A 71,019-nucleotide genomic window follows, 5' to 3' on the forward strand; every position below is an offset into this window, starting at 1 on the left:
AGGTGATGGCGTGGGCCACTCCGGCCGAGAGGAGCGCGTACCTGAACGCAGACTCTCTACTGCCTGCACACCACAGACACTGCATTAACTGCACATCACAACACTCACAGTTCTTTATAGATCATCGTTGAACAGTGTGATACTGTGGCTGGCCAAATACTTCAGATTAACCATCAAATGATGTCTAATGTGACTAGAAGCGCAAAAACAAATGACTTCGAATAAGTTCTGACGTGTAGATTTGTCAAATCCATGTCCAAATGTCTTAGACCACTAGTGTATATGTGTTTGTAAAAACGTTTGGTTATGTGCAGACAATTAAGTAGTGTGTAATGTGCCTTTTTAGGCTTTGGCTTTTGTCTTGCTTAGTTGGGGACACTTAATATTCAACAATAATATTGATCTGCCTGCTTTGAGATTATCATATGAGAACTGAACTGAGCTGGACGATGACATCATCCAGAGCGTCTATATATATATATAAATAATAATTTTTTTCAATAAAAATAAAACCATCACCGAACTTAAGCTGGACTATGACACTATTTTCTTCTGGAAACAAACTTTGTTGCATTATTTTCCTGTTATCTCTGTAAAGCTGCTTTGAAACAATCTGTATTGTAAAAAGCGCTATATAAATAAAGTGTGTAGTTTTTGTTTAATATTTCACAGACAGAGAACATTTATTACATTGAATTAGACAAAATATGAATGAGCTCAAAAGTAAAACAAATAACGAATGATCTTGAAGAATGAACTTCCGAACATCTACTTCCTGAGGTTATCACTCATCGCTTCTCATAAATCATTGACAAACACGGCAGTATTTGCATAATCGGCAGATGTATAACCATTAACTCGAATTGTAAATTAGAGCTGTCATCCAAGATAATGTGATAAATCAATGAATGTATAGTCAAAAATCTAAAAATTCATTGTTTTTATTCATGTTTTATATCTGAGCACTTGCAGACCCCTTACAGAAATAATGTAACATTTTTATCTGCGACTTTTGAAGCTACTTAAGTTGGAAAGAACTTTACTTTTGTCCATGTCATTACATACACTTAATATTCAACAATATTATTGATCTGTCTGCACTGACACTATTGGATGAGAGCTGTTACTGTCATCACTGTAAAGGTGCTTTAAAACATAAATAAAGGTGATTTAACTTGATTGTGCTCACAAGGTCTTTAACTTTTCTCCTCTGGAAGACCTCATGAATTGTTATAAACTGATACAGTAGTTGTGTCATATTTTAAGCAGGTTGGTTTGGCAAAGTAAAAGTCCATTTGTCTCAGGTGACATCTTTTCATGCTCTGTAATTTACATCTGTGGAAAAAGTCTTCAGGCTGCAAATACTAACCCAAACACTGATACATGCATGAAAAATGTCAGTACAAAACTCACAAGACAGTTTTCAGTTTGGATAGGGGGCTGTATTTAAAAATAAAAGTTGTAGAACCACTTCTAGTTCTTTACAAAACCATCGGTGCTGGTGCTTTAAGAGCCCAAGACACTGAAATGCTGATCTCAAAGCTATTAAACTTCAAGGATTTTTTTAATCTAAAAAAAGTACAATAAATAAATAAAGCAGTTCAAGTTGTCCCCCCCCCAAGAAGAGCCAAAATGTGCTTCTATCTTTCCTGAGGACATTTATAAACATATGTTTTATATTATTATTATATTCCCATCTTTAATGATTGGTTTCTGCGATTGTAATGAGATTTTTTGTAGCGCATCATGAATACATATGACCGCAGGTGAGAAACATGCGCGCGCATATAGGCTTTATATCTCATCTACCAGACATTTCAGGCATGTGGCGCGGAAATCTTAACTTCAACCGGTCGATTTTTTATATCGAAGCCAATTAACTGTGACTAGTAAAGGAGGTAACTGTTTTACCCAAATTAAACAAACTGCATAATCCGTAACCACATTGGTAAACACTTCCCTCCTATCTTTAGTGACAAATTTCCCCCAAACACTGTTTTCGACTGACATACATGAGAAGATGTCCAACATACCCACTTTCAACTCTCTTCCGAAGACGGTCCTCTCGCCGAGCGCGGAGCAGTTCCAGCGGCCGTGTCTGAACTGGAACTGGCACTCGCTGATGCCCATCTGTGCGCCCTGGCCGATCACGATCAGCGCGTCCGGGCGGCTCTGGCAGATGAGCCGCTGACGGGGAGCCAGGCCCGGGATCTTGTTGCATATGATGCTCGCTCCCAGCGCCAGTACGGTGGAGAACCCCCTAGAAGTGATCAGAGAAGAGCGCGAATCAAACTCATCTTTGAATGCATGGCCAATTATGTGATTAAAAACTGGACGACCTGTAGGACACACACACACACACACAGACACACACACACACACACACATATATATATATATATATATATATATATATATATAGCCTACAGCCTAGTGCTGTAGGATAGGATACTGCGCGTGGACGAGCACTGGACAGCTCACGCGCGCACTGAAGGCGTCCACATTTTTCTGAAGAGCCCTGCGAAGTGCGCAGCGGATCCTAATGTCTCTGGAAAGCATCATTATTTAAATGGCTTGTATTCCCTCCAAAAAGTGCATTTCCCACTGAATAAAAACAATTTGCTTTGTTCTATCTCACTATCGTTGTTATAAAATAACCTGATAATACATCACGCCAGCTGGAACTAGAAAAGTAGGCTAGCACTTATAGACACCAAACAGCAAGACTTATACCTACAGTAAAGTTTTTATCAGCTCACCCCATTTTCAAGTAGATTATTCCAAGACAAAGGAAAATGTGAAATATCCAGCGTCGTGTTTTTCTGCTCATGATGGTCCTTTCTCGTTTTCGCTCAAAAGGAACGAGAAACTTGAAAAGCCAGTATATTACTAAATAAAGTCAGTTTGCACTAAAGTTCCAGCAAGGATAGTTTCCCCGCACGTGTGTGAGCACCTTCACGGTGTCTCCAGGTCGTGTGTGTGGTGTCTCCAGGTCGTGTGTGTCCACCTTCACGGTGTCCCCAGGTCGTGTGTGGTGTCTCCAGGTCGTGTGTGTCCAGCTTCACGGTGTCTCCAGGTCGTGTGTGTCCACCTTCACGGTGTCCCCAGGTCGTGTGTGTGGTGTCTCCAGGTCGTGTGTGTCCAGCTTCACGGTGTCTCCAGGTCGTGTGTGTGGTGTCTCCAGGTCGTGTGTGTGCACCTTCACCGTGTCTCCAGGTCGTGTGTGTGCACCTTCACCGTGTCACCAAGTCGTGTACGTGTGTACACCTTCACCGTGTCTCCAGGTCGTGTGTGTGCACCTTCGCGTGTTGAGAGCGCATATCGGCACAGGTCGAGCAGAAGTGTCTGATCTGAGCCCTTCATCCTCACAATGAAGACGGCTTTATACCTCTGGGCGTGTTCTCGCGGGCTCTAGAGACACCCATGCTGTCTCATATGCATTACAGTAGCCCTATGCTATGCTTTATTCACTTCCATAAATCATCCTGTTAATGAAACAAAAGCGTTTGACACAGGCTGGCAAATAATCAATGAACACTAAGCACATAATACGTTGTTAGCAAGACTCAATATAACACCTGTATAAGTCTTCTAAACTTTATGTATATTACCTTTTTTTTTATTAGTTTATTTTTCTTAATCTTACTTATTTAAATAATCTTACTTATTTAAATATTATTTTTATTCTCTTGTGTTCTATGTGTGTATGAATGAATGTTCCCAGAGCTCCTGGAAACCACAACAAAACGCGTGTGTGTTTTGCGCGCGCTTGGCGAATAAAGCTCATTCTGATAACAGGTAATTTTGCGCATTTGAATCATTGCTGTTGTGGATCAGTGTATATTGCCAAAGACAATGCAGAAGTGATTGAGCTCTAAAAACGCTTACTTAGATGTAATATAGATATTAGCAAACAGGACTCAAAACTGGAGAAATAAATAAATAAATGTAGCTAAAGTTAAACCTGTGCTACATCTTCTTTAGAGAACAGAATACTGCGCGTGTGTGTGTCCAATTTGACTTCTTTCTTGACGCTCTTTCTCTCTCTTGTTGATGATGAACTCGCGGTTGTGTTTGCAGTGGTTCATGAGTGATGACGTCAGATGGACTGCAGGTGCTTCAGGAATAACTGCAGATTTGAGGAAGACATTATAGCGTCAGATGTCTGTCCGTCCATTCTCTATACACTCGAGCAAGGCACATAATCCCAATTTTAATAATTCGCAGCTTTTTACTTAGCAGAAGTGTTTATCAATTAACATATTTTGCAATCACTCCCCCTACAGGCGTGATCAGTTAAATGACTCAATGAAGGCAACATAGGCCTATACTGTATATACAAACAGTGCTTGTATTTGTGAAAACACAACTTATCTATGGTTCAAGACGGTTTATTTTCTTAAATATGGTTAATTCATTTATGAAATTAACTTTGCACTTTCATGTTTAAATATCAGATTAAAGTTCGGTGCCCTATTTATATGAGCTTTTAAACTTTACGATGACCTACCTAATATTTTATAGTTTTTTCAAACATCTTATCAACATTTACAAAAAGATAAACAAGACTATTATAAGGTAAAACGTATATGTGATAAATGTTTGTCAAATGAAAACTGTGATTGTAAAGTTTGTTCCTATTGAGTCTCCGGCTGGTTCCTCGCCTCAGATTCAGAGAGTTTCTGTCCCGTTGGGCAGCATGTCAAGATGAGATGCCTTTTCATTACTGGACTCTGTTCAAGCGCATGGCTGACTTAAAGGTCACAAAGTAATGGTGTGCTGATGCCTGAAGACTGCAAATCAAACATTTCTCTGAGTGAAATGTTAAGTATTATTAATGTATGAAGTATTAATTAAGTATTGATGTAAAGTATTATAGTTTATATGTGCATTCAGAAAGCACTCAGACGCCTTCATTCAGTTTTTCTTTAAATACATACATTGGCAAAGTAATGGCAAATCTGGCTTTATCATTGTGAGGTAAAGAGTGTTGAATGATGTGAACATTTTAAAAAGCATTTTTTATCATAGCAATATGTAAATCAAGGTTAGCATATTGTTAACTAGAACTAAAACCAAGACCATGAAAAAAAGGTAATCACTTGGGAAAAAAACATTGACTGATATTCAAAACATTTCTTCTCATTGCCAAGGCACAATTTCTCATTTCCATTTAGTTTAAGTTCAAGTACTAAAAGAACTAAACTAAAAATATATAAATAAATAAATACTATATAGACATTGAAAAATCTGGTAACACTTTACAATAAGGTTCATTAGTTTACATTATTATGGGCCAGCATATATTCCCGGACCCATCGAGCTCTGGGTTATTTTGGGGCAGCACACACTCCCGGACCCATCGAGCTCTGGATGATTATGGCCCAGCACACACTCCCGAACCCACCGAGCTCTGGGTTATTATAGGCCAGCACACACTCCCGGACCCATCGAGCTCTGGATTATTATAGGCCAGCACACACTCATGGACCCATTGAGCTCTGGGTTATTATGGCCCAGCACACACTCCCGGACCCACCGAGCTCTGGGTTAAGCACGCGGAGATGAGGAATCACTAGAAACAGGATATTTAATAAGCCAACTCAGGGACCACATCACACATAGTACAACTGACGAGAACGGACAAGGAATAGAGGGCTAAACAGAGGGCTTAAATGCTTGGGATAACAAAGGAACATAATCAGGAGACACAGGTCCAGGACATGATCACAATGAGACACAGGTGTTTTAACTGAGGGATGACGAGGAGCGGGAAAACTGAGAAACAGGACTACACCAAAAACACAATGAAGGGGAAACACAGGACCTAACTATGACAGTACACCCCCTCCCAAAAAGGCACGTCCTCACGCCGTATAACACCAATGAGTGGGCGCCCTGGAGGCTGAGGAGGGCGTGGCCTACCCGGAGCAGGAAGCCTCCAGGGCAGAGCAGACTGTGCAGGCGGCCAGGATGGAGAGGACCCTTCGGTCGGCCATGGTGGAGGGAACTTTTCAGGTGGCCATGGCTGGGACAGGTAGCCCCCCCCCCCCAAATTTTCTTGGGGGAATGACCGGGTCTAGGACAGGATTTGGGACACAAGGCTCTGGGACACAGGGCTCTGACTGGGCAGACGTGACGTGAAGCTGTGAACTCTGGGCTGGACGGAACCAGCGGTGAGGGCTCTGGGCTGGATGGGACCAGCAGTAAGGGCTTTAGGCTGGACGGGACCAGCGGTGAGAGTTCTGGGCTTTACGGGACCAGCGGTGAGGGCTCTGGGCTGGACGGGACCAGCGGTGAGGGCTCTGGGCTGGATGGGACCAGCGGTGAGGGCTCTGGGCTGGACGGGACCAGCGGTGAGGGTTCTGGGCTGGACGGGACCAGCGGTGAGGGCTCTGGGCTGGACGGGACCAGCGGTGAGGGCTCTGGGCTGGACGGGACCAGCGGTGAGGGTTCTGGGCTGGACGGGACCAGCGGTGAGGGCTCTGGGCTGGACGGGACCAGCGGTGAGGGCTCTGGGCTGGACGGGACCAGCGGTGAGGGTTCTGGGCTGGACGGGACCAGCGGTGAGGGTTCTGGGCTGGACGGGACCAGCGGTGAGGGCTCTGGGCTGGACGGGACCAGCGGTGAGGGCTCTGGGCTGGACGGGACCAGCGGTGAGGGTTCTGGGCTGGACGGGACCAGCGGTGAGGGCTCTGGGCTGGACGGGACCAGCGGTGAGGGCTCTGGGCTGGACGGGACCAGCGGTGAGGGTTCTGGGCTGGACGGGACCAGCGGTGAGGGTTCTGGGCTGGACGGGACCAGCGGTGAGGGCTCTGGCTGGACGGGACCAGCGGTGAGGGCTCTGGGCTGGACGGAACAAGCGGTGAGGGCTCTGGGCTGGACGGGACCAGCGGTGAGGGCTCTGGGCTGGACGGGACCAGCGGTGAGGGCTCTGGGCTGGACGGGACCAGCGGGGAGGGCTCTGGGCTGGACGGAACAAGCGGTGAGGGCTCTGGGCTGGACAGAACAAGCGGTGAGGGCTCTGGGCTGGACGGGACCAGCGGCTCCCCGACCCATCGAGCTCTGGGTTATTATGTGCCAGCACACACTCCCAGACCCACCGAGCTCTGGGTTACTATGGGCCCAGCACACACTCCCGGACCCATCGAGCTCTGGGTTATTATGTGCCAGCACACACTCCCAGACCCACCGAGCTCTGGGTTATTATGTGCAAGCACACACTCCCGGATACACCGAGCTCTGGGTTACTATGGGCCCAGCACACACTCCCAGACCCACCGAGCTCTGGGTTATTATGTGCAAGCACACACTCCCGGACCCATCGAGCTCTGGGTTATTATGTGCCAGCACACACTCCCAGATACACCGAGCTCTGGGTTACTATGGGCCCAGCACACACTCCCGGACCCATCGAGCTCTGGGTTATTATGTGCCAGCACACACTCCCAGACCCACCAAGCTCTGGGTTACTATGGGCCCAACACACACTCCCGGACCCATCGAGCTCTGGGTTATTATGGGCCAGCCCACACTCGGGGAATCTAAAAAACAGATTAATGCCTCGAGCACAGCGCATATTAGTGTAGTTTCAGCTCACAGATAAAACAGGCTTTCTGACTGTAACCTATGAAGAGCAGTGAGGGGATCAGCGCTTGTGCACGTTTATTAAACTCATTAATCATTTGACTCATGGAGCAACACCTGCTTGAGCCAGCAGGAGGAACTGTTGACACTCAATTCAGTTTTCAATTTCGATTCACTTTAGAGCAGCCTCTACTTCCTTGGCATGATTGTGTTTACATTCAATATTGCCAAAGCATACACAGGCAAGAAAAAGACAAGACAAGAAAATTAACTATACAATATTGCAATAACAACAACTAAATAGTATTAAAATAAGGTGATAGGTAGGCTAATGAATAAAAATAAAATAAATAAGGTAAAATATAAATTGTAAAAAAAGACATACAGAAATTATGAACAATAACAAAACAATGCTGTAATGTATATGTACGTGGATAGGATAGGATCTGTCAGTGTCTGTCAGTGTCTGTCTGTATCTATCTATCTATCTATCTTTCTATCTATCTATCTATCTATCTATCTATCTATCTATCTATCTATCTATCTATCTATCTATCTATCTATCTATCTATCTATCTTTGTCTATCAGTCTGTGTAACTGTGTTTGCTCAGCATCTCTCTATGCGTTGTTTCTCCAATGGTGTACAGATATCCTGCCAGACTCTATTTTTTTCCAATGCTCGATAACATTCCAATTTAATTTGTACTATTCAAATAGAAATTTTATAAAATTTATTTGAGTGATTCTGAGAATTCAAAGTTGAGTTACTGAGTTCAAAATTGAATTAGCTCCGAACATTCTTATACAAATGTATTACTGTAATTATTGTAGCCATGGCCTTGTAATAAAACTCTTGTGAGGGCTCTCTTGTCTTGGCTATATTTTCTGTAACTTCAGCAAATGCATGGGTTAAAACTGCATGTGTCACAACTACAGATAATTAAGTGTCGATATAGAGTTCCCTAATGCTTAATTTTTTTTAACACAGTTTTGTACCCTATCCACCTTATTTCGCTCTAAACAATGGGCGCCGCCATGACGACGACTCCGGTTGCCTACTTCCGGTTCGTACTGTATTAGCAGTGAGAGAATGAGTTTAGGCTCTACATGTGCTGTTGTTGGTTGTTTTAACAATTCAAAGAAGATAAAAAAAAACTTTTTAGAAAATGGGTGCTTTGAGTATAAGATAAAAAGAAGAGAATGTCTATGTCCGGTTCGAATCAGCTACATTCAAGAGTAGACGGTTTTTTTTTATCTGCGCTAAAACTGAAGCATCCAACGAAAAAGGTGTAATACGTTACCACTAGGGATGGGCATTTCAAGCAAAAATAATATTCGAAGATTGCCGGGTATTATGCAACATTCGAGAATCGCACCCCTCTATCACATCACGCACACATGCATGTAAAGGCTATAGGCTACACACCAGAGCACATGAGCAAAGCGGAGCAGTGTGACACTTAAATATTAGTTAAACAAAAAAAAAAAAAACTAAACATACGTTTTATATTTAAGTTTCACAATATAATGTTTTTTTTTAAATTTATTTAATCTATTTTGTTTATATGAAAAGGGAACCGCATGAGATGAGTCAGATATGATCATAAGATGCCCAAAATATCGGAAAACATTTGGAATGGCTCGATCAGACATGATTTTGACCACTTATCAAGTTTTGTTTTGTAGGAAGCCTTTCTTTAAAGTGAATTTCGTTTAGTATAAATTGTATCTTCATTTTTATGAATGTTTTATCAACAAATTGCCTGGAATAATAAATAAGAAGCACAAACAGTAGATATACAGGACACGGAGGCGCGTGCGCGTGAACTGGCGCGTCTTATTAATCAACGAAACTCAGTGTATGTACTTGCCTCACATACATGATAAGTATATCTATAGAAAGCTTGAAATGTGTACTTTTAAACAAAATAATTAAAAACGAGCAGAAATGGGCTGCTCTCTGCTTATGTATAGGTTAATTCGTATGAAGTGTGCATTTCTCTCTATAGGCGCGTTCACTACTGCGAAGATGGCGAGTCAGCATCATCAAATTTATCTTTGCAGTCGACACTTACAGAAAACACTAGTTATTAATAAACAATTCAAATATTTAATGCATAATCATTACTTTTGCCGTTTTTTTGTGGCAAGCTTATGGGTGCGTTCAGATGCAGAACAGGCAATATATTATATTACGAAAACGCTCATTATGCTTTAGCATTCTCCCCCATATAGTATACATAACTTCCAACCCAACTTCAGGCGTGCACGGGCAGGGGCAGCCCTACTTATTTCACATATTTTCTAACCAGCACATCACTGCGGGCGTTCTGAGCAAGCGGCGCTTAATCTTCATAAAGCTTCGAACCGGAAAAGGACAACCGGCTTCCGGTTCAAACCCGCTATGAATCATGGGTAAATTCGCTAAGCAGGAAAAAGGTGGATACCATAAGTGATTTGAAAACAGCAATGCTGAATAGGGGTTGAATAATTATAAATAGCTGTATTAGACCTATAAAAAATATTTACATTATTGACATTATCACTTTTAATATGCCTCTAAGTACTTACATTTGTAAATTATTCCAGTCTCCGTGGGGTTGAATATTTTTGATTGCAAGTGTATGTTTACAGGCAACGTAATGTATGTCCCTGAGGTTATTCCGTAGAGAACATCATCATGACGTCATCATCCTGAAACTGAAAGTTACAGGCAGCTGCAGTTCTGCTGTGAGAAATGGAGATCTGGCAAAGTTTACCTCTGGACTGTCTGGTCAGTATCTTCTCTCTTCTTCAAGATGAAGATTTAATCAGAGCATCCACAGTTTGTAAGGTAAGCGACACAGATAATGATGACGTGTAAATCGACGTCAGTCGCGTAGGTTCTAGAAAGACTGAGAGTCAGGCTGATGAAAGGCTTTATTATTCTGGACACTGTCTCCTTTTGTTTCCATTAGAAAGAGATGTTATTATTCCTAAAGCCTAATTTACAGTTGAAATAACCTGAGTTGATTGCTTGCGACACGAACTACAAGCTATTTTTTTATTTTCATAAATATATTTGAAACACATAGCCTACATTAATTTTTGCTTGAATATTGACACTGACAAACTTTAGTGGACAACTAGACATTGAATTGAAATATTACAATCATTATCATTATTTAGAAGTAAAAAAAGAAAGCCAGGACATGTTAATATTGCTTCAATGTCTCCTAAGTGAAGAGAATAGGATTAGAAATCTTGCACAATTTATATTTACTGTACTGACACTACAGTTCTACGTGTCTACATATATCACACTGAAAACCTGGGATTCAAAATCCAAGTTAAACCTGGAAAAACAAGTTTTTAAAACATAGAAATATATACGATTTTCTAGGTAACTAATCATATAATCAAATGTGTGAGATTGAGCTTGTGATCTCATTTAAACACAAAAGATGCTATTTGAAAAAAATCAAAATTCCTAACATGGATGATCAGTTATTTTCAATGCCAGCTCGCTGTTATCATGAAGTAATACTAAAGGGACACATACTAAATACTGCTATTTTCGAATTCATGTAAAATGTTCAACTTTGCACTGTAATTGTGATGCTGATATAAATTGTAAAGCAGAAAAAAAGAGCAAAATATAAGCATTTTCACTAGTGGCCAGACTTGTGGACCTCACTGTACTGTATGTCATCTTCTGCACATTTAAACTGTGTAGGACTGGTGCTATGCTGCGGAGACACCATGGTTGTGGAGGTAAGTCAATAACGCTTATATGTCGTTAAACTTCGCTTAAACTGTGAAATTACAAAAATTATCTGTACTGTTTGCAGGAAGGGTCATTCCTGGGATTCAGTGCCTTTTGTGTCATAAATAAAACCATTTAAACTATAAGCATATTGAAGATGATTTAAAAATGTATATATTTTACAGCATTTTGACCATATATTATGGAAGTTTTTTCCTAACATAATTAAAATTAAAATTAAAATGCTTAAAATATCAAATAATAAATCAAAGTCTCAAAACAACTGCTCAAATGATGAATCAAATTGTCAAATTATTAAAAAATAAATCAAAGTCTCAAAATGGCTGCACAAATGATAAATCAAATGCTCAAATGCAATTTCTATCACCATTTTTCCTACAGGCTTGTGTATCCCATTTTCATGATAAATACAACACGTAGCCTACTATTTGTGAATTTTTTCCAATGTACATTGTTGGGTAATGCATCGTTGCAGTTTCTTCAATTACCGATATACATTTTTTTAGCACGTTTTTTTTAATCTCTCAAGTTATTGTCCACACTGTTTTTTTGACTACTTTCCGTTCTAATGAAAGTTGGAAAAGTTAAATGATATCATAGCATAAATCAGTCATCACTTCTTTTGAGGGACAACAACTTGGGCAAGTTTATGAGAACTATTATTTTAACTATTTATTCTATTTGACAAATTTTATCTTTCAAATTGTATGTGGTCAACACGTCCACTCTGTTAAGGGAGTAGAAAACTTATTTTTAAAATCACAGTTTGAAAACCATGCCGTTGTTTATATGATAAAGCGTCTCAGTGAGCTTCTTGTTGCTCAGACGTGTTGCACCCTGTTAAATCAGTAACACTGAGAGTAAACATAGTGATTATGAAAGTAAGTTATATTTTAAGTTGAAGAAGTAGTGTATTTAAAGTTTTTTAGTAATGTTTTACTGTTTCTTATAAAAATTCAGTTCAAACTAAATTAATATTGTAACTGCTTGTAGGTGAGAGATCCATCCGTCCATTTTTTCTACCACTTGTGCACCCTGTTATTACTTAGCCCACCCTATTAAGCAGTTTTTGTTTACTATAATTTCATAAAAATAACACGAAAAAACCCTAATAGTTCAGTGACAATGAAAAGTTTTTGGAGTATCAATGATATACTTTAAACCGTATGTAAACAAAACAAAAAAATTTAAAATTATACGTTTGTAAAAAAAAAAAGTAAGTACAATTCATATAAATATATATTCTTTTAAAAGGACAAAGGCACATGAGTTGTCTAAGAAAATGTACAAAATGTCCATAAATTATAATCTAAATTAGAAGTATTTTAACCTGTTGTTTTTGTCCCTGTGGACATTTTTGATCTTCCATTTCATTGATTTTGTTTAATAAATGATTACATTTAGTTACCTGCGTTGGCCAAAATCTTTTTTCAAATGTTTTACATCACTGTATCATGATTATTGAGTTTTCTTTATTTGATGATGTCCAGATGGCCCTGAATGGCAGGGATGACCCGTGAATAGCACGTTCTTCTGTTGAGACGCTTACGAACGAATGCTTGTGTAGGAGAATGTGTCTGCAGAGATGGAGCTTCTGCAATGTTTCCCAGCATCTCTCAGACACCGGGACACACTCATGGAAAGCTTATTACCTGCGTCGCTCTCACCTGGAGATGAAAATGAAGACCGGCAGGTCGTGTGCAGACTACACGTGCAAAACCCTACGAGGACATGAAGGCGAGTGATCTCATACAAACATATGCTATAATGCCAATGCAAATCACATCAAGGGCTATTTCAGTTCTCTTCAGTTGATTTTATGACACACTGGCCACATTTACTTGCAACCAAATAATCTGTTAGTGAAGTGAATCAGATTGGAAAGGGTGGTGTAGAACTGAAATAATAATGAAGCTTGAAACTAATTGACCCTTCGCTAAGCCACGCCCGAAAACCGCCACTGGCTAATCGTGTCTTAGCAACCGTAACTAGGCGCGGAGGTCTGGCAAGCTTTCGAGCGAGGGACACATGCCGAAGCGTTGTGCGTATGGATTGTGCAAATCTGATACCCAGTATCCTAAAAGTTTGGAATTTTTTTCCTTCCCGAAAATCTAAAAGCCAAGGGAAGAAATGCTGTGCGTGGATCAGCAGTGTGGGAGACCACATTCACAACTACATGTCCACAGGATTAACAAAAACACCTATTTCTTGGAAATAATGATGGTTCTTTGTTCATAATGCATATGTTTTAATGTAAAATAAGACGTTTAAAGACAAGACGGAGGCTCACTGACATACTTTAAAATATATTTCAGCATTTTGTTAATCGACGGCCTACTAACGTTACCCCTGACTGAGTAACTTTAACCCGATCCGATCACGGCTCTCCCGGTGTTAGTGTTATTCCACAAGATTTATGGATAAACTGTTTGATTTATAATTTTTAGATTATTTTCACATTTCACTTACCCTCCTGTGCATGAACATAGCTGTTCCTCAATTTTTGTGTTTCCCATGTGAATGGTCAGCGTATGAGGCACTGCTGCTGCGACTATAGGCTTTAGCTTCAATTTTTATGGAATTTTTCTCTAATCGGTTGCATATTATGTCTGATAAATCCCTCGAATGCACACTGCAGTCACTTTTGTCTTGCTCTCTCAGATATTTCACATGTTCGCCAAAAATTACTAATTATCTCATTGGGAATGTCTGACACCAGTGCATACACACTGTAATAGACGTGCCAGGCGCGAAAGCTTGACAGGCGTAGCAACAGTAACTAGGGAGGGCGGGGCTTAGCGAAGGGTCAATTGATTTCTCAATTGGATTCAAAATACATTGTGCACATGACAGTGCAGTGATGTGTACGTTTACATACGCTTTACATCTCACAAACATTAATATTTGCTAACAATGTGATGTTTATGCTCTCTCTGGCTCTAGAAAATAGGTACTGCCCATGTAAATGAATATGTGAATATGTAAATTAATCAGATTGGGTTCATTCGGATAGATGAAAATCTGAGTTTTTGAGTCACTCTGTTCACCCATAGGCAGGGTTGTTGGTGTTGCGTACCTGTCTGGGAACGATGGCCACTCAGATGTGTGGAAAAGCTCTCCTGTTGTCTGCAGTGCATCGACAGATGGGACAGTCAAAGCGTGGGACATTCACAAGGTATTACAGGCTTTCTCGTTCATGTGGCAGAGACCTAATGAAAGTGTGTAGGCATGAAGCTGGATCTCAAGAAACACCTGCAACATATTTCAAAATCTAAAGAGAGAAAGCATAGCTTTACGCAAACAAAGTTTAATTCTACTGGAAAGCAGCTCTAAAAAGACAATAGTATCCTTGTTCAGTTGAAATCAGTTCAGGTTTGATTCACTTAAATAACTGTGTAAAATTATTCAATTATGGAACGAGTTCAATTCAGCTATAAAGCAGCTCAGTTCAGTTCTCATAATAATGTCAGAGTCAAGTCAATAATATTGCTGAATATTAAAGGGATAGTTCACAAAAATGAAATTTAGCCTACGATTAAAAGTTATATTAAAAAATATCCTGGCTCTTCCAAGCTTTATAATGGCAGTGAATGGAGGATGAGATTTTGAAGCTCCGGGGCAAAGCCATGCATTTGTGTAAGAAACACATCCATATTTATCCACTTTTATCATTGACAGATGCACTTTTATTGTGGATAGATGCACTTTTATCATTGATAGATACACTTTTATCATTGATAGATACACTTTTATCATTGATAGATACACTTTTATCATTGATAGAGACACTTTTATCATGGATAGATGCACTTTTATCATGGATAGATGCACTTTTATCATTGATACAATTTTATCATTGATTGATAGATGCACTTTTATCATTGATACACTTTTATCATGGATGGATGCACTTTTATCATTGATACACTTTTATCATGGATGGATGCACTTTTATCATTGATAGATGCAATTTTATTTTTATCATTGATAGATGCACTTTTCTGGACTTCAAAATCTCATCCTCCATTCACTGCCATTATAAAGAGCCAGGACATTTTTTTTTTATATAACTCCGATTGTGTTTGTCTGAAAGTAAATCATGAGGTAATCTTCATATTTGGATGAACTGTCTCTTTAAGCAGGCCCAACTAAGCAAGACAGAAGCAACAGTTACAAGGGAACCAAGCAGAAATGGAGAAAAAACGTTTGGAGAAACCCTAAATCTGATTGGAATATTATATGAAATATATTTTTTTTTATTATAAAAAAATATATTATTTTTAACAAATTAAAATTAGTTTTGATTGATTCACTTCGTCGCAACGATCATTAGTTATTAACTTAGGGGTCGCTAACACGACACCGTTCTAACAGAAAATCTTCAGAGGATTAGTTCACCTCAAAATTAACATTTCCTGATAATTTACTCACCCAATGCCATCCAAGATGTTCATGTCTTTCTGTCCTCAGTGGAAAAGGAATAAAGTTTTTTGAGGTAAACATTTCAGGATTTTTCTCCACACAATGGACTTTAACGTTAATGGGGCGGTACTTCCGCCTATGTCCAGCGTGACCTTTCCAACGTGATTACGTAATGCCTGACCAGCACAAGACGAACAATTGTGATTAAAAAGTATATACATTTTTGTTTGTTTTAGAAAATGACTGATGGTTTCGCTAGTGAAAAAAGATTTCACTATTCCTCAGATGGGATCGTGCTGAGCCTTTGAAATTGCATTGATTTGGACTTACTGTTACAGTAAGTAACTGTATTTACTGTTGTATAACAGCAATTACTGTTAAAGTCCATTGTGTGGAGAAAAATCCTGAAATGTTTTCCTCAAAAAACGTAATTTCTTTTCCACTGAAGAAAGAAACACATGAACATCTTGGATGGCATTGGGTTGAGTAAATTATCAGGAAATTTTCATTTTGAGGTGAACTAATCCTCTAATGAAAGCCCTAACCCTAACCCTTACACGACAACGCTCTGCAACCGTGTCTGGCGGCTATATATATATATATGCGGAAACCTCAGACGGCGTGCACATGCGCATCACGTGTTCAGTCTATAGGTATGCGTGTTTGAATATATATGTGCGCAGGCGTGTAGTCCTTCTTTACAAACCAACCCTCAACAAACTACTTGTCTGGCCTTAAAAATGTATAATACAGAATTTTTATCGCTTCCGCATTCCCATGTGATCCGTAATTATCCTGACAATGTTTTATCTGTACATAGACACCATTCTTCTTATGATGTAACGAGTACATCAGGATTTATGGGAAGTGTTCCCGGTTCCAGCTGACCTAATCTATGCAACTTAAAGGTTCTTGCACACTGAGTCCGAAATTTTCGTATGCTTTTTTTCGTATTCGTGATTCGGTAGGTCTGAATTGTCAAAACCCCATTCAAACTGCTTGCTACGGATGCGAAAAACGCAGAAAATCGAACCCGATCCCAATTTTTTTATGACGAACGAAAGTTTCGGATGCAGTGTGCAAGTGTGATTGACATAAGCTGAGGTCGTATTTATTTTTTAACGTGCGAAAAATTAGGATGCGACTTTCGGACTCAGTTTGCAAGGGCCTTAACATTGAATTACAGATTTCTATAATGTGTTATGTGTATGCTAGTCCAAAGAGATGTGTTTTTAGTCTAGATTTGAACTGACAGACTGTGTCTGCTTCCCGTACAATGTTAGGAAGATTGTTCCAAAGTTTTGGTGCTAAATAGGAAAAGGATCTACCGCCAGCAGTCGATTTAGATATTCTAAACCCTATACCTAGAATACACCAGGGTGACTGAACATTATCTCATATTTATCATGCATAAAGAAACTGAAGCCTATTGTAAGAACTATTTTGTGCTATGACATTATTTTTTATGACAGTTAAGCGCAACCAAATTGAAGTGTGTCTGTTTTTGACCCAGCTGTACAGTAACTGTGGTTTGCTGCAGGGTGTGTGTGTGTGGTCGAGTCCTGCCCAGAGCCCCCTGCAGGACATCACGGTGGACCCGGTGCGGTCTGTGGTCGCCACGTCCGACAGCACGGGAAACATCAACACCTGGAAGGGCTCCAGCGGAGAGGAGATGGCCTGCTTTAGGTCTGGGTTCTCCAGGACCACACTACTGTCATTCAGCTACAAAGACAGCTCTTTTCTCATGGTAGGCTATAGTTTACAAACGTGGAGCTGCACAATCAATATGTAGTATGTACTGTAGACCTAAGTGAAAATTGATTGAATACAACTGTTTTCTCAATTGGATTTTAAAAATACAGTGCCGTGATGTGTACGTTTACGTACATTTTACACCATACAAACGTTTCTTTTCACCTTCCGTCTTAGGAACTTTTCAGTGAAGGAGACTAAATATTGGCTAAAAAAGCTTTTGACATATGTGTTACATGTTTAGTCTGTCTGCTGTGTTTCATCGTGTTCTTGGTTCAGTCCCTAAGATCTAGTTTCCCCAATTCTGTTTAATTAGTGATGTCATTCACCTGTGCCCTGTTCATTTACTAATCATGCTCCTTTGTTATCTCCATGTATTTAGTCCCTGTGTTATCCCTCAGGGCACGTTTACACGACAACGATGTGCTTAAAATGGAGTTTTTTTTTCTGTGTACTGTTTCCGTGTACAGACGACATCATTGTCAACACAATCCCCATTCACACGGACCCAAAGAACGACTAGAAACGCTGTATTCTGCTGCCAGGCCAGTAGATGGCAATGAAACACTAGACTGAACATGTACTACACATGTGCATGACGACATCATCTAGATTCATGTTTTTGTTGTTTACACTGAGACCGTTTTCAGAAACATGCACTTTGAAACCTGTTTTCAAGTTTGTGTTTTCAGACACCCAAAACACTGTTGTGTAAATGAACGGCCAAAAAACGCATACAAATTTTACTTTTTTTTGTTGAAAAAGGTGTTGTCCGTTCACATTAATGACATATTTTTTTTGTGACAATAATGTTTGTGTGTATTTCTCCTGAGTTTATCCTGTTTCCCAAGTATTTGCTATTAAAGCCCATCTCTTAGTATTCTTCCTTGTTGTGCGATTTACTATTAAGTAACAATATGTCCTCTTTATTTATTAATATATTTATTTATGAATACATTAGGTGGGAACTGTTGTAGGCTCTCTGCTCGCCCTGACTTGCCCTGCGCTGTGTGAAGTCTCGAGACACGTGGTGTGCGACTCCTTCAGGCTAAACCTCCTCCTCTCATCGCCAGATAAAAAATGGATATTCACAGCCTCCAAAGAAAACTTTAACTCGAGCCCAAAGGTAAGCCAAGCACTCAGAATTAGCTTCAGTCCATTTCATCGTTGGAATAGATCAGAAAGCGAGCACAGCATTTGGGTACCCAAAAAAAAAAAAAAAAAAAATACTTTTTTTTATTTTTATTAACAGTTTTGAAGTTATATGAACCAACACAAAAAACATAAAACAGTCAGGACAACAAAGACAAAGAAAAAAAAAAAACGTGATCGCCTCAGTCCACAAATATATAGAAAATAATTATTGAAAAGAAAAAGAAATAAATAGATACACATAAATTACAATATTCGCAATTGTTTTATAATACAGCAAATTCACCACAGGAGAGGAAAATAGATGTTAAACTACCAAAAGTCCCAAGAGAGGTCGCCATGTGGCTTCAAATCTTTTTTGTGAGCAGAACTCCCCAAAATGTAACTGTTCCAGTTGTATATTTAAAAGCATCTCACTTAACCATCTTCGGAAACAAGGCGCTTGTGAACTTTTCTAATTGAGGAGTATTCTTTTTTTGGCCGCAATCAAGCCTACTGTTAGAGCATGCTGAAAAGTATGAGGAATAGTATCCATTACATCAGAATAGCCAAAAATAGCCAGATTGTGGTCAGGTTGAATGTTAATTCTGTATATGCTTGAAAACAATTAAAAAATCTTAGACCAGAAATCATATAAATTAGGGCAAAACCAAAATAAATGTGCCAATGTCCCCTCCGCCATCCCGCACCTATCACATTGAGGAGATATGGAGGGAAATATAAACACAGGGGTGTGTTTTGTCACCTCTTTTATATTCGTTGTATACAGATGAGTGTACATCACACACTGATTCTGTTAAATTGTATAATTTTGCAGATGATACAACAGTAGTGGGGCTCATTTCTGGGGCTGATGATGTTGCCTATAGAAAGGAGGTCCTCTCACTGACTGAATGGTGTTCCAAACACAATTTAGAGTTAAATGTCTCCAAAACTAAGGAGCTAGTGGTTGACTTCCGTAGAAGGGGGAAGTTGTCCCAGCCCCTGTACATTAATGGGGAGGTGGTGGAGAGGGTGGACAGTTTTAGGTTTTTAGGCACTACGATATCATCATCTTTAAAATGGGATGATAACATACTCAATATTACGAAAAAAGCCCATCAGCGGCTTTTTTTCCTTCGCCAGTTGAGGAAATTTGGGGTGGCCTGTAAGTGTATGCTGCAGTTCTACCAAGCTGCCATCGAGAGTATCCTCTTTTTTTCTATTACTGTCTGGTATTGCAACTGTACTGTCCAGCAGAGGTTGCAGCTAGACAGGATAGTCCACACAGCCTCAAAAATCATTGGCTTTAAACTCAACTCCATCTGTGAGATTTACGAGGCCCGTATTCGTAAAAAAAAAGGGCTAAAGATCTTACAAGATGATACTCACCCGGCCAACTCTCTTTTCTCTATACTCCCATCAAGAAGAAGGTTGAGAGCTATTAAGACAAAAACCTCCCGCTTCCTTAACAGCACATACTGCAGAGCCATTAAATCTTTAAACAGCTCGCAGCTTCTGAACCAGTACCTTATGAAAAAAAGGTTCTCTTAATAAGTCTGCATAATTTGAACTTTTTTAGAAGTGTTTTATTATTATATCATTTTATTATTATATATATGTTTTTTTTTATGCCAATCATATTAGTGTTATAGATTTATTCATTGTAAAGTTGAGTAGCTGTGCTCTGTATCTTCATGCAAATTTTTACTTCTACCTGACATCAGCCACTATAGTCTCCTGGACTGTCATCCAGGTACATGATGAGTGGCGTGTTCTCTTTATCTTTATCTTTTCTCAAGTGTCGTCCCATGTGGGATATTGTTTGTGTACAGTTGATTTATGTTTTTTGTTGAACGCGCACACTGAAGCAAATCCCTAAAAACTTGCACCGAGTTGTATGGCAATAAAGTATTGAATTGAATTGAATTGAATTTCGCTTAATCTAGTTTTGGAGTAGTGAATTCGGTGTACAACTTTAAACTGGATTAATTTGTATCTCAAATTTACAGAACAGCTCTTTATTCTCGATAGGCCTTCTTCCCATATCTCATCAGACACTTCATCGTTCAGTTCAGTAGACCAGACGGCTTTAAGGTGGTTGGTGCAAATAGATGTTGCAAAAGCCCAAACAAAACAAGATACTAATTGTCTGGTTTCAGGATTAGAAGATAAAAGATTGTGAATAATATGTTTTTCAGGATTATCTATAAACTGTGGAATATTTTCCTTTATATATATTTTAATATAACATGTAAACCTTTCAAGATAGAGCTACCATGTAATGTATACTTCTGCAGAAACGCAAGTGTAATTTCAGCTTCTTTTGTTAAAAATAATGTTTAATAGTCAAATTCTCAGTGGAAAAACAATAGCAATAGCAAACACACAGTCCCGTAATGCACGTTAACTGAGATAGTTACACAGATGAATATGTGTATGGAATGCTTTGTGATAATCATCTGGTATTTAATGTGTATATTACTTTAAGTCAATAGTTTGTACATTTTTGTTTGATTAGTTCTAAGTATGCAATTGTGTACCTTTTGGTCTTTTTTCAAAGATATTTTTTCTTCAAATCAAATGTTCGATTTTGGATTACTGTTTAAAATAATCTCTGTGTGAACAGCAAAAGTTCATGATTCTTACACGTTTTGTTCATCATGATAATCTTCACCAAGGAACATGAATTTTGAGGCCAGAAGTACAAAGGTTGGCTATAAACAAAACTACGGTCATCATCACTAAGCTTCTGACAACTCTTTCACTTTATTGCTTTCAGTCCGTGTGTAAAAAACATTTTCCCTTAAAGTTTGAGTTATAGTTTTCAAGAGCGTGATTACAAGCACAGCCATCCTGAAAGCGACTAGTGATCAGATGAGTTTACCTGTTCGATGTGATGTTTAATGTCCCTGACAACATCTGTAGTTATATTACTCTGATGTATTTTTGGTCACAGAATAAAATGTGAAAATATCTTGAGCTTGTGTTCACCACAGACCTTATTTCAGGTATTTAACCAAAAAAAAACCATTGACTGAGACAATGGAACCAGAATTGCTAAAATGCAACTCGTTTCCAAGTTTTGGCCTACAAAAATACATCATCCCTTCAGCATAACAACATTACAGATTTCCCACTTGAAATGCATGTTTAAGTTAGTTTGGAAAGACTGGTGTGTGTTTGCGCAGGTTTTCTACAGTGAGAGTGTGTGTTGTCCTGCCGATGACGGGGACAGTGTGTGTGGTAGTCTGCCCGTCTCTGGCTGTTGTGCCGCTGTCTTCCTCCCGTCTCAACCGGCACGACTCGCAGTGATCCAGTCTGACGGCCACTTCACCAACACAACACTCGCAGTCTTCGACCTGGCCTTAAAGGAGTCCAAATACAAAAAGGAACTGCAAGGTTAGCCTTAGAAATCCATTGCTTTTCTAACCTTAGGTTTAATTAAAGGTGACATATTATACCACTTTTCACAAGATGTAATACAAATCTATGGTTTCCCCAGAATGTTTCTGTGAAATTTAAGCTCAAAATACCCCCCATCCCCCCCATCAAAGTTGCCCCTTTTTGGATGAGAGCACAAACGTGCTGTTTTTGTGCGTGTCCCTTTAAATGCAAATTAGCTTTTGCTCCGCCTCCATTCAGAAGAGGACGGAGCCTTTACACTTGCTTCAGATACTCCAGCAATAACAAAACACGCGAATCTCACTCAGAATCTCAGAAATAACCTGTTCGGAGTTCAGCCTTACGGAGAGATTCAACTTCTAGACGCACCTGGACGTTTCTGAATGGTTAGAGGAGACATTTGTGTAGTTGTTGTGGAGTTACATTGATTCATCTCATTGACTTGCAGACTTGCATGTACCATCATGTTTAACTTTTACACAAGTTGACAGTTCCCTGAGGTCTTTATATACAGCTGTGACATGTTTTGGTCAATAGTGTTCAATGCACGTCTGTGCTCAACGACAGAACAGTTTCAGGCTTTCCTCAAACTTTTGCCATTGCACAGAACTGGTCACTGTTGTCGCTTGCGAAACCATAATGGGTCTGTGTGAGTAAACGTGCAGGATAAGGGGCGGTAATTTTATAATAAGAACCCCTTCCTACGTCAGAAGGGGAGTGAAATCTGATCAGCTTATTTTTTGACATGCTTGCACATTTTCTGGGTTGGTAGAAGCACTGGGGACCCGATTATAGCACTTAAACACGGAAAAAGTCAGATGTTCATGATATGTCCCCTTTAATGCTATATTTGTTGTTTACAATCTTCACGGACCTACAAAGTACAATTAAAGGTATTATGATGCAGTGTTTACTGAATGTCACCAGCTCAGCAAGTGTCGTGTTTTGCGGTGAAACTGAGCCATCGTTCAGTCGTGGTTCTCGAGGCGAGAGGGAACGGCACTCTTCTGCTTGCAGACGGGAACCATCTGAAGGTCTACACGTTTAAAGGAGAACTTGTCGCTAGTTTTCAAGACCATTTACAGCCAATCACTGCTCTTTGTGTGGTAAGCTTTTTGAACACTCGCATCAACACTTTCCCTGAGAAGTATCCCTTATAAAGCAATGGCTGTGCTGCCCCTGCAGGGCAGTTTTCGGGTGGTGACCGCATCTCGAGACCTGTCTCTCAGAGTCCTGACCTGGAGAAATGACCCAGCACATGGGCTGGCCCTCGAGAGCCAGTATCACCTGCTGGGAGGATCCTTAACAAGATCCAGGTACAGCGTTATCACCTGTACTGACACGTGATGTTCACATGTACTGTATTTTGTAAATTGACTTTTTTTCTTCTTCTTTTTTCTCTGCCCAGAGGATTCACCAACGTTGCCTGTGATTATTCCAGTATTGTGGCCTCTGTGGAGTCATTGGATGGGAAGGATGTTTTGAAAGCTTATACCTTTGATTTCTGAAACCACCAAATGTATTCAGATCTTTTGCACTCACTGACCAGATCCATGTTTAGCCAAAGATGATCTTCCATTGATACAATAAAAAAAGTGTTTTCAAACAATTCAAAACTGTTAAAAGGCTGTAATTGTTTGCATAAAACAACTTTTCTTCTTTGTAATATGCTAATCTCTAGTTAGCGTACACACCTTTGCCTTTGCATTACAGTTTTTTACAATCACTTTGCTACTATTTTCAGAACCTTGATGTCATTTTTCAAAACTCTAGACACAAAACTCAAAACGGTTATCACTTGTAACACAGGCTGTCTAATCATTGGTTCAGAAAACAAATTTACTGTGAAATACCATTGAAACATATAACTATAGATCACCCACACACAAGCAACCAATAGTTTCACTGTCATTGTTCATACAATCATTAAATATTGTAGAACAAAATAGGTGATACAGGTTTCATTATGGTACTAGATGTACAGTAAATACATCTCTATAAAAGTACTGCAGTAGTAGAGAGAATACTACAGACAGTGGAATCATTGAACAAAGTTTGTACTGTAGTGTTTTGCATCAATATATTACAATCACAATATAGGTTTTACAGTGTGGTGTGAAATTTGACTCCCTATGATTCGTAGCAAAAACCTCCCCTCATGAATCCTTTTTATTGGGAAATAACATGATGCCACTTAAAATGGCTTTGATAAAGGCCAGATCTGTTACAAACAAAACTTTTCTTTTGAATGACTTTTTCTCATCAAATAACTTGGATTTTCTTTTCATCACTGAAACATGGCTCACTCCAGACGATCGAACTTCTTTATCTGAACTCTGTCCTACGAACTGTAAATATCTCAGTTGCCCCAGAACTTTTAGTCGTGGTGGGGGGGTCGCTGTGATTTTCAAGAACTGGTTTCCATGTAAGCCTCTTTTTATAGACTCTTATTCTAGTTTTGAGGCTTTAGTTTGTAAGGTTGATTTACCTAAACCTGATTGGTAGGTTCCTCTAAAAATACATTTTGGAAAGAGATTTAGAGATTACTGTACAATGTAGAATTTTTGGGAATGTTTTTACAACAGCCGTCTTGAAACTGAACTTACCTGAACATATTCAGTCCTCGTTTACTTCACTTTGTCTGCATTTCTTTTGAAAGGCACACGGTATAGTTGTTTTATAGATACCTGGTGCCTTTTCAGTATGCGTGCAATAGTTGACAAACTTATGGATCCCACATTGTTGAACAGGTCTTCATTGTCCAAGATATGCTGGCGAATTTCTGTAAGGCGAATATCATTTCTGGCCCAAACCAAATCGAACACAGCCTGCTCTTGTTGGTCAGTCAGAGTTTTGCCTGGTCACACTTCTACAGGGAACATTAGAGTAAGAAGACACTTGGTCACATCACCTATTCTGTGATACACAATGGGTTTAGTCATTTGACAATTGAGAGTTGCATAATATTTAGTGCATGCTGATAACTTACCGGTTCTGATTATTAAGACCACGGTTGACCTTATGAGGTTTGGTTGTATCATTGTAGCCGACTCAGTCATTGTCATGCAATGATTTATGACATGGTCTACAACTATTGCCAGAATTTAATTGGACACTCTATGCTGTTGCTGCCGCTGTCTTGGTCCATGGCCTTGTCCTCTACCACGTCCCCCCACACCTCTCAAACTAGGCCCACGACCACTTATCAGAAGGGGTGCCTGTCCTCTACCACGTTCCCCCACACCTCTCAAACGAGGCCCACGACCACCTCTCAGAAGGGGTGCCTGTCCCCTGTCATTCCTTTGACCAACACATCTTCCTCGTCTTGCTCCCACCACTGCTTGATCTCCATTGTGACCTGGATCACCTGCTGGCTCCATGTTACGTATCACTATGCTCTTGCAATGGATCCCAGTCAACTCTTTATATACTCATTCCACAATGTGCTCTCAATCACCAGTAACGATTTGGCAGAATTGGACAAGCAATTACTAGGGCCTGCATCTATACAGTGCAATAATGTCAATACTGTAAATAGTCTGAAAAGGTGGTACAGTATTTGGGAGCATAGACACAGTGCCCACATTACAGAGCATTACAGTATGATAAAATATTAGGCTACATCCATGGATATTGTAGTCTAATTGGTTCATGCTCCACGCTAATTGGTGACAATGAATCTCGTTATCTTGAAACTTTCATGATTTACTGTAAACATGGAAGATTGTTTGTCTGTTTCCATACAACTATGCATTAAGAGTAATGCAACAGTTACTTATCATTTTAAGCAGTTGTATCTATTGATAGTTAGATAATTGAAAGGAAATGTATAGACACTCATTTGAAATGTAATGTGTGAATTGCCTTTTGAAATAGTAGTACTTTAATGTTAAGTTGTGTCATATTGAACAGGAGATTTTTGTTGAATGAACAAATGATCTAAGTTTTATGTGTATTGTATCCAAGCAATTGAGAAAAGGGATAGAGTTTTGAAAATTTTGCATTTTGATCATTGGTTGTGAGTTTTGTGTATAGATTTGTGAAAAATGACATCAAGGTTCTGAAAATAGTAACAAAGTGATTGTCTTCATTTTACATTACAGTTTTTTTACAGTTTTCATTTTTTCGTTTGCATACAATCTACTTATTTTATTACAAATAACTGTACAAACATGGTACAAAAATGAGAGGTTTCAGTTGCAGTGCTTTTCAAGTATTAACACCATGGCACATAATATACAGTATGTGATTCTTCTACATCAAAACAATTAACAATAACACTTTACAATAAGGTTCATTAGTTAACATTAGGTAATGAACTAATCATGAGCAATACATTTGTTACTGTATTTGTTAATGTTAGTTAATAAATGTTAGTTCATAAAAAATAAAGCTGTTCATTGTTAGTTCACAGTGCATTAACTAATGTTAACAATATTTTAAATATTAGTAAATACTTAAGTATTAGTAAATGTTGAAATTAACTAACAAATAATACAAAATTCTCTGTAAGTGCAGTTAATTATTAGTTCATGCTAACAAATGTAGTTAACCAATGTTAACTAATGATCCTTATTGTAAAGCGTTACCCAATTAACCATATAAGATGCATTTTCAGCGCTTACAAATGGGAACCATGGATCATGTATTGTCCATCTGAACTAAGAGCCGAGGAACAAAGACTTTAATAGCGATCCTCCCATGACCCTGTTCTTCAGTCCTGTGCCTCGCATCACCAGTCACTGAGAAACGGATGTGTGGAGCTTTACTTTGATGATGGATAGAGATGATGGACAACTCTCTTTGCAGTGAAGGTGTTCATTTAGGTATTGTTACCTGTGTTACACCTCAAACTCGTCCATGGCGGCCGACCTCAAATCATGCAGAACAAGCTTCAAGACGCTCTTCCCACAATCTGTGCTTTTCATCTGAAGAAAGCAAAAAGTGAATTAAAGTGTGCATGTAAGCATTTAGACACATCTCTAGAGTGAGACACAGTACCTGTGTGAAGGCTTTTGCTGCGCGATCCAGAAAAGCGCTCTCGACTTCCTCAGGTATTGTAAATAAATGAGCGAAACAGTCAAGAATACACCTCACTGTTTCTCTGGAAGCCTGAAGTTGGTAATAAGAATAGATTCAGATTAGTTCCATTAGTTCCATAAAATGAGTTCCATTTAGAATCATGAAAGGATGTGACCTCACCCTATCGAGGCTGTCGAGGGCAGTCGTGGGGTCCTGGCTGGTCTCTTGTAGCGCATGAACATCGTGAGCGGAGATGATCGGCTCTTTGAGCTGCTCCAACCAGGACCACAAGATTCCAGACAGAACAAACGGGTCTTTTTCTAAACACAGTCGCTCCCACGCTCCCTGCCGATTGAGGTCGGTCTGCAGAAAAGAACAAACACATGTACTAACCTTGCATTCAGAAAACCAAGGTCATATTTTCTATATTGTTGATTAGCTAGATAAGACAATAACTAGGTCCTGGATGCAGAGCTGCCTTTCTTCAGAAGGACAGTGAGGATGGCTGGCGAACTAAGGGTGTATTCACACCGGTCTTGTTTAGTTCGACAGAATCAAACTAAAGTTCTTTTCCCCCTCGATGCGGATCTTTTGGGCAGGTGTGAATGGATGACTTTAGCACACGTGTGGTTTTGTTTACAGATTTTGGTACACTTGCAAAAAGGGCCGTGTGAAAGCGAACCAAACAAAACAAAAAAATCAACATTATATTTGGTCTGGACCAAAGCAAATGAAGTAGTGGATTTTACTGGTGTGAATACACCCTAAGCATTGACATGCTGAAGCAGCTGAAAGGACTGTCTACGCCAGGCCACATTAACCCCTGACCTGTTGGTTCAACAACTAGGCTAGACTAGGCATTTAAATGAACTGAAACAGAGAAGAAGCTGAATTTTCACAGCATTCATTTCACTAGTCCACATGTTCATGTAATCTTTAATGAAGAGGAGGTATACATATTTGGCTTGCATCAACCTGAGCCTGAAGTTCCCCCTTGGACTTACTTTTCTGGTTTTAGCGGTGACCAACAAAGAAGGTGCAGTTTTGTTGGCGAAGTGAGCCCGGAAGAACTGTAGTAGGACTGATATACGCCTGCTCAGGCGCTGATCAGTCAAGTCACCATTATTTATTTAGTGCTTTTACAATACAGAGTGTTTCAAAGCAGCTTTACAGAGATAACAGGAAAATAATTCTACAAAGTTTGTTTCCAGAAGAAAATAGTGTCATAGTCCAGCTTAAGTAAGTACAGTGATGGTTCATTTTTGTTGTAGAAAAAGTTATTAATTTAGTTAATTTAAATATAAATATATATATAGCCGCTCTGGAGAAAACAGTGATGTCATCGTCCAGTTCAGTTCTCATAATGTCAATGCGGACAGATCAATATTATTGTTGAATATTAAGAGTCCCCAACTAATCAAGACCAAAGCCAAAGGTCACCATTGAAGACTCCACCAAGACCATCAAAGACCACTATTGGTCAGATTAAATGAACATGTTTCTTATTAACTTTAGTCAGAAACTCTTTAAAAATGAACTAAGAAAAACTAAGTAATTTAGCCATGCAACCTCTAAAATGGTGAAGACACTGGAAACCTGTGGTTAAGATAATTATTGCCTTTAGTACAAGAGACCATGAGCCAAAACCTAGATTCAGATCAAGACCTAGCCTAGACCACAAGAGCATCATCTTCCCGAAGTCATGTCTGGAGGTATGTTTGTTCTGAAGTTATAACCCACACCCTAGACTTTTAATCTTCTTAGTTCAACAGCACATGTACCCATACCTGCCAAGTGGCCACTTTCTGGATGTGTTTCTTCCCTCCGTCCCTCTCGAGGTCCACGGCGAGGGACTGAGCCACCAGGAGGCGGCGCGACTCCAGAGACAGCTCGGACTGGACCTTGATCACAGGCACCTCCGAATGCTCTCTCTCATGGACATTTCCAGTGTCATCGGGGCCAGAACTTTTCTTGCAGTCTTTCTTCCAGAAGGACAACATTCTGGAGATGCTTGTGTTCTTCTCGTCTGAAACGCCCACAGATTGGCTTCGCTGCAGGAAGGACTGCCTCCTGCTTCTCAGCAGCTGGGATCCTTCGGTCTGGTCCATGAGTGTCTTAAGCTCCCAGATATTGCTGGTTGAGCTGTAGGTGGGATTGTCCTTACAAGCGCCCAGTGAAGGAGGGATATAGCTCTGGGAAAGCCCCATCTGATTGCCGAAGGTCGATGAGTGTATGCTGGCTAAAACACCCAGAGGGTTATCCGAGAGGTTGAGAGACGCCGCTAGCCTCTGCAGGTCCGACTCGCTGTAGCTGAGGCTCTTACGCACGTAGTAAAGAGGTTGTGGGTTGTCTCCGTTGGCTCGAGGAAGACCTGGAAGACGTGGGTGGATCATCGTCGTCCCGTTTCCCGGTATCTCTCTGTTTAACTGATAGATCGAGTTCTCATTTATCGGTTTCTCTACGACAGATGTGATGTCGGGGACTTCGACGATGTCCTCCTCGATGACCTGCCGGTTCTCTGCGATGTCCAGGAGGAGTCTGCAGACGAGGGGGACGAGCTTGGGCATGAATCTCAGCTGACGAGCCTCGTATCCGTGCAGGACGTGGTTCTGCCGGATCAGGTACTGTGTAAGAGTGACGGCCGGCGCTCCAGGATCGGCGCTAGCAAACAGGTTCCTCAGGGGAACGAGGAACTGAGCAAACTGCCGCACGCACTGGAGCTGTCCTCTGGTCTGGATCGAGTTCGGTCGCTTGCCTCGGACTAACAGAATAGCTTGATCTGCTGTCATCTGTGTGGTGAACACCAAGAAACAGGCCAGCAACACACCTATGACAAAATATGTAAAAAGAGTTAGTATACATTGCAGTTTGTTTTCGTTTTTTTTTTACTTTCTAGGAACCACACCTAAATTAAACTTTCCCGTGGGAGAGAACACACTCCCTCAGCCGGACTGAGTGGCAAAAAAGCTGCTGAGGGACTGAATTCAATAGGGGAAACCTTATTATGGTGACCAGACGTCCCAAAATCTAAGCTGTTGTCCCGAATCCCAAATCCGGCTCTAATTGTCCCTAAAATTATACTAAAGCAAAATCTTGAGTAGTTATTGTCTGATAAAACATTAAAAACTGTCTGTGGAGGTTGAGTCGTCCTGTAGCCTCGCCGACTGCTCATTGGCTGCAGTTTGTCTCTTTTTTGAAGTTCTACAAAGATACCGTAGGCGTGAATTTAGAAATGCATTGATAAGCACATTCTCATTCATTCTTTTCGTTGACATGGCTGGTGTACCAGAACTTCAGCACGCCGCTTTTTAGTGGCAGACTAAAGACTAATGACAGACTGTTGATCTTTGAATAAAAATATGTTTGGTTCAGGTTTGAAATTCATTATCATTTATTACAGGCTATGTAGTGTAATATCATAGTAGGCCTACCCATAAACACCCCCATCCCCCCATATATTGTATTGTTATATATTGTATTGACATCTCATCAATTAAATATTTACCATCATATATTCTGCATAATTGGATGCTTTTAAATAAACACTGACAAAAACTATACAAGTTTTAGGCCTGGACGATATGACGATATATTTAACGATGAGTGATCACCTGGATTTAGACCTATTTACATAAAGCATTCACAGGCAAATTTTCTTTATGTATTTCCCCGGCTTCGAAATCAGGCTTATATAAATGTCAGGAAACACGATTCCTGCTGCATGTCAATATCCATTATCACTGGATCTTTGGTAAGTTGTAAGGAACACTATATTGAGTCCAACCTTTAGTTTAAACTGATAATCGTTCGTTTTACTTGTGTTTTCGAAGTTTGCCCTATTAAATCCAGTCATGTCTTTTGCCACTCGGTCTGGCTGAGGGAGTGTGTTCCCGCGGGACAGTGACGTTAATGCATTCCCTCTATTGTAATTAAAACACGACATGCAGTTCAAGTATTTTTATTACCAAAAAATATCAGTATTGGGAAACGACTACAAGTCAGGTTGCCTAAAATGCTGTTGCGCTATTTGTTGGAGTGCTATCCACAAGCCATTTAAAAACATTTGGTTAGTCTTTATTTAAGTTGTTCTTGTTACAGTGTAATCTTACATTTAAGTACCAAGTAATATTTATTAACTAATAAATAACTAATAGCTGGTAATAACTAATAGCTGGTAATAACTATAAATTATGCATAATTACATGCACATTTAAGTAAGTAAGTACTTACTATATAAATGTGCATGTAATTATGCATAATTTATAGTTATTACAATAGGAATTACATGTTCGATGGGTAGTGCTTGACTGACACTAGCATTATTTCTGAGACTGGAGTAACCTGAGGTTAAGTGTCTTTCTAGAGGACACAATAATGATAGCTTATGGCTGCCAGCAACCGTTCAGCGCTTAAGCCTATAAGCCACATCACCCTAAAAAAGATATCACCACTGCTCCACTTTCATCTAAATATACCGTAAACATACACAACAGAGCTATACCTGTTCTGCCCAGCCCCGCGTGACAGTGAACAGCGATTTTGCCTTCTTGAATGGCGAAAGACATGACTTTCACCATATCCAGGACTGATGTGAGAGACGCTACTCCATAGTCATTCCATCTAAAGTTGTAGAAATATACTAAAATAGAGCAACAAGAGCACCTTTATAACCTGAAGACAAAAGAACAACCACAGCTACTATGGTATTACTTAATTACGTTAAGAAGATTCTTGATATCTTTATGTGACATCACACAGAACTGTTACTCACTGCCAGCCTCCATGAAGGTCTCGGGTCGGTAAGTAAAGCCACTCTCGGGATCGAGCTGGTTTCCACAGCTGGCATGTTCACCAGGGCATTGGAGGTTAATGACGGTCTTCAAACCACAGCTTAACACGACGAAACGTTGAATTATAAGTGTGTACCAAGTTTTCTGAAGGCACTTTGTTAAGTTAAGATTAAGTCAGTTTTACCTCAAAAACTGGTCTATTATGTTGAATCTTTCAATAATTTCAGTGGAAGGGCGGGCCATGGCCAGCAGATTATCAGTAATCCTAGAAAAAGAGACAAAGAGGAACCATAAATTCACAACTACTCTATTAAAACAGGTTATTATCGCATCAAAAAAGTTAAACGTTTTGGGACATCTGCCTTTACATGCACATTAACTTTAATGAAATCCCATTCCTAATCCGTAGGGTTTAATATGGAGTTGGCCCAGCTATAACAGCTTGAACTCTTCTGGGAAGTCTTTCCACAAGGTTTAGAAGTGTGTTTATGGGAATTTTTGACCATTCTTCTAGAAGTGCATTTGTGAGGTCAGGCACTGATGTTGGACGAGACGGCCTGGCTCCAAGTCTTCACTCTAATTTATCCCAAAGGTGTTCTACTGGGTTGAGGTCTGGACTCTGTGCAGGCCAGTCAAGTTCCTCCACACCAAACTCGATCATCAATGTCTTTATGGACCTGCTTTGTGCACTGGTGCACAGTCATGTTGGAACAGGAACATCCCCAACTGTTCCCACAAAATTGGGAGCATGAATTTGTCCAAAATGTCTTGGTATACTGAAGGATTATTCCCTTAACTGGAACTAAGGGGCCAAGCCCAACCCCTGAAAAACAACCCCACACCATAATCCCGGCTCCACCAAACTTTACACTTGGCACAATGCAGTCAGGCAAGTATCGTTCTCCTGGCAAACGCCAAACCAAGACTCGTCCATCGATTTGCCAGACAGAAAAGCATGATTCATCAAGGCTTGGATGCAGCTCTACGCACTGTCCTTGAGTTAATCTGAAGGCCACACGAAGTTTAGAGGTCTGTAGCTATTGACTCTGCAGAAAGTTGGCGACTTCTACGCACTGTGAGTCTCAGCATGCGCTGCTCTGGGATTTTACGTGGCCTACCACTTCGTGGCTGAGTTGTTGTTGCTCCCAAATGCTTCCACTGTTATAATACCAAGAACAGTTGACTGTGTAATATTTATTAGTGAGGAAATTTCACGAATGGACTTATTGCAAAGATTGCAAATACGCTACAATACACTGAGCTCATGTGACCCATTCTTTCACAAATGTTTGTAGAAGCGTCTGGATGCCTAGTGCTTGATTTTAGTGTAAAATCAAATATGAGCAAGCCTTTAATTACAGGTTCACTTTTCTGAAACAAATAATCTTAAAATTATTTTTGCAATTCTGCTTGACATATAATAAGGAAGAATGAACATGATACTTTGACAGAGATCTCAGCACAACATATAGAGAAGGTAAATTGTCAGACTTTTATATTTGAAGAGGTGTAAGTAAGCGTACCAGGACGAGTAGACTCCTCGTATGGCCTGCCGGTCCTCGCTCCAGTGGGACGGGTCCTCGTACTTGCAGGCCTGTCCTCCGCAGCCCATGGAGCACTGCATGTGGCAGGGGATCACGTACCGCAGCGCCTCTCCAACCATTGTGTATCTGGCTCTAGGAACCCTGGAACCCGTCACTTTAAAAACACAATCATAATTTAGTCGCTTTCAGTCTGGGGCCGGTTTCACAAAGCTATTTTAGACCGGTCTATAGTGTTAGACAAGCCTAAAATTTGCTGATAGACTAGTCTAATGCAAGTAAGACTGTTTCACAAAAATAAAGACTGACTTAATTTAGACCAAAGAAATTAGACACCTTAACCCAGGCTAACTCAGGTCTAAGACTCTGTTACCGTGGCAACCAGCAGTAACAATCAGTTACATTACAAACAGCCAAAGAAAAGGGAAAAGGGCTCACAATTTGTGGTTTGCGTTGATGTTATGGAGAGAGCTATGAGAAGGGAAAGGGTTTTTAGGGACCACAGTATCCTACTGGAAATATATAATAATGAGGACTTCTCTGTACGTCTTTAATGCTCCGCTCAACGGTGGGATTAACGCTGTTAACTGTCATAGCAATCTTTTTCCAAATTAAACATTTCTTCTTGTTACTAGATTCTCCGCTAAATTTCCCAAGTAAAATGTCCTTGTAACTGTTATACTTTTCCAACAAACACATGTTTTCCACTGGGGTAAACTGCGGTTGAATGCGCTTACTCGATTCGCCATATTTTTTGTTTTGAAAAGTGTCTTATTTTACCCAGAATGCATTGCAGTGTAGTCCTACTTAAGATAGGCAGAGTCTTAAGTGCTTGTGCAATGGTCTGATTTAGATGTCTATCTGAAGTCTGACTATTTACTATATCTCAGCCATAGTCAAAGTCTATCTTTGTGAAACCAGCCCCTGGTCTTAGGGAAAGACTGTGAAATAAATTTCTACTCAGGTGAGCAAAACAAATTGGCCAACTGATGAGATTGGCTCAGTTCTGCCATTTAGATGCAGATCATGCCGCTTTACTGATTACAGCAAGAAATCAAAATGCCTTTAAAAAGGTCAGATGGTGGTTCTTGTAAAGTCAGACTCTAGAGGAATACAGGGTTCTGTGTGGTTCTGATGGTTATTATTTGACTATTAATACAATATATGTACACATGTGGCTGTAACTCTTTGCCATCGCTTACCAAAGTCCATGATACTCCCTCCTCCATGTCAATCTCTGTTCGTCACAGGGAAAACGCGTTAGCACTTCAGTAAAGAGGTCATTTGCTCTGTTACAGCTAGGCTGTATTTATCAGATCGAAAATACAATCATTTTGAGAGATGTTTTTACCATTTAAAATCACTGTTTTCTATTTGAAAAATGCTATTTATTCCTGTGATGGAAATTATTACTCTTCAATATCCTTCGGAAATCAGTCTAATATGATGATTTTCTGCTCACGAAACATTTCTGATTATTAACAATGTTGAAAACAGTTTATTTATTAGGTTAAGTCTATTTTTACGATCTTTTGCATTATGACAATCAGGACAATTAAGCAGTTTCCCCCCATTTTCTCCCATGTAATGGGAAGAAAATGATATATATTTTGTTCTACATGGTATTTTTTAATATAGCGTTATATTTTTGTTAAATTTAAATAAAAAATAGCTATTACAATACTTTTTACAACAAAAAAAAAACACTCAGAAGTTAAATATCTGGATGCAATACAATTTGGAATGGAAGTGAGCCATGGAGATAGTCAATACACAAAATCAGGTTTCATTCTTTATGCAAAATAGGAAGTTTGGTTTTGATTTTGGGATGAAATGTGAAATACAAGGCTAAAATCCAAGAAACTATATCCTTTGTGAGCATCATGTGAATTTCTCCTAAAGGAGTTGTGTGAATTACTCACCCAGACACAGCTAGAGAAAATGAACTGTCCTTTCTCTTCGATCTGTTGAGTGCACCGCTGATTTGATAACTTGATATTAGAGTAAAAAGCAATTGTCACTTTATCATTTGTTTTGCCGTCCTTTAAGATGCACAATCTTCACTGTGCAAAACTCATGGATCCATCCAGATACACTGAACATCCTGGTCTTTTTCAAGAGGCAAGTGTTGAGTGAAGGTGAAGTTAATACTGCGGTCACATCAAGCCAAAGAGTGAATAGAGCAGCTATTTCAGTCTCACACAAGATTTAACAACTAATCCACTTACTCCTGAAGAAGCCCATCTCTCCGACCTCACAGACACACACCGGCTCGGTCTCCAGCATAGCGGCCTCAACTCTTATTTTACGGTTTTATTAGAAAGAAAATGAGGGGGAAACAATTTCCTTATATGATTGTCCAGAATTTCAAAAATTAGTAAACAAATTTCTCCTTATTTAAAATATGAGTACATAAACACTGCATTCATCAAGCCCCACATACTCAGTTTCTTTTTGTTTACGACTATAACAAAACTATTCAACTATTAAAAAGGTCAATGCAGCTCGTTCTGCACCCAGTAACTGAAGATGAGGTGACTTTGCAAACTGATGGACTTACAGTAAATCTGATTAAAGGAGAGTCTCTTAAGTAGGAAGTTAACTAACAGCTGACGCACTGATGAACTGATACTGGGAGACAAGCTTATTTAAAGGCAGAAGACACCAAGACACTTTAACTGGATAACAGTAAAGCTCTGATTTATTATTGTTTATTAATAAAGGACACAGATGACATGAATAATCATAGATCGTGTACACCAGTAACTGTCCCTCTCAGAGTCAGTGCATCATCACACATTTAACACGAGTGCCATAACCATATCAACACAGGACTCATGTTCTTACAGGGACCTTGTAAACATCCGAAAACTGATCCATCAACTCTGTTCACATAAACGGGTGTTTCTACAACATTTGTTTTTGATTAATGCAAACTAGTTAAGATAACAGGCATTTAAAAAACAAAAAAAAAACAGGGTAATACACCGTAATGACAATGACACACTATTCTGCTTATAACATGTCGACAAAACAATTAAAAAACATTTTCAGATTGATAGGACTCAAAGATAATGTTATTAAAAGTATTACTCAGAGCCATTTCTCTGGATGTGAATGAAATGTACCAGATTACTTGGGTTTACTTGTTTTCATCATCAAACTCTCGGTCAAGCCGGGAAATCACATTAAGGGCTTCACTCGTGAGATTACCCGAGTTCACGCAGGATCAGGGGTCATTCGAGAAGCCCTCAAACTCACCTCACCACAAAATTATGTAATGAAAGCATTAAGAGGTGTTTGAGTACTGACTCAAACACCTCTCAATGCTTTCATTACATGCAATTGCACAATTTGACACTAACTGCCATAAATTATATAGAAATTGTATTTTATATTAATTGGTCACCAGCTCATTTAAAAAAAACAACAACACTACTATGAATCTGAGACGGGAAAAGTGATCGGTACTAACTGTCCCTTAAACCTCTACCGCACGCATTATGACAGACCTATAGAAAAAAATATTTGACACTTTTTATTTTCTTACAATGGCTTAACTTGAAGTGCTGTACAACATTTTTTTGAATTTTTTTACATTTTAAGGTCTTTTATGATATGTTGCCATATGGCAACAACGTACAAGAGTGGAATTTTTTTAGAAAAAAAAAGCCTTTTAAATTAGATTTTTTTCCGTAATAGCATACAAATGCATTGGCAGTATGACAAGCCGTTTTAACTTTTATTCATTTCCAGGATACTAATTCTTAATATCAACAATTACATTTTTACTAGGTAAAATGATAGTTATTGATATAAGGAATTAGATTTCTACTATAACAATGGCAATTTTTGATATCAATAATTTAATTTTCACTAGTGACAATGTTAATTTCTGATATCATGAATGTGATTGTTACTAGTAAGAATTTTAGATATCTAAAATAATATTGATATCAGATTTTCAGATATCAAAAATGATTTTTTTACTGGTAGCAATTCAATTGTTGATATCAAGAATAGACATTTCAGCTAGTGACATTTGAATTATTGATATCAGGAATTCACATATTTACTAACAAAGAAATGATTGATATCAACATTATATTTCTACTAGTAAGAAATCAATTATTGATATCAACAATTGATTTTGAATGGCAGCCTATGTTGACATTTTAGTGAAATACAATTATAGATATCAAGAATTCATTTCCTGGAAATGAATAAAAGTTCAAACAGCTTTCCATATTGGCAGTCCTTAACCTATGACTAATCAACATTATATCACTAGCATTAATGTTGTTATTCCTACAGCTTAACAGATTGCAGCTGACCTGTCTAGCTACCTAAACTATTGCAATAATGTCATTCCACTATTGCACAGTGTTGCCGCTTAGCAACACAGACATTTGATCGATTTACCAAAAACTTATTTCATAAAAACTTTTTTTTTTGGTGAATATGTCATCAGAACTTAACTGAGGTGATGTTTTGATTTTTTTTGTGTATGTGATATGGGATGGTCCTTGTTTGTTACTGACGTTCTAGATTGCTTTCAGCAACTACCGACAAGAGACGGCAGTCTGTCAAAAATCGCGGCACAGAAAAAAATTGCATGTCATGTGACTTAACCAAAGCACATCATTGGCTAAACTAAGGTCTTCTCATTCCAACAAAAAAACATTAGAATGTTTTCTTAAAGAAACATTGGCAATGAAATGAACACAAAGAGTATGTTGCCATATGGCAACACTATGCGGTAGAGGGTTAACCACTGAAATACAGCATTCAGGGATATTACAGAGGCTTGAAAATTATAAAATAAAGAATATTATTTAAAATAAAATACAGCATTTTAATTTGTAAGTGCAACTGATTTTCATTAGCATCACAAAACAAATGGAATAAAACTATTAGTGTACACACACACACTCCTTGTGCACAGTATGTGTGTATTAATGTGACCTTCTGTGTGTATGCGAGGGTGAATCAAGCCCCTCTTGTATAACACACTCCAGCTGGTCATTGTTCCCTTTCTTTGGCTGGTATTAAGATCCACATTAATGTGTTTTCCAGTAGACATTTACTTCTTTTTCTTCTTCTGATTCCCTTTTAGAGAAAAACTACAGTCAGTATGGATCATAATAATAACATACAAAATCTGCCACACTCTGTGATGACAAAACATATAGTTAGTTTGATATTCAGGTTAAAGGAATAGTTCACCCAAAAAAGGAAAACGTCCTGATTATTTACTCCATAATCCCAGATGTACAGGACTCTTTCAGCCGAAGACAATTAAGGAAACCATTGCAGGATTTTTCTCAGAACAAAAATACAAAAACTAATTTATTAGCTTATTCATGAAGATGATTTATGAATTCCGTACATCTCTGGATGGTAAAAACAACATCTCCCATCGTTCCACTTTCCTTTATAGTGTCATCAAGCTTCATCTTTGCTATTGTTTTGAAAATGCGACCTATGTCGGAGAAAACTTACAAACTTACCTTTAAAGCTTCTTTTAGAAAAATCCAGGAATGTTTTCCTTGTAAAACCTTAATTTATTTTTGGCTGAAGAAAGAAAGTCATGTACATCTTGGATGGCTGGGGGCCATTAGTAAATAATCAGGACATTTTAATTTTTGAGTTAAATTTTAAACGGTTCCAAGTTAGCGGCTACGGTAAAACCGGTCCCTCTGTAAAGACAGATAAGTGTAATGGCGGGTTGGTAAGTTTCTCACCTGTGGTGCTCCACATCATGAGGCTGAGCTTCTCTCCTAACAGGTAAAGAGGAGCCATGGTGAGGGACGCGCAGCCCAGGAACACACACAATCCCACGGGACTCAATTGAGCCATGATGGGGTAGACCCAGATCCCTGAGGCGTGGTGCACCCACAACACCCTGATGAGGAGCAGAAACACACATCAGCGCTGCTCTGCTGAGGAGAGACATGAAATCATACTTATCTGACCGTTATCAGTTTGTAGCAGTAAATGAAGAGATGTCTGATCGGTCAAAAGTTTAGTATGGTGTACCACAAGGCTCAGTACTAGGACCGTTGCTGCTCACTCTGTACATGCTACCGTAAGGAGATCTCATTAGGAAGCATGGCATTAGTTTTCACTGTTATGCTGATGAAACTCAGCTCTATATTTCTTCAAGCCCTGACGAAACTTACCAATTCACCAAATTAATGGAATGCATAGCTGATATAAAAAACTGGATGATTTGTAATTTCCTACTACTTAATTCTGAAAAAACAGAGATTCTAGTTATTGGACAAAAAACTTCCTCACATAATAACCCAGAATACCGTCTAACACTTGATGGCTGCTCTGTCAAGTTCGTCGCCAGTTAGGAACCTCGGTTTGCTCTTTGATACCAATCTTTCATTTGAAAGTCACGCGTCTAGTATCTGTAAAACTGCATTTTTCATCTTAAAAATATATCTAAATTATGTCATATGCTCTCATTGACAAATGCGGAACAACTAGTTCATGCGTTCATGACATCAAGGCTAGATTATTGTAATGCTCTACTGGGTGGTTGCCCTGCACGCTTAATAAACAAACTACAGCTGGTCCAAAACGCAGCCGCTAGAGTTCTTACCAGAACCAGGAAGTACGACCATATTAGCCCGGTTCTGTCAACACTGCATTGGCTCCCTATTAAACATTGTAAGTAATCAGCAATATTTTAAAATTTATACGAAGCACTAAATGGTTTAGCTCCCCAGTACTTGAGCGAGCTCTTAACGCATTATAGTCCTTCACGTCTATTGCGATCTCAAAGTTCTGCCCAGTTGATAATACCTAGAATATCTAAATCGACTGCTGGCGGTAGATCCTTTTCCTATTTAGCACCAAAACTTTGGAACAATCTTCCTAACATTGTCCGGGAAGCAGACACAGTCTGTCAGTTCAAATCTAGACTAAAAACACATCTCTTTGACCTAGCATACACATAACACATTATAGACTTCTATAATTCAATGTTAGGCTGCATAGTTTAGATCAGCCGGAACCGGGAACACTTCCCTAAAATCCTGATGTACTTTGTACATCATAAGAAGGATGGCGTCTATTCTAATGTAATATTAGTCTCTCTGTTTATCCCGAGGTTTCCCGCAGTCCACCGGATCCAGGCCATATCCAGTTCTGATGAAGGACCATCACATGGACACGACGACAACGCATCCCTGAAGTGCCAGCCTCATCAACACTGTGAAGGCCTCATGGACACCTCAACAAACTCATCTCCATACCGGCGTGATGACTCCGACCCCAAACCAGATGAACTGGATAAATATTGTGAAAGTTCTGATCTCATCTGACTTCTGACCTGTAATGCTGCCTGAATCATAATCATACACTGTTCGTTCATTGGCCAAAGGAGGACTGGCCGTCTGACTGAGCCTGGGTTCTCCCAAGGTTTTTCTCTCCATTCTGTCACTGATGGAGTTTCGGTTCCTTGCCACTGTTGCCTTTTTTTTTCGCCTTCATTACCATGACAGATACAGGACGGAGAATAGAGCCAGAGCAGAAATCCCTTTAGTGCGACTGGGATACGAGTGATTCTGCAGGAACATCTGGAGAAGCAGCAGAGGCATGATCACCGTGTGCTGGAGGAAAACACATAAGCATATGTTAACAAATATTCATTACTTCAATGACCCATTGTTTCTGCCTTAAATTATTACATTGTTCAAATTAATATGTTTTTAGCTAACTGTGATTTGTATATGTACATTTCTAACTTCAGTCACCTCTGATAACAGATCTCTCTAAATTGTATTGTGAATTAATGCATTTTCTGTAAAGCTGCTTTGAAATTATGTGTATTGAGAAAAGCGCTATACAAATAAATATAATTATTTGAATTACAATGCAATTGAATTGAATGTCCAGACTGCATTAAATGAGCTCTAGATGAAGGCTGTGTGCACAACACACCCCTAATCAAGGGTCAGTAAAGTCACTTCAATATGTAATATTCAATAATCTTCTCACCATTGCATGATTCAGCCAGATGGGGATGATCTCGTCTAACATTTTGGGATACACCAGCTCTCGGTCGTAAGTGTAGAGACTCCAGAAAGAAGCAAACACAAACTGCAAGCAACAAGATCAATACATTCAAAGTTCACATTAGTAGTTGACCAATAAAGTTTTTTAAACAGCCGTTGATGATAACGATATCTAATAAATAATACAAATGAGAGAACAAATGAGATTTAATTTATTTAGGAAGCAGTAGGGAGGCGGATGACATTTATGGTTATGTCCATGTTTTTCTCCTGTGTTTGGCTAAAGAGGGAGTAAGGTACGCAATTTGTTATTCATTTTGAATCTTATTTTGAAAGGTTAGGAAGGCATTCCCCCTATAGTCAGAACATTGTGTTTATTGTTTTGGCCTTGTCCCCTCCCGAAGCCTATTGATGCTTTCCTTTTTTTTGTATCAAATAAAGTCTTTTTTTGAGTGTTTCAAAAATTGGTGTGATTTGTGGAGTACTGAGACAGGAGAGGAGAGGTCTTGGTTGCCAAACTGTTAGTAATTTCCTTGTTACTGCCCCCCTGACCCCTAGACTGGGGAGGCATGTAACATTATTATCAATGTTGAAAACAGTTGTGTACAATTTTTATTTCAGGATTCTTTGATGAATAGAAAGAACAACATTTATCTGAAAATGTATTACTTTTGTTCATCAAGGGTGTATTAAATTGATCAAAATTTACAGACATTTAAGACATTTATAAAGTTACAAAACATTATATTTCAGATAAATGCTGTTCTTTGGAACTTTCTTTTCATCAAAGAATCATGAAAAAAAATTGTACACGACTGTTTTCAGCTGCTAATAATAATAATGAATGTTTCTTGAGCATCAAATCATCACGTTTGAATGATTTCTGAAGGATCATGTGACACTGAAGACTGGAGTAATGATGCTGAAAATTCAGCTTTGATCAAAGGAATAAATGACACTTTACTATATATTCACATAGAAAAGTTATTTTAAATTGTCAATATTTAAAAATATTACTTTTTTTAAATCAAATAAATGCAGCCCTGGTGAGCAGAATATAACTTATTTTTAAAAACATTAAAACTCTTACCGATCCCAGCCTTTGGAACGGCAGTGTATCCGTGTTAAACTGGAACTGTACTGGTACTCACAGTGCCGATGGGAAAGGCCAGCGCAGTGAAGAAGTAGTCTCTGGCTTTAGTGAGGGTCAGAGGAGTCCCGCTACGAGTGTGTTTCACCGGCACCAGCATGTGCATCACATCCACTAACACACACCATCCAAAAAACACAGCCTGCAGCACCTGAAACAAACACACACACACGAGAGTCATGTGGCATGAACACACAGTCATAACTACAGCTGAAAGTTTATTTGACATTCGGTTTCATATCGATTAAACTCTGCGCATTTCATGTTTTCAGCACAAACCAACTCAGATATACATACAAACACCCTTTGCACACTGCAAGGCTAAATTTCAAGAAATAAAATATAGATTAATTAGGCTAGCCCTATAAATCAATTAAACAAATTAATTATAAGACATTATATCAAACTAATAGTAAAATGTTCAGAATAATATCCCTTTTATTGCAGAAGGCTTGTTTTTTTTAAAGATAATTAATCTGGTATATTTTATATACAGTACTGAGCCCATTTAAATCCATTAAAACCATATAAAAAACAGACTAATAATCTGAATAATTTACTAGGCTAATTTCCAATTGGTTTGATACCTTTAGGTCAAACGGTGTTGTAATTTAATGGATTCACACACAGTATTGCATACATTTTAAGTTGCAAAACATGAAATGCCAATTCCAAAAAACTGAGACTTCTACAATAAAAGGGATATTTTTCGGAAAACTTTACTATTAGTTTGATATAATCATATAGTTAAATTGTTTCAATGATTTATAGGTCTAATGTGTTTTTTTTTTATTAAGCCATGCGCTATGTGTTTGTTTATGTATATATCACAAACGCATTTTCGTTTGTTTATGTATATCTGAGTTGTTTGTGCTGAAAAGTGTAATGGCTTTGAACTCGAATGTCAACCTCTAAACGGACGTCACCGACGTGTCATAATAACTGACACAGAGGTGGCTTGAGTGCGAACTGCCCCTACCAGATTAAGAAAGGTCAGATACTTCCAGCGGCCCCCGTATGAACGCACACCGGGATGTCTGTCTGAGGTCTGCAGGGAGCAGTTACTCCAGATAGTGAATATATACCAGCTGAAAACAAGCAGATGAAGCAGCAGGCACATCTTCAGCCCGGTGGCCGCCATGACAGTCGTGGGAGTTTCGGTCATGAGCGAACAGCCAATCACTAGTGATGTGACATTTGAACCGAGGCATCGAAAAATGGGCGTGCCAGATTAAGCCGCGATTCAAGGCTTGTGTTGTTAACGTGAAAATCACGTGACTAATGACCAATGAGGCCTCGGTTTGTGAGGTTACGTCATCGGTTCGGCCTGAGTGTCGCTTTCGGATAAAGGGGATTCTGGCTGTTGTCACAGGAGTAAGGAGTAGTAGACGCAGGTGTCGTAATAGGCTTGTTTGAGATGCGCCTTGCCTCCCCAGAAATGTAGTCGAGAGTAGCGGCTGCAGTAAGATGAGGAGTGAAGAAAGCGCAGGCAAGCCGGACAGTTCTCGCTTCTCGCAGTGGACCGGACACCTGCGAGATTACTGATGGATATCGCGGGATTGTCGCTCGTGCACAGTGTTGCTAATAAACTGGATGTAATTTAAGTTCTGTTGCCTTTATATGAAAACATATATAATGAACAAGACAATAACAAGTACTTGTTATTTAATTCCATTCTAAATAAGTGTTTATCAATCATTTTTCTTTAATACAGACATAGGCTATGTGTTTTGTGTGTGTTTTATATACAGTATATATAATAAAATGACATTGCATAACTCATAGAGATCGCACTGTCCGAGAGTTTGGCAATATTCACACATAACATATAGGCTACACATAAAACATGATATCCGAGTTTAAAATCAAACAATTTAAAAGAGAACAATACATCACGTTGACGGTTGTTTAAACCAATCAACATTAAGAGGTGTCGTCAGCAAGTCGTTTCCCATCATGCTTTTGATCAGCGCAGTTGGTGGAGAGCAACTGCGCGCGACCGAGGGGGTAATCCATCAGCCGGAAGTTGAAGCCTCGCGGGAGCCGCCATTGTAGCAGAACTTCACCTGCTGTTAGCATTCCATTGACTCCCATTCATTTTGGCGTCACTTTGACAGCGAATAACTTTACATCTGAGGCGTCCAAAGACTTCATTTGTCCATTATATATTTCTATATAAACACGACAATGTATAAAAGGCTCCATTACTTTGTATCTTACGTTATGGCCCCGTAGAAGCCGTTTTTGTTAAAAACAGGCAAACGATTGCGTCATAACCACGCGACTTTTTGTCGCACAATAGAGACATTACCGTATAGACAGGAGGAGAAGCTCGCAGCCAATCGGGGGGACGTCCCGTCAAGGGAGAAGCCCATCGATAATGAGTCCATAAAAGCAACGGGACAAAATATTTCAACAACGTTTTTGGGGAATTGGAAATAATTCGGTATGTGGCAAGTGAATACATATGAAGTGATTAACGTTGGCAATTTTCACGGCACAGTAGCCAATGACATTGCTGTATTTGAGACTATAGGCTTGTTTGAGATGAGCAAAATCTGCGCAGAACTGATCACCGGTGATCAGCGCGAGATGCATGCCGGTTAGAAATGTGTCCGAGTGCGGACTGCCTTGCTCTGATGTCATGCTGACGTGTGTCAAAAAGCTCCCGCGAGTGCAAGGCGCACGTGTCGGATTCTCCAGTCGCGCGCAGTTGCTCTCCACCGACTGCGCTGATCAAAAGCATGATGGGAAACGACTTGCTGACGACACAGTTGATTGGTTTAAACAACCGTGATGTATTGTTCTCTTTTAAAATGTTTTATTTTAAAACTCGGCTATCATGTTTTATGTATATGTTATGTGTGAATATTCCCTCTCGACAGTGCGATCTCTATGGGTTATGCAATGTCATTTTATTATATAAAAAAAACACAGCCTATGTCTGTATTAAAGAAAAAAAATGATTGATAAACACTTATTTGGAATGGAGTTAAATAATAAGTACTTGTGTTTTGTTCATTATATTTATTTTCATATAAAAGCAACAGAACTTAAATTACATCCAGTTTAATAGCAACACTGTGCACGAGCGTGAATCCCGCGATATCCATCAGTAATCTCGCAGGTGTCCGATCCACTGCGAGAAGCGAGAACTGTCCGACTTGCCTGCGCTTTTTTCACTCCTCATCTTACTGCAGCCGCTACTCTCGACTACATTTAGGGCGAGGCAAGGCGCACCTCAAACAAGCCTTATATTTGTATATGTGACGCGATGGTACGTATGTCTCTGATTGCATATAGCCTACATATACAAACATCAGAAGTCATGTTTATTCATGAAGGATGTCGTAATGGTAAACATATGCAAACATCAGACTTTATAATTGTTCATGAGGGATAATGCATTGGTACGTTGTGTGATGTCAGCCTTATGTCATGATTTGTCATGCCCTTTTAAGTTGTACTTTCTCTCTCAGTATGAAACGCGATCAGAAATCAGGTTTATTTACCATTAAAGTAATTGATTAAATCCAGCAATTTAGGTAAATAAACTTTATTAATATAATGAGATCTATATTTTAAACATAATCAATTGTTAAGAGTTCTGGGGGGAAGCAGGAAATGTTTAAAGGTTAAATATTAACCCTCGTTAAATATTAACCCTCTACAGCACAGCATTGCCCTCAGACAACGGGAAGTTTTCTTAGGCCCCGTCCACACTACTGCGTTTTTGTTTAAAAACGGAGAATTAAAACGAAAACGATCTCCGTCCACACCAGCGTTTTAGCTGCGTATTAGAATTGATCTCCGTCCACATTAAAACGACTGAAAACTCGGATCACGTGACCATTCTCCAACACTGTGCATGCGCGTGCCGGTGTAAACAGGAAACGGATGGACTATTCCTCAGATTTGATGAGGAAGCAAGTAACGTTAGCTACCTCTGCAAAGATTAGAAAATGTCGAAGACCAGAGATTTCTTTTCATGGACCGCCGCTGAACACGGGAATTGTCATAGATCGCTCGAATAATAGTTTGCCTCCGGCGCATGTAGGCAGTTATAGCATTGTAAAATGCAAAATTTGCTTGCACAACAGCTGCTAACAAAGACATCAAAGTCAGTAACGCTTGTAATTCGTTATCCATGTTGCACTCACTAACATCAGCTACGTAGTCCAGGATGTTTTTGTTTGTTTTCTTCCGGTGACGGGACATGTGATGGGTGGCTGACGAATCAGGGAAGGACACGTCATGGGTGATGACACCCAATCATAGAGCCGAGCGTGACCTTCTACGTCATCGTTTCTAAACTCCTCCGTTTTGTCCCGTCTACACTAAAACGCCCTCCGGAGATTCAAAACGAAAAACGGAGCTGCAGCGTTTCTAAACTTCTCCGTTTTGGGTCTTCGTTTTTCCCGTTTTAGTGTGGACGGGAGGTGCAAACGTAGCAAAAGGTCTCCGTTTTTAAACGAAAACGCAGTAGTGTGGACGGGGCCTTAAGCCCTACCATACTGTAGTACTTCAGTACATTTTTCTTTAAATGATTGCAACCAATAGAATGTTTGAAAAAGTACAATAATGTTTGGGAGTCACTATCAAGCACCATTTGAAGGTGGGACATCCTTTTCTGACACATGGTCACAGGAGCATATTTGTGAGAAGAAAGTAAGATTATTTGTTTTAGTAATCTTATTTAAAGCTGCAGTAGGGAGTTTTGAGAAAATGTTGACTTAGCCTGAAAATTTGAACAAGCACAACTTACAGGTCCAACCCCCTTGCTCTCTGCTGCGCTACAGCCCTCCCTCCACAGCTCCTCCCCCACAGCTCCTCCCCCCACAGCTCCTCCCCTACAGCTCCTCCCCCACAGCTCCTCCCCCACAGCTCCTCCCTCCACAGCTCCTCCCCCACAGCTCCTCCCTCCGCAGCTCCTCCCCCACAGCTCCTCCCTCCACAGCTCCTCCCTCCACAGCTCCTCCCTCCACAGCTCCTCCCCCACAGCTCCTCCCTCCACAGCTCCTCCCTCCACAGCTCCTCCCCCACAGCTCCTCCCCCCACAGCTCCTCCCCTACAGCTCCTCCCCCACAGCTCCTCCCCCACAGCTCCTCCCTCCACAGCTCCTCCCCCACAGCTCCTCCCTCCGCAGCTCCTCCCCCACAGCTCCTCCCTCCACAGCTCCTCCCTCCACAGCTCCTCCCTCCACAGCTCCTCCCCCACAGCTCCTCCCTCCACAGCTCCTCCCTCCACAGCTCCTCCCCCACAGCTCCTCCCTCCACAGCTCCTCCCCCACAGCTCCTCCCTCCACAGCCCTCCCTCCACAGCTCCTCCCCCACAGCCCTCCCTCCACAGCTCCTCCCTCCACAGCTCCTCCCTCCACAGCTCCTCCCCCACAGCTCCTCCCTCCACAGCTCCTCCCTCCACAGCTCCTCCCTCCACAGCTCCTCCCCCACAGCTCCTCCCTCCACAGCTCCTCCCTCCACAGCTCCTCCCTCCACAGCTCCTCCCCCACAGCTCCTCCCTCCACAGCCCTCCCTCCACAGCTCCTCCCCCACAGCCCTCCCTCCACAGCTCCTCCCTCCACAGCTCCTCCCTCCACAGCTCCTCCCTCCACAGCTCCTCCCCCACAGCTCCTCCCTCCACAGCTCCTCCCCCACAGCTCCTCCCTCCACAGCTCCTCCCCCACAGCTCCTCCCTCCACAGCTCCTCCCTCCACAGCTCCTCCCCCACAGCTCCTCCCTCCACAGCTCCTCCCCCACAGCTCCTCCCTCCACAGCTCCTCCCTCCACAGCTCCTCCCTCCACAGCTCCTCCCCCACAGCTCCTCCCCCACAGCGGAGCCTGCCGTGAACGCACAGGCTAGTAAGCAGGACCACCAATGACGTCGGATTATAAACAGTTATGGAACATTCACTAATAGGGACGAAACATCAACAATATGCTTTACATTGACTATGGCCTGCCCATACTTTGACTACAAACTTGGTCCTCAAATCATTATGTATTTTGCAATACATGTAACGTTATAAGGTTGCACTCTTTCTATAAGTTATAGCTACTAAGATAACGTTAAAGGATTAGTTCACTTTAAAAAAAAACTTTTGCTGATTATTTACTCACCCCCATGTCATCCAAGATGTCCATGTCTTTCTTTCTTCAGTCGAAGAGAAATTAAGTTTTTTGATGAAAACATTCCAGGCTTTTTCTCCATATAATGGACTTCAATAGGACACAAACATTTCGAGGACCAAATGACAGTTTCAGTGCAGCTTCAAAGGGTTTTAAACGATACCAGACGATGAATAAGGGTCTTATCTAGTGAAACGATCGGTCATTTCAAAAATAAATAATTTTTTTTAAGTTTTATAAGCACAAATGCTCGCCTTGCTCTGTTCTGTGATGCACGTTCGTGATCCTGTTCGAACTCGTTCATCCAAATGAACAAATCTTTTTTCGAGTCATTCGTTAGCTGAATGAACGAAATGACTCCGAAAAAGACTCGTTCAAAATGAACAAAATCTTTTTCGAGTCATTTCGTTCGTTGAATGAACGAAATGACTCGGAAAAAGATTTGTTCATTTGGATGAACGAGTTTGAACAGGAGAGTCACGAACGACGGTACGTGCTCGCGCTGTGCAAGAGACGGTTGATCAGCGCGTACACGAGCGTGATTGACACTGCTAAGACATTCCTCCTGGCTATGATTGGTTGTTTCTGACCGGGAGCGGTGTATTTCTGCAAATGGCAGTAGGACCACAGGGAGGAGCCAGAGGAGCGTGATTTTTTTCACAGATTATCTGTCTCATATTCTACTTTCAGGACATAATAACAGTTTAACAAATATTTGTTTACAAAAGCTACCTACTGGAGCTTTAAATTGACACAAACTGTGTATAAAAAATATTTGTGTGTGTATGAAGTGTAGATAAGCCATTTGGCAGGTTTTATGAAGTTTTTTATTTTATTTTACATGTTCACAAAATTAGTTTTTCTTTTTGTTGCCTGGATGATGCGATGGCAACCATATTGTGCCAGAACACCCACTACACACCAGCTTACTGATGACTCGCAGTCTCCGCTCTACTTCATCCCACAGCTGTTCTATCGGTTTGAGTCAGGACAGGTGCGCAGTCATGTTAGAACAGAAACGGCCATCTACAAACTGTTCCCACAAAGTTGGGAGCATGAAATTGTCCAAAATGTCTTGAAAATAATAAAAAATAATTTAATAATATATAATAATAGTAAGAATTATTTCTTTCTTACTCAAAACTGAGTTTTGATTTCTAAGTGATCAATTTATGTACAAGTGTTTTCCCACATGATTATTGGCTAGGTCATCAGTAAATTAATGTGGCATTTAAATGGCAGTGTTTCCCAAATGAAACACAAGAGCTGTTAGTTTTGAATGATGCAATGTAGAGAAATATGTTTAGAGTTTTGCAAAAAAATTGTTTTTCAAGTGCAAACTGAGTGCAAAGCCTATAATGTCCTTGTATTTTTGAAGACTTGGTCTAAAGATTGGGTACATGAGTGAATTGTCGTATCTTTTCTTCCTTAACAAGCAGTAATGACCACTGACGACTTGAATTAAATAAAACGAACTGTTTACTGAAGTTAACGAACAGGATTACACATTGATACAGCGCACAAACATGGAGTCATTTTTTTTTCTCTTCTCTCCCTAGTTCTATCTGCGCGCTCAGCCCCCTAAGCATTTTGGGTAAACTTTTCTTAAAGCTGAACAACCTTATAAATGACAACACTGTTTCTGTTATTATTAAAGATAATTATTTAAACATTTCTATTCTAATTAATTCACAACATCCTCCACCCATGAACAAATGTTCATCAACTTAAATCTCTAATGCATAAAGCAATTGAACGGGTCTCTTTAACACAGTCCTTGTGGATGTGCGAACAGCACAGGATCTAACTTTGCCATCTCGGCCTGGAAACAGTTCTTCAATTTTTCCTAATTTCCAGGTTTGTCTCGGCATGTTGACATCTCCTATGAGAACAATGTCACCCATCTTCAACTCAGTAGGTTTCTGTGTTTTGCAAGAATGTGCAGATTTCAGGTCCAGTAGATAGTCCTTCCTCCAGCGATTCCACAGGTTGGTCATGAGTCGGTTCCTGTATCTCCACCTCTTTGTCATATCCTCTTTACTCACAGTGGGATGATCATAGTCTGCTGGAAATGGTTTTGGAGGCAGTGAAGTGAGTCGTTCACCAACCAAGAAGTGTGCTGGTGTTAGTGGCTGCGGCTCGTCGATCTCATTGTGTACAAAGGTGAGGGGTCTGGAATTCAGTGCCTCTACTTCTGCAAGGAGTGTAGACATTTCTTCAAAGGTAAGCGATGCTTTTCCTAACACCTTTCTCAGGTTCGTTTTCACAGACCTTACAAGCCTCTCCCAAAATCCACCCCACCAGGCTGCTCGTTCTACAATGAAACGCCAAGTGATGCCCTTCCCTGAGAAGTATTCCAGAATTTATGGATCTTTGATGGCCTTCCACAGCTCACTAAGGTCTTGGTTTGCTCTCTTAAAGGTTTTAGCATTGTCTGAATAGATGACCTTGCACAGCCCTCTTCTGGAAACAAATCGCTTGAGTGCTAACAAGAAACTTTCTGTTGACTGACTTGAAACCAGCTCCAAATGCACTGCTCTAGTGACAGCACATGTGAACAGAGCAACATAAGCCTTTGCATAATGCACGATCATTCTTCACATACAGTGGACCTGCAAAGTCTATGCCAGTTACTTCAAATGGGGGGGGTTTCTGATATTCTGTCTCGGGGTAATGGAGCCGTGTCCTGCTGTGTCCTGCAAATTGATTTAATGACTAAAGCTGCTATCTTGTGTCACCTTTATCCAGTGCTTCTCGGCCTCAAACATTTCATCAGCAGTCAACTCACCTCGCATTTTGGAGCTTGAACTTGTATTGTGCACAAACCGCTTGATCCAAGCGGTGACTCGCAGAACTCGCTTCAGCTTACTGTACTTCAGTAAATCCAGCACAGGTTCCATTCACTTTTCGTCACTGCCGCTACTGAGTTGCACGATGACCTGCTGACCTTGCTTTAGCTCACTAGTCACATCTTCATCGCTTTGATCTTCATCTCTCTCTTCCAATTGATTCAGTGCAGTCAGAAATGAAGGTCCTTTCCACCACAGATCACTTTCCTTCAGGTTAGTTGCAGTCTGACCTCTGGTGGGAAGGTCCGCAGGATTGAACTTGCCTTTACAGTGAGACCACATTGCAGGATTAGTTAAAGACTGGATTTCTGACACTCGGTTTGACACAAACTGTTTCCATTTGTGAGCTGGACTGCGAATCCACTGCAGCACAATCATCGAATCCGTCCACATATGAACTTGATGTAGCTCCAGATTCAGAGGCTTTAACAGACTGTTTCCTAGTCTTGCTCCAATCACTGCTCCCATCAGCTCAAGACGGGGCAGTGAGATCTTCTTCAGGGGGGCTAGCCTGGACTTAGAAGCAACAAGGCATGTGGTCTTTGCTCCATCCTCAGCTACTCGCAGCAGGTAAGCGACAGTACTATAAGCTTTCTCGCTTGCATCACAAAACACGTGGAGTTGATGTGCGTCGTGTCTGTGCACTGATTTTATTCCATACCAACGAGGAATGTGTATGTGGTGGATCTGTGGAAGTTCTGAACACCATCCTTTCCATTCTTGTGCAAGATCAGTGGGCAGCTCCTCGTCCCAGCCAAGGCCTCGTATCCACATCTCTTGGAAGAGGCATTTTACTCGCACAGTGAATGGGGTAAGAAAGCCTATTGGGTCGAATATGCGAGCAGAGAGCTTTAGAACACTTCTTTTAGTATTCTCTCTTTTAGCTACAGCATCCAGCAGTGCAGTCAGGTCAAAGACAAATTCATCTGTTTTTGTTCTCCATACCAAGCCTAGTACCTTCAGCACTGATCCATGCGTTTCTGTCTCCTCTGAAGGTTCACTCATTGTCGTCTTCCATTTCTCCTTCAATGCAGCACAGTTGGTTGTCCACTTGCAAAGGTCCATGCCAGCTGCAGACATAATCTCCCTTGCACCAGTAGTTATGGAGAAGGCATTTTCAACATCACTTGCACTTGAGATTAAGTCATCAACATAAAGTGATTCTTTTATTATCTTTACTACCTCAGGAAGTTGGTCTTCATATTCCTTCAGATGCTTTCTCACTGTAGCTGCCAGGAGGAATGGGATGGGGGACACTCCAAACATCACTCTCGTCATCCGTAGCACACACAGCGTCTCACCTGCCTCTTCATGGGGTGGTGCAGTGAGCCAGAGGAACCGCACTGCATCTCTGTCCTTCTCAGCAAGAGAAATCTGCAAGAAGGCCTTCTTGATGTCTGCGGTAAATGCAATCTCATTCAGTCTGAATTTTATTAGTATGCTGAGCAGATCTGGATTCAGGTTAGGACCAGTAAGTAGACAGTCATTCAATGATGGAAAGCCAATGTCATGTGATGAAGCATCAAACACTACTCTGAGCTTTGTTGTTACCTTGTCCTCCCGAAGAACAGCATGATGAGGCATGTAATAATTTACAGTGTTTGGAGCTGATCCATCCTCCATCACGTCTTCGACGATGCCTTGCTTAAGGTATTCATTCACGACTTCATTATATCTGTGATGCAACACTACATCTGACCGCCACTTTCTTTTAAGTCCTTCAAATCTTTTTCTTGCGATTCTGTAGTTACCAGGGAAACTAAAACTCTGGTGCTTTCAGTTTGGTCTACTGCCAAGGTTGCTGTGGCCACTGACTGTGTACGAGGTTTCTTTGACAACAGTGGATAAGCTGGAAGCGTTAATAAGTTCATATATCAGGAAATGGTTGGGAGTTTCACGCTGCCTCAGCAGAGTGGGACTTTATAGTAAAAGAATATTGCAGCTGCCAGTCTCTGCTTTAACCGAGGAGTTTAAGTGCGCCAAGGTCAGACTGGAAATGACCTTTGTAGAGTCACGCAACAAATGTGTAAGGGAGGCAGCGCCTGTGTTAAAAACTGGTAGAAAGTGGTCAGCAAAGAAATCTGTGGAAGAGGCAAAGCCTGCCCTTCAAATTGGTGATATTGTGGGACAGGTACAGCATGGAAGAGGGGGTTTTGGGCTCAGTTTAGCTCCTCCTAAATGGCACAAGGCAGGCCCAGCTTAAAGGAGGAAGCTGGTAGTCAACGAGGTGCGAAAGCAGGAGGAGAGGATGAGATGTATAAAGGCCATTTCCAAGGCCAAGCAGGGAGAGTGGATGAGATGGGAGAGTGTGGAACAACGAAAAATGGGCTGGCAAGACAATATTCCTCCGCCCAGGCGAGCAACCACCAAGAAAAGGTGCTAACACCAATTCTCGCCCAGGACAACTGGAAGCTGCTAGGGACTGGAAGATGCTGGCTGATCTTGATCAACAGCTTATTTTTCCACCTGAGATTGCCACCACTAACCTACGACCAGATATTGTTTTGTGGTCTGGATCAGCACGCATTGTTGAACTGATAGAGTTAACAGTGCCATGGGAGGATGCGGTAGATGAGGCATATGAGAGGAAGAAATTGCGGTATGCTCATCTGGCCACTGAAGCAGAACAGCGAGGATGGAGAGTCCAGGTTTATCCAGTGGAAGTGGGTTGTCGAGGCTTTGTGGCACACTCTACAACCCGGTTCCTCAGAGACGTCGGATTCAGTGGCCAAGAGTTGCGTCGCACAGTAAAGAACTTATCTGAAGCAGCAGAAAGGAGCAGCAACTGGCTATGGTTGAGACGGAAAGATTCTAGCTGGCTGAGTACAGGCCGCCATGCTACGGTTTCGTAGAATTCTTGAAAACTTGAAGGGTGTTGGTTTATTTGTATAGGTTGTATAGTATTTACAGTCATTACGTTCCTGTATATATTGCGTGAATGACGGGTGGTTGGGCAGATATTGTGTTTTGTGGTAGGTGGTATGCTATACGGAACCGTTGCCACTGAAACTGCATATTAACGCACCAGTGGGGCTCGACAGCCTTAGTCAAACGGGTTGGCGCGTATGGTTGGGTTGCGGAGAGATTGTGAGATTGTGGTTAGGTCTCAGCAGCAAGAGGGAAGTAGAGGTCAGTAAGCTGGGCTGAGTTGAGTGGGGGACGGAGGGGGGTGACTCTGGGACGCCAGAGTCACTGTCGAGCCCTCTTGAGGTATCGTGGGCTAGTCGACGAAACACTGAGGACGGAAGGTGCCCACTTGAAGACCCTAGAGATGTTCCCTACTCCGCTCAATCCAGACGGTTGTTATGGGGGGACCGTACTGTGGTTGCAGCCGTTGTGTGTGCTGACGCGCAAATACACTATTAACACCAGACAGAAGGAGATTCACGTCACCAGATGGAAAGAAGCGTAAATGGATGGAGAAGCATAGGTTACTGTAAAGCTACGTCTTAGTTGGTGCTTATCTTGGCGAAAGCCGAGTACAAATCAGCATGAAGTTTTAACATCTACTCTCGTGTAATGGAAATCACATACTGCTATTCCTCATTATTAGATTCCATCATTATTAATAGCCCAATGCGTGTGTTTGCTGGCACCGATGACGTGTATTGTGGGCGGAGTCCACCTGCTGTTCTGCAGTAGCACTCTATGAAAGACACGTTATAAAACAACAAGGTAATTTCGAGTGCATATCTCACAATTTTGACTTTAATCCCGAGTTTATATGTCAAGATTCTAGGAAGTAATATCAGAATTGCAAGATATAATCTCGATATTCTGTATTTCCCCCCTCAGAATTGTGGGTTTATATCCCCAAGATATAAGAGATAGGCCTAAAAAATGTTATGCTTAAATGTTACCTATATAAAACGTTATAGGTTTAACCCTTGTGCATCCTTATGGACATGTTTGTCCTTTTCAGTTTTGTTATTTTGATCACTTTGCCTGTGTTAATGCTAACTGCATAACATTTGGCACAGGTGTATGTTTTTATTGGATTTTACTATTTCACCGCCATTTTCTTAAAAAGATCTTTTTTGCACTAGCTACACAAAATACTCCCACTCAGCGCCTTTTGGACAAAAATATCCCCATTGAAACCCATTATTAAAACTGCAATTTTTAATCCCAGGGCCATTTAACTATAAAATGATGCAATCTTTGTTGAGAGGCTTTCATTCTGTTGGCAAGGCTTCAAATTTTAAATTTTTACTATTTTTTATCAGATGGTGCCATTTTTCAGGTTTGGCCTATAAAACAAATATCGCTTTATTCCTGTTTTCTGCTTCGGCATATTATAGAGACAATTGGATAAATTGTGCAATGATAATTGAGTGGGTGTGTTGGTATGGATGTCAGAGTGTGGTTTGTATATGTGTAATAAAAAAATGTGTGTGTATATGTGTTTGTGTGCTTTTAATATTTGAGAGAGAAAAACTCAACTGCAAATCTAAAATCACTGTGTGACTAGTGGAGTTTTGCTGCATCTAATGGGGGAAAATCTGTCACTGCGCCCAAACAAACTCTTACCGAAAGCTCATTTTTTGAGATGATATCCTCGAATTTGGAACAAAATTTATTTAGATTTACGGCTTTTATTTTCTTGCCGTTTTAGAGTTCAACTTGATTTATAAAATATATATTTTGTATAAAATAATTTTCATAAACTTATACAACTTTTTTTGGATTTACTTATTATAATTTTTTTACTTCGTTAATAATCTGCCACGGGTCTTCTTTACAATGATACCAAACTTAAGTCTGTGCTCCCAAGCTTCACATTTTTATGACAGTTTTTAAACACAGACATTTTTGTCCTCTGTGTAACTTTTTTTTAATTGATGCACAAGGTTTAAATAGTAGTCTATTTCATGCTTTAACTGTAAAGCTATTATGCCACTATAACTGCATATGTAAATATTATTTAGATCTATTGTTTACATCAAACCATGAATAATCATGCAGGTTTATCAGTCCAGACGGGCTTGCAACCAGAACTGTCACGAGTTTAAATTTGAAGACCATCTTTTTTATATTACATTTCTGACATCTAAAGGCACAGCAAGACATTTTTTCTGTTATGCCGAGGACTTTTACCATTTTCCACCACTTGTTTTTCTTTTTTAAATGGATTTTTATAAGAACAAAACATGATTTACATACAGGAGTACATATAACCACACATGTCAGGGGGAAACAAAGGAAGAAAAAAAGGCCTTTTACAGAAAATAACTTGTACCTATTAAACATCTGAGTAGTTTTCCTTGCTTTTAAGTTTTTACTTTTGGATATTGTTTCTAAATATATTTAAACATACATTTTAAATTGTTCAAAATGTGGCATTTTTTCATTCCATTTAAATTTATGAATATAGTAACTGGCAAGTATAAAGAAATCAAATATAAAGAAAAATATTTTTATCACCATCAAATGAAAATTATTGCTGAGTTCTTTCCTAAATATTTGGGTCTTGGGACACTCCCAAAGTAGATTAATATTCTCAAGGGAGTTTTTACACAAAAATTAAATATCTTCCATGTCCACTTTATAAAGCTTTACCACAAGTGTCTTAAATGGGTAACTTAACTCAATGAAAAATGTGGTCCCACTTCATACAGTATTAAGTGGCTATAGGTACTATGTACTTACATTGAAAATAATAATTTGATACAATGTACTTATTGTTGACATGTTTTTTTTTAAATTATGACTATACATAAGAGTCCATGAAAGTAATGCTTGTCTGTGGAAACTTGCAAGTTTAATGGGTATTTTGTTAATAACACAATCATATTTCTCTATACCAACTACTTTTTGAAATATAAAGTTAGGTACTGTATATATATACTTTTAAAACAATTTTTGAACCATTTTATTTTTAATATCATGTTAGATATCTTAAAATCCAAAACATTGAATCCTCTTTCAATTTTTGACCTACAAATATTTTTTCCTCCACTTGTTACCAGTTTTCCTGCCACCTCAATGCATGCCCATCATCATCTTGCATTTTTCATAAAATAATCCATAAATCCTTTTTAATCAGAATAATTTGTATATTAATTTGTTTGTTGGACATCTATAAAATTATTGCCTGGTAATGTGTATAATAATTAAATACAAGTTTTTCCTTCAAGTTTATTGTTGCCATATATACCTTTCCATTTAAAAGCTAAATAATAAATGTCAATGTATTATTGAATAATAATAAAAGTATTTTGACACATATAGGTTGTTCTGTCACTTAAGTTAATGACAAGTTGACAAATCCTGTGAATATTTACTTTTGTAATAAACTTTATTTGCATTAGTACAAGATAAACAAACAAAAATACAAAGACATTCTCTTTCAGAACCAACATTCAGGTTTTTATTCGCACATGTTTCTACACAAGTATTGCTGCTGTCCTTCATCAGAACCGTAATCACATCAAAGCTTTCACTGGCTCTGTTCCTGAAGCAAGCACAACTATTCTCCAGGTCAATTATGGCTGAACTGACCACAACACACCGATTTTTCTTCTCTCAATGTGATGTGAATCTGAGAGAAACAACTTATTGGACAAGAACAAAATGTAGAGTGGGCGTAGTAGCAAACTAAATGTAGGCAGATCTGAAAGCAAGTTTGCAGTCAGTCATGGATCAAAGCTTTGCTATCCAGAAGAAGAGCTGGAGCACACACACGCACACACACCCTAGAGCTTCACACCGGCGCTGCAAATACACACGAGTATCGTCCGCTTTTCATGCTTTAGCCACTGTTTCATTTATGATGGGCTGCATTCAGCTGTGATGCGACTGTGTCCCCCTCCTATGACCCGCACATATGCACATGTGTTTATGTATGTATATATATATATATATATATACATACATACAGGGCTTGACATTCACTTTTTTGCTCACTAGCCAATGTGGCTAGTGGTTTTCCAAAGTTACTAGCCAAACAGCATTTTTACTAGCCACATTCTTGTTGTTGTGAAATGACCTGATTAAAGTTAATAAAAAATAATAGGTTTCTTAGGTTTTCTTAGGTTTCTTTGTACAGAAGATACTAGATATCAGATCTCGCCTCTCTCCTTCTGACACGGCTGTTTCTCCCCTTATCTCTCCTTCTAGTAATTTTACTAGTTTTAAACCAGTGTCTCAGTCTCAATTAAGTGCATTAATTTCCAAAATGAAAGTGACATACTGTCAATCTGATGTACTGCCTGGCCGTTTGATTAGAGAGGTATTAGACACTATTAGCCCTGCGCTTTTAACTATTATAAACAGTTCTCTGTCCACTGGGGTTTTCCCTGAGTCTTTTAAGCATGCTTCTGTACAGCCCTTGCTAAAAAGATCTAACCTTGATCCATCTGTTCTTAGTAATTACCGGCCAATTTCTAAACTACCATTCATTTCAAAGGTTTTAGAGAAAGCAGTGCTCTCACAGTTTACTTCTTACTTAGATGCCTTTAACATTTTGGATAAGTTACAATCTGGTTTTAGAGCACTTCACAGTACAGAGTCAGCCTTGCTTAAAGTTACAAATGATCTATTGTTGTCTACTGATTCAGGGTCATCTGTCATTCTGTTACTGCTAGATCTGAGTGCAGCTTTTGACACGATTGACCATGACATCCTCTTGAAACGACTTCAATATACAGTAGGGGTTCAAGGCACGGCATTACAATGGTTCAACTCTTATTTAAAGGGTAGGACGTTTTCAGTAAATATCGGGTCGTTTACCTCACCTACTGCACCCGTCACTTATGGTGTTCCCCAGGGTTCTATTCTTGGCCCTTTGTTGTTTTCACTCTACATGCTTCCCCTGGGCTCCATTCTCCAGAAACATGGCATAAACTATCACTGCTACGCCGATGACCTACAACTTTACCTTCCAATCAAACTTGAAAATGATTTCTCTATACAACTCCTTTTATCATGTCTTGATGAAGTGAAAATTTGGATGGCGAACAATTTCCTGCAACTAAACACCGACAAAACTGAGGTGCTTCTGCTAGGCCCCACTGCACTCAATACTACTCTGACAAGTAGGTTAGGCTCCCTCAGTGATAGCTTACAACCCTATGTAAAAAATCTAGGGGTCTATTTTGACCCTTCACTACAATTCGACAAACAGGTGAACACGGTTGTAAAGAGTAGCTTCTTCCACCTCAGATCTGTTGCGAAGGTAAAACATTTTCTTTCTCAAAAAGATCTTGAAATTGTCATCCATGCACTAATCTCTTCTAGACTGGACTATTGTAATTCTCTATATGTCGGTCTTCCACAAAGCACTCTATCTCGGCTTCAGATGGTCCAAAATGCGGCAGCCAGACTGCTGACAGGAACAAAAAAACGGGAGCATATTACTCCTGTTCTTGTTTCATTGCACTGGCTCCCTGTCAAGTTTAGAGTTGATTTTAAGGTCCTTCTTTTTGTATATAAGGCTCTCCAAAAATCAACCCCGGATTATCTCTATGAACTTATCCAGCCACATACAACCTCTAGGTCATTAAGATCCTGTAACCAGCTTCTTTTATCAGTTCCTCGTTCACGTTGCAAATCAAAAGGCGACAGAGCTTTCGCGGTTGCTGCACCTAAACTTTGGAACAGCTTACCCTTTAATATCAGGGCCTCTCCATCGCTCAATGCTTTTAAATCTAGCCTAAAGACTCATTTTTATACTCTTGCATTTGAGTGACACTGTGTATGGTACACTGTGTAAATGTACGTAGAAATGTTCTTTTATTCGTTTATTATTATTAATAGTTTTCTTTATTAATTTTTAATTTTTATTTTTGACCGTCTGTAAAGCACTTTGGATCAACTAATGTTGTGTTTATGTTGTGCTCTATAAATAAATTGACTTGACTTGACTAAAGTTGACTGTGGCGTGGAAAAATTTACTTGAACTAGATTTACAACCCTTTTAAATGTAAAACCACTGTACGCACCCAAATCAAGACTACATAATGTATAACAATACAGGTCATTATCATTAGCTCTGATAAGGTTGTGTGTAAAGCTCCTTTTTTAAATAAAACCATGTATTAAGCTAAAAGAAGCTTCTTATTGCATAATAAAAGTGGTGCATGGATGTAGAAGATTAATAAAAAACTAAACTGAAAAACCTTCAGCATTAGAAAAACTGTCTGTTTAAATATCGGAATCAGACTCAGAATTACTTTATTGAGCCCCGATGGGAAATTCTTTGTTACAAGTTGCAATGGAAAGTAGGTCAGTCTCGAAACCTTACGAAAAATGCATGCCCTGGTTCGGACAAAGTTGCATTTATTTTCATTAAAATTTGAGGGGAACTTTCCTCATCATAAAGAACACATTTCAGTTTGTGTCATTTTTGTGCTCAGGCCCTAATAATGACTGGTAAGGTTGACAAGAAATGGATAGAAATATACAATGTAAATGTAAACACTCCTTATCATCAACAACAGCAGTAAATAATAGAGTAGAAAATACATCTCTGCATTATAACAACAATGAGGAAAAGAAGAACAAATTATTTTTGGCTCATCAATTCAAATTCTGAAAAAATACTTGAATGTCCACTCAGGAGAGAGTGAGCCAATCTGCAGTAGGGGGTGTGTCCACTCAGGAGAGAGAGTGAGCCAATCCGCGGTAGGGGGCGTGTCCACTCAGGAGAGAGAGAGCCAATCTGCAGAAAGGGGCGTGTCCACTCAGGAGAGAGCGAGCCAATCTGCAGTAGGGGGTGTGTCCACTCAGGAGAGAGAGTGAGCCAATCCGCGGTAGGGGGCGTGTCCACTCAGGAGAGAGAGAGCCAATCTGCAGAAAGGGGCGTGTCCACTCAGGAGAGAGCGAGCCAATCTGCAGTAGGGGGTGTGTCCACTCAGGAGAGAGAGTGAGGCAATCCGCGGTAGGGGGCGTGTCCACTCAGGAGAGAGCGAGCCAATCTGCAGTAAGGGGCGTGTCCACTCAGGAGAGAGCGAGCCAATCTGCAGTAGGGGGCGTGTCCACTCAGGAGAGAGCGAGCCAATCTGCAGTAGGGGGCGTGTCCACTCAGGAGAGAGCGAGCCAATCTGCAGTAGGGGGGCCTGTACACTCAGGAGAGAGAGTGAGCCAATCTGCAGTAGGGGGCGTGTCCACTCAAGAGAGAGTGAGCCAATCTGCAGTAGGGGGCGTGTCCACTCAGGAGAGAGTGAGCCAGTCTACAGTAGGGGGCGTGTCCACTCAGGAGAGAGTGAGCCAGTCTGCAGTAGGGGGCGTGTCCACCCAGGAGAGAGTGAGCCAATCTGCACTAGGGCGGCCTGTACACAGGAGAGAGAGTGAGCCAATCTGCAGTAGGGGGCGTGTCCACTCAAGAGAGAGTGAGCCCATCTGCAGTAGGGGGTGTGTCCACTCAGGAGAGAGTGAGCCAGTCTGCAGTAGGGGGCGTGTCCACTCAGGAGAGAGTGAGCCAATCTGCAGTAGGGGGGCCTGTACACTCAGGAGAGAGAGTGAGCCAATCTGCAGTAGGGGGCGTGTCCACTCAAGAGAGAGTGAGCCAATCTGCAGTAGGGGGCGTGTCCACTCAGGAGAGAGTGAGCCAGTCTGCAGTAGGGGGCGTGTCCACTCAGGAGAGGGTGAGCCAGTCTGCAGTAGGGGGCGTGTCCACTCAGAAGAGAGAGTGAGCTAATCTGCTGTAGGGGGCGTGTCCACTCAGGAGAGAGAGTGAGCCAATCTGCAGTAGGGGGCGTGTCCACTCAGGAGAGAGAGTGAGCCAATCTGCAGTAGCGAGCGTGTCCACTCAGGAGAGAGAGTGAGCCAATCCGCGGTAGGGGGCGTGTCCACTCAGGAGAGAGAGTGAGCCAATTCGCAGTAGGGGGCGTGTCCACTCAGGAGAGCGAGCCAATCCGCAGTAGGGGGCGTGTCCACTCAGGAGAGAGAGCGAGCAAGAGGGAGATTTGAAGAAAAACTGTAGAATGAGATATGAGACATTACAAATAGGGATGTGCGCATCTACTAATTTGACAGTCGTTTAAACGGAAGTTTTGTTACAGACTAGTCTAAAAGTAAGAAACCCTCTGACTTGTGTATATGTGATCTATTTGAGCACTTAATCTATGAATCAAACAGTCAAATCCCATAATAAATGTCGCACACTTGGCGAATAAAGCTCATTCCGATTCTGAAGCTCGGTTATTTTTTCTAGAATGAAGTGAATACGCGTTGGCTATCACACTACCGTGCATGTCCTGAACATGGTTATGCATGGCTCTATAGGAATTACGGCAGTTTGAAATGGAACAGCTCACACAAAACCTCTCCGTTTTATTTCTAATTCGAAATACTCCTACAATACTCCCGCACCTTGTTTATCTTGAGCGGTCATTTCTGTGCTCTCCGTGACTGACACGAAGAAAACGCATCTGAGGTAAAACTAAAATAAAAAGATTAGGCCCTACCTCTTGAGGTATTATTTTTCCAAGTGTTTTATTTTAATGTGCTATTTAAAATGCTTTTAAATATAAATGTAACAAAGTTCAAGGCGCAGGGAAGAAGGGGGAACGGTAAACGGTTTATCATTTATTTATTTAAAATAAATAAGGTGAAAGTAAACAGCAGGTGCTTCATAGCCGACTGCCGCCCATACATAGCAACTTAAATGTCGACGATTGTTTTCAGTGTCGACTAGTAGCAGCTGTACCATTTAGTCGACTAGTCTTGCTCATTCCTAATTATAAAAGAGAGAAGCTCAGGAATATCACAGGAGGAAGGTGGTTATGATCAGGCAAGTGCTTTAGGACCTGCGTTAATATTAGAAATGCTTCCCAGCGTTGGAGAGACGTTAGAGAGCAGGAAGGCCTGAAAACAGACAGAGGTGGCGCTTCTTCTTGAGTAACCTCGGTTTTGCTGTTTCACAGAACCACAGATAACCTGTTGAAATGTTAGCTATTGTTTTAGGACAATTTTGAGTGTCTGGAGCTGCTGGTGACAAACAATCAAATCCTGCTTTTATAAACTCTTGTATACGGTGTTAATTTTTTTGCTTTTCCTTGTCGTTTGTTCCTTTAATTTTTCACGAAGCATTATTTTGCTGGGCTTCAACTATGATAAAGACACATCCACTCTTTCATTTCGTGTTTGTGCATTTTAGGGCCGGAGCAATAAAGGTAGGTGTGTGTGCTTATCAAACGTGTTTCTCAGAAATCGCTTACAGCAACTTTAACCAAATGTTCACACTTATTTCGGCACAATGAGTGTCTTTAAGACAATCACGTTTCAGACAGAATCATAAAGAGGAAGCTTGCAACGCAAATTGATTTGATTTGAGTGTGACAGGCAGGTCATATACAGTATAAGCAGATGATCCCTCATTCAGAATTATGTGAAACAACAATTTGACAACCAATGTAGTTCTAGATGTCAAAAGTTTCAAGATTATTCAAGTTTCAGGTTTATTGTCAGTGGCATGCTCATGAAAAGTCACTCAATTAAAAAAAATCCACTGAATCAAAAAAAAAAAGGTACATTTGGTATCTGCATATCTTTCCCAGCTCCTTCAAGGCAGAAAGCTCAGCATTTACTCGGCTGCAGTTTTGCTGTGCTTCTTCAGATGCTCTCGGTACAGCAGAAGCCGTTCTGTCGTGTGCTGCGGTAGCTTGCTTCTGCGGGCCCGCACAACGCAGCACGCTAAAGGAAACAGTCTCTTAAACCCCCCTGAAGATGCTGGGACGGCCAACCATTTGCGGCAAATGCCTTGCAGGCGAGGGAAGCGGGTCGCTTCTTTCCAGAAGGTTAGAACGGAAACATCTTCCTCAGACAAGAGCTCTGATAAATACTGAGTCAGCTCAGAGGACTGCAGATCAACATGCTCTGGTTTACCACGTCCAGTCTCGTTTGCGGTTTCACTGAGTGCGGACGCCACAACTAAAGAGGCCCGGTGTTTGGAAGGTGTAAACAGTGTGCTAGTCTTGAATTTCTCTTTTCCGTTGTCAAAGGGTTGAAGCTTGATTCGTGGGTCCAGAACTGTGGCTAGAATCAAATCTCTTCGCAAAATAAGAGGTTGGAAGTGAGAACGGAGAGCAGAACGGAGGGATGAGCAGAAAAGGCTTAGCTCAGTGGTCTTGGTCTCAAGTGTTTTATCAAGTCCAATGATAGTAGGAATGATGAGGGACAAGGTGATGCCGTCTTCCTGGAGCACTTGGACCACCTCTTCAAAAGGCTCCATTAAACCAACAAACTCCACGACCTGATCACGTGTGACATGGACCACAGGTGGACAAACGAGGCAGCTGCTCGCCTCTGTGTGGGCTTGACTCACAAGGCTCATTATCAAGTCCCACACTGATTCCTGCATTATTTCACGGATGATGGTGATTGTGGAGTTCCAGGTGTAGCTGCTTGTGCTGCAAATACCAGATAGTGAGAGCTTGCATTTCTTTGCAAGAATCTCAAGCCAGAAGGGGCTTCGGCGAAAAAAAGACACCACACTTTGCATCTCAAATAGTATACGCTCAACAACTCTGGACTTCTTTATCGCCTCCTTAATCACGCAATGCAGGAGCGTAGTAATACAATCCAGATGTTTGCTGGAAGATATTTCAGCTATAGAGAAATCCTCTATGGTGACCTGATCATCAAGAAAACTCAATAATTCATCTTCATCGGGATCGTTCTTCTGCGCAGAATACATGGTCTTGTAGTCACAGAAAAGATCGTGAGTAGCAATAGTGTTCTTGGCCTCATGGATGATACTGTAACCAATGTTATGGGGGAAAAGCCCATAGCTTAGAAGAACTGATTCGATTTCTGCTCCGATCTGTGTTGTAAACTGTTTACACTGCAAATGACGAAAAGCCACAGTTCGCCTGTGAACGTTCCAGTCGCCATCAAGAAAATGCATCTGAACGGCAAGAAGAGGTTCTGTATGTTCACTAGCCCAAATATCAGCAGTGATGTGAACAACATTACGGCCTGCGCTCAACGACACACACTTCCTGAGCAGGTGGATCAGCTGTGGCTTGATGGTTTTCTCCACTGCGTTATACAGTTGTGAAGCGATCGTGCGCTGCGAGAGCTGTGGGTGTTGAGGACCCACTGAAGTCATGAACTTACGAAACCCACAACCTTCAGTGAAGTTTAGCGGCAGCATGTCCTCGGCAATCATTTGCAAAACATCATCTACAAACGCTTTATGTTGCGGGTCCACAATGGAAGGACTTCTGGAGAACGAGGGTGAAGCTGAACACGGATAGAGGAGTGGACTGTTGGTCTTCAAGGGTTTTTCCGAAGCTTTCCTCTTCATCTGTTTCACCCTGGGCAATGGCTCCGTCGTACTTATTGACTGTGGATTAAAATCAAACATTAAAATCACAAGTGCAGCCAAACACATTTACTTCTAATTTATCCCAATTACAATAGCAGCTTTTCCACCATTAGGCTAAATCATTCTTTGCTTAACCGTTCCCTTCCGAGCCGATCCGGTCCAGTCGGTACGGATAAATAAAACCCATGTAATATAACGGGGCTCTTTGGACTGTAATACAAATGCGTCAGCCGTTGCCTTGTCTTAACACAAGAGTTTTAACGGTCATCAGCAACGTAAATCTTGCAACGTTATTTATATTTTCATTTTTAAAACTATGTATGTATATTTATAACGCAATACTTAGTATTATATTACCTTTGCATCAAAATTACAACAAAAAACCAGAGTTAACGCTGTTGTGAGGGAGTTTCTAGTACAGTGGCTGTGGGAGTGACGGTAAAGTTGACATCTTTCTCTCTTCTGACTGCTGTTATTAATTTTTTTTCCTCTTTTTAAAAGTTGTGAAAACAATATTGTGTAGTTTTTCTTTTGCTATTTATCCGATTACTCGATTAATCTAGTAACACAAAAAATATATTTAATGTATTCTCTCATTCATCGATATGGAATTTTACCTAACTATGACGACTTTCGCTTCGGAGAAACCCGCAAATGTGAAAAGGGTCTAACAAATTTTGATTTTCACCACATGGGGACTTTAATAAAGTATAAGCAACATTCATATTTATTTCTAATTTATTAAATATTTATTAAAATAATTATGTCACCTCTTTTGCCTTTCTGCGCCTTTGCCGCCATTGGCTTGCCAACTTGGGGACATTTAATTTTACATTTAAAAAATATTATTACAACATTATTTTCCTGTTATCTCTTTAAAGCTACTTTGAAATAATATGTATTGTAAAAAGCGCTATATACTGTAAATAAAGGTGACTAGACTTTATATCGGCCACCCTGCTCTCAAAGGTATCGACCATCAAAAAACCTATATGGGTCGACCACTATGATCTTGCATGTGTGATGAAAACACACCCGACATCTCATCCTTTAATGCTTTCCTTTAACTGACTGCATACTATCAAAAACACTTAAAAAATAAACAAAGATGTGTATGGTTATGTTAACTACAGAGCTACATAGAATATATGTGGCAACTTCCTAGTTTTAACATTTGTCAATTTTTTCCAGTATCGTCGATAATCTGACTGCTGAAATCAACATCGGTCACTTGTGAAATATCATCGATATATACAATAATATCATCAGACTGCCTAGCCCTACTGACCACAGTAATACATAGTCTGACGAAGCTAACTAAAAATGAAGAACTCTGCCAGATCTAGTGCTAATCAAACTGGATATTAACACAAAAGCACAAGGTAAAGGATATAGAATACCTTCTCATGACTTGTGGAAGCAGATGTTTCTTTTAGCGTCAGGTAGATTCCAAGATCACTCAAATCCACATCCTCCATCTTATAGATGCCCTTGTCCATTTTACGCTTTAAGGTTGAATACCAATGGTTCTTTATGGAGTTATCAGTCCTGTCAAACATTACCAGTGTTACCAGTAGGAAACTGAACTGAGTACAATGCCTTACATTATAACATTAATTACAAATAAAGATAAAATAGATGACCATACTATAAGACTATTTAACTTTAGGGTTGTAATGGTATGACGACTGAAATTTGAATAAACAAAACAAACAAATGGTTTCAAGTTTGTTATAATAAAGCATTTGTTTAACCAAAAAATCTCCTGTTTTCATTCAAGTCATTTTAACTGATGATAATAATTAGAATTGATTGTTTAATACCGTGAAACCGTGATATTTTCTGTGACCATTATCATATTGTGAAAATCTCGTTCCGTTACAACCCTATTTAACACTAACTATAAAAATACATATATTTAACAATACAAACAAGACTATTTAAAAAAAAACATTAAGCTCTAAATTACCTTCCAGGGAGAAACTTTGCAATTTGTGCCCAGCGAGATCCCAGAACACAGTGGCATTTTACGATGAGGAGATCCTCCTCTGTAGTCCAGGGTGTCTTGATTACAGAAGGGTCCAGATGATTGTGCCAGCGCTCTCTGCACTGTTTGCCCCGCCGCCCTTTCAGGTGCTTTGCAATTGTGCTCCACTTCTTGTCACCAAACAAAGACACCAGCTGAATGAGCTACAGAAACAGGAGAAAACAGTTAGACGGTTTGACAAGATGATCCATTTTCTAAATTGATACCTTCAAGACCAATACTTCTAAGAAAAGAAGCAAACTGTGCCACTTAATCAATGCCATACCATTTAAATATAGGGCAAGTGACACAAAACCGTGCCCTTTCGTCCAGCTCTGATATTTCCGAATAAGTCTTATAAATACACCAAACAATGCTCACCCGTTCATCTTCTTCTTTGGTCCAGGCTCCTTTAATGAGCTCTGGGTCCAAGACAACTGTGAATCTGTTTTTACATTCCTGTGCAGAGCGCCCCTGCAATAAAATACGATTCCAGAGTTACTACAATTTCTCAAATATGTACTATTATCACAAATATCCACATAAACATTTTAATATTTAAGAATTGGCACTTTAAATTAGATCACTTGCCGGTAGATGGCCTGCAATCAGTTCCCACTCCTCCCGTCCAAACCTCACCACGAGGGACGCAAGACTTTCATCCTAAAAGTTAGCCATAAAATACAAACACTAAGATTTGTAGCACACTATAAGCAATATAACGATAGCATCAGAAAGTGGTAGGGGTGGAACGGTACATGTATTCGTATTGAACCGAATCGGTTCGGTCGTCACAGTTCGGTGCACGAATTTACACGTAGAATAGACGCTATAAAAATAAATAAAACTCTAAATAGCGATAAAATTCGCTCAATTCGCATTTGGTCTGAATGCAGCATAATGAAAAGACTGCGATGTCAATATTGCACTGCTGAACTGTGTGTACGCGCGCGAGAGAGGGAGAGGCGCGGGCGCGATCGAACTGTGTGTGTGTGTGTGTGTGTGTGTGTGTGTGCGTGCGTGCGTGTGTGAGAGAGAGAGGGAGAGGCGCGGGCGCGATCGAACTGTGTGTGTGTGTGTGTGTGTGTGTGCGTGCGTGTGTGTGAGAGAGAGAGAGGCGCGATCGAACTGTGTGTGTGTGTGAGAGAGAGAGAGAGGTGCGGGCGCGATCAAACTGTGTGTGTGTGTGTGTGAGAGAGTGTGTGTGTGAGAGAGAGAGAGAGAGAGAGGCGCGGGCGCGATCGAATTGTGTGTGTGTGCATTTTTGTTTTGCTTTTCACTCCATTGTACTGAAATCGTACCGAACCGTGATGTCTGAACCGAGGTATGAACCGAACCGTGACTTCTGTGTACCGCTCCACCCCTAGAAAGTGGTGAAAAATCGTAGTTTCAGCAGTGTTAGGAGCAGGGGTGTGAAGTAACGAATTACAAATACTCACGTTACTGTAATTAAGTACTTTTTTGAGTAGTTTAAAAATTGTGTAATTTTACTTTTACTTGAGTACATTTTAAGTGATGTATCAGTACTTTTTCTCCGCTATTTTCCTTCTGTTTTTGGTCGTTACACGTTACATGCTTGTTTTAATTTTATTTTATTTTTATCCATCAACGTGATTGGATCGAGTAATCGGTCTCGTGACTGTCATCAAATCAAATTAAGCATAGAAAACTTCAACCGCCTATTCCTGCTGTTACTCGTTACTGCTGTGGAAGTGCATTCTTCACGCATCAATTCAATCCAGATATCAGCGACTTCCTCTAATATGTTAAAGGTACATTTCACATTTCTGCATAATATGATATTTATATAGGCTGGCCTGTCCACAGGGCCTAACATTTGGTCTGAGGTTGGGGGTATTGCGTGACGAGTTCATAATGCGGTGAATTCCTGCTAACATTTACTTCACAATCACATTATAGAGAGACGCGTGTCACGATCTGTGCACTGCCGCGTCTCGCGCTCGCCATGCCGCCAGATTCAGAATCAGTGCACTCTATGAACCATGGCGTTAACTTGAACTGCATTTCTGTCAGTGCGTGACTACAGCTCGTTAATAAACAATGTTTTTTTTTGATTGATGCATTATACAATCCGTCTTCATTTGGCAAGTGCACTTGTGCAAAAACATTTTTCATATTCAACTTTTGTTTTTGTGTGTGGATGCTGCTGATAAAACAGCTTCGCCGAGACTACAAAGAGACATGCATTTGTGTGTGTTTTTTCTTTTGTAAAAGTTTCCTGGATATAACTTCTCTATTTAATGCCCAATTTTCCTTACAAATTATATTATCAGCATTACAATGTGAGTAAATGTAGCCGTGTAAAATGTAAGGCATGATGCCACCCTTCTAGAACAATGTGCATTTACGTTTGTAACATTTAATAGCATGGAATTAAAGTGTGTAATTAGTGTTAGCTCACTATCTTAGCCTTTTTCAGTGCATTAGGTGAGGTAATCTGATAATATTAGTGATTCTCATTTATCAAAACACTAACATTGGTACCGTTTTGGAGAGAAATTGGGTATTTTTTAATCTCTCTATTTAACCCATCTCATGGTGTGTGATGCTGAACTATCATATGAGTTTCTAAAGGTTTTTGAATTCTTTGCACAGTTATGAATATTGATATTTTATGTGCAACAATAGCATGCTCAGGCCCAGTGGCCTTTCGCCTAATTTTAAATGCCCCCCCCCCCCCAATAATATGATTTAAATGGTGATGAGTGTACTGAATTTTAAAAAGATGGATGATAGATATTCTTCAATCTTTCTGACAAAAAACAAAATATAATGTGAATTATATTAGTATCTGCAATTTTTTTTTAATTTATAAATTGTAGTGCACAGTGTTTATTATAAGGGCTAGAATCCACAGCTACTCACTACTCATGAGTACTTTTAAATAAGCTACTTTTTTACTCTTACTCAAGTAGTTTATTGGACAAGTACTTTTTTACTCTACTCACACTAGGGTTGGGCGGTATTTCGGTAATATCGTATACCGCGGGGTCTTAAAATAGCAACGGTATCAGTTTCAATACCGTCATTACCGGCACTTATATATAATAAATAAATATAATTTATTCAATGCCTAAAAATGCTTATGTAGTTGTCATCAAGTGACAGTGTGGAGGAGAAAGAGAGAGA

General features: G+C 40.2%; 6 protein-coding genes and 1 pseudogene across 14 annotated transcripts in view; 1 reads left to right on the top strand and 6 right to left on the bottom strand.

Annotated features, from left to right (window-relative positions):
• The window catches only part of wnt7ab (wingless-type MMTV integration site family, member 7Ab), an 11,825-nt gene extending 8,451 nt beyond the window's left edge, over positions 1-3,374 (bottom strand). Inside the window, exons 1-5 of one of the 4 annotated variants that reach the window (XM_077217701.1) lie at positions 3,268-3,353; positions 3,200-3,231; positions 2,760-3,007; positions 2,034-2,260; positions 1-63 (exon numbers count right to left, since the gene is read on the bottom strand). The exon at positions 1-63 is cut by the window's left edge and continues 209 nt beyond it. In XM_077217701.1, coding sequence (XP_077073816.1) covers positions 1-63; positions 2,034-2,260; positions 2,760-2,830 — 361 coding nt within the window. In that variant the 5' untranslated portion in view covers positions 2,831-3,007; positions 3,200-3,231; positions 3,268-3,353. Of the gene's footprint in view, positions 64-2,033; positions 2,346-2,759; positions 3,232-3,267 lie in introns of those variants that run through there. The other 3 variants (XM_077217702.1, XM_077217700.1, XM_077217704.1) reach the window with 3 other exon arrangements.
• Positions 3,375-10,011: 6,637 nt separating this feature from the next.
• fbxw12 (F-box and WD repeat domain containing 12) lies at positions 10,012-23,680 on the top strand. Of its 2 annotated transcripts, none has more exons than XM_077217764.1 (10): positions 10,012-10,421; positions 11,304-11,341; positions 12,922-13,091; positions 14,408-14,529; positions 17,317-17,523; positions 18,490-18,654; positions 21,851-22,061; positions 22,992-23,170; positions 23,250-23,380; positions 23,473-23,680. In XM_077217764.1, the coding sequence occupies exons 1-10, from the start codon at positions 10,326-10,328 to the stop codon at positions 23,570-23,572; spliced, it is 1,419 nt and encodes a 472-aa protein (XP_077073879.1). In that variant the 5' UTR covers positions 10,012-10,325; the 3' UTR covers positions 23,573-23,680. The 2 variants fall into 2 exon arrangements, with proteins under 2 accessions (XP_077073879.1, XP_077073878.1); XM_077217763.1 differs by having other exon boundaries at positions 10,267-10,421; positions 12,922-13,095; positions 14,412-14,529.
• A 1,197-nt stretch (positions 23,681-24,877) lies between these two features.
• Positions 24,878-35,570, bottom strand: ptpdc1b (protein tyrosine phosphatase domain containing 1b). 4 transcript variants are annotated; one of them, XM_077217761.1, is made up of 11 exons: positions 35,340-35,570; positions 34,620-34,654; positions 33,400-33,574; positions 32,061-32,141; positions 31,858-31,976; positions 31,588-31,725; positions 28,874-29,913; positions 27,267-27,449; positions 27,066-27,176; positions 26,901-26,992; positions 24,878-24,933 (listed from the first exon to the last, which is right to left on the bottom strand). In XM_077217761.1, the coding sequence occupies exons 2-10, from the start codon at positions 34,627-34,629 to the stop codon at positions 26,906-26,908; spliced, it is 1,944 nt and encodes a 647-aa protein (XP_077073876.1). In that variant the 5' UTR covers positions 34,630-34,654; positions 35,340-35,570; the 3' UTR covers positions 24,878-24,933; positions 26,901-26,905. The 4 variants fall into 4 exon arrangements, with proteins under 4 accessions (XP_077073876.1, XP_077073875.1, XP_077073874.1 ...); XM_077217760.1 differs by lacking the exon at positions 24,878-24,933 and adding an exon at positions 26,556-26,806; XM_077217759.1 differs by lacking the exon at positions 24,878-24,933 and having other exon boundaries at positions 26,556-26,992.
• A 1,286-nt stretch (positions 35,571-36,856) lies between these two features.
• adtrp1 (androgen dependent TFPI regulating protein 1) lies at positions 36,857-44,755 on the bottom strand. Its single transcript, XM_077217765.1, has 7 exons — positions 43,577-44,755; positions 42,599-42,748; positions 41,431-41,532; positions 40,927-41,042; positions 39,162-39,322; positions 38,193-38,526; positions 36,857-36,906 (listed from the first exon to the last, which is right to left on the bottom strand). Exons 1-6 carry the CDS (start codon positions 43,760-43,762, stop codon positions 38,501-38,503), a joined length of 741 nt encoding a protein of 246 aa, XP_077073880.1. The 5' UTR covers positions 43,763-44,755; the 3' UTR covers positions 36,857-36,906; positions 38,193-38,500.
• A 5,694-nt stretch (positions 44,756-50,449) lies between these two features.
• Positions 50,450-51,622, bottom strand: LOC143724579 (uncharacterized; annotated as a pseudogene).
• On the bottom strand, positions 51,623-53,194 carry LOC143724580 (uncharacterized). The gene has a single exon (XM_077217745.1). It carries the CDS (start codon positions 53,192-53,194, stop codon positions 51,623-51,625), a length of 1,572 nt encoding a protein of 523 aa, XP_077073860.1.
• A 7,534-nt stretch (positions 53,195-60,728) lies between these two features.
• mybl2a (v-myb avian myeloblastosis viral oncogene homolog-like 2a) overlaps positions 60,729-71,019 on the bottom strand; it is an 18,322-nt gene continuing 8,031 nt past the window's right edge. Inside the window, exons 4-9 of one of the 2 annotated variants that reach the window (XR_013197420.1) lie at positions 68,461-68,532; positions 68,251-68,343; positions 67,813-68,033; positions 67,244-67,391; positions 64,046-65,861; positions 60,729-62,489 (exon numbers count right to left, since the gene is read on the bottom strand). Coding sequence is in view for 1 of the 2 variants with exons in the window: in XM_077217811.1 (XP_077073926.1) it covers positions 64,098-65,861; positions 67,244-67,391; positions 67,813-68,033; positions 68,251-68,343; positions 68,461-68,532 (2,298 nt within the window). In the remaining variant the exon portion in view is untranslated. Of the gene's footprint in view, positions 62,490-63,555; positions 65,862-67,243; positions 67,392-67,812; positions 68,034-68,250; positions 68,344-68,460; positions 68,533-71,019 lie in introns of those variants that run through there. The other variant, XM_077217811.1, reaches the window with a different exon arrangement.

The sequence above is a fragment of the Siphateles boraxobius genome, unplaced genomic scaffold (genome assembly GCF_051911475.1).
Source record: "Siphateles boraxobius isolate OS27281-9 unplaced genomic scaffold, OSU_SipBor_1 76, whole genome shotgun sequence".
Classification (NCBI taxonomy): Eukaryota; Metazoa; Chordata; class Actinopteri; order Cypriniformes; family Leuciscidae; genus Siphateles; species Siphateles boraxobius.

Coding starts and splice junctions, on each gene's coding strand:
- fbxw12 (XM_077217764.1), top strand. CDS start 10,326: ATGGAGATCTGGCAAAGTTTACCTCTGGACTGTCTGGTCAGTATCTTC. Junction 11,342..12,921: donor GAGACACCATGGTTGTGGAG/GTAAGTCAATAA, acceptor ATGCTTGTGTAG/GAGAATGTGTCTGCAGAGAT. Junction 23,171..23,249: donor CAATCACTGCTCTTTGTGTG/GTAAGCTTTTTG, acceptor CTGCCCCTGCAG/GGCAGTTTTCGGGTGGTGAC.
- ptpdc1b (XM_077217761.1), bottom strand. Junction 32,142..33,399: donor CGAGGAGTCTACTCGTCCTG/GTACGCTTACTT, acceptor CTCTTTTTCTAG/GATTACTGATAATCTGCTGG. Junction 29,914..31,587: donor CGCGGGGCTGGGCAGAACAG/GTATAGCTCTGT, acceptor ATTTTGTCATAG/GTGTGTTGCTGGCCTGTTTC.
- adtrp1 (XM_077217765.1), bottom strand. CDS start 43,762: ATGACCGAAACTCCCACGACTGTCATGGCGGCCACCGGGCTGAAGATG. Junction 42,749..43,576: donor ATCTGACCTTTCTTAATCTG/GTAGGGGCAGTT, acceptor TGTTTGTTTCAG/GTGCTGCAGGCTGTGTTTTT. Junction 41,533..42,598: donor TGGCCTTTCCCATCGGCACT/GTGAGTACCAGT, acceptor TGTTGCTTGCAG/TTTGTGTTTGCTTCTTTCTG.
- LOC143724580 (XM_077217745.1), bottom strand. CDS start 53,194: ATGGAGGATGGATCAGCTCCAAACACTGTAAATTATTACATGCCTCAT.